This window comes from Passer montanus, unplaced genomic scaffold (genome assembly GCF_014805655.1).
Source record: "Passer montanus isolate IOZ18808 unplaced genomic scaffold, ASM1480565v1 scaffold37, whole genome shotgun sequence".
Classification (NCBI taxonomy): Eukaryota; Metazoa; Chordata; class Aves; order Passeriformes; family Passeridae; genus Passer; species Passer montanus.
Window position 1 is genome coordinate 5587739 of NW_024368485.1, and position 71216 is coordinate 5658954.

Sequence of the window (71216 nt, forward strand, 5' to 3'; positions counted from 1 at the left end):
TTTATGACTGAGCTTTCTGCTGGTGATTCTTCAGCTGGTCTTCTCAATAATGATAAAACCACAGAGTCTGCAAGTCTGATGAAGCCAAAAGAGTTGCTACATAAAGGCTTAATGGTCTTTGCAGTCATAATATGTGTTACTACTTTTAAGTTTACTTGCAAATTATGTGGTTGCTGATGTTTTGGATTTTGATAGTTCTTTTTAAAAAGACACAAATTCTTCCTTTAAAAAAAATGCTTAAACTTTTAAGTTTTATACTCTGTTTTCTGGAGAAGGACTTGTAGTCGTGGTGTGGTGGTTCCCCCTCGGGTCTGCCTAGGTTGTGTGTACCTGGGTGAACGGACCCTATTGATAAAGAAAACTTGCACAAATTGGTGTCTCATGATCAAAATTATGCCCTGGGATCTCGGGGAATAAAAACTCACCTCAGGGTGTCCTTTACTGCCAATTTACCGATATAGCAAACTTGCACAAAATGATGGCTGTGATCAAAATTATGCCCTGGGATCTCGGGGAATAAAAACTCACCTCAGGGTGTCCTTTACTGCCAATTTACAATGGGATGGGGCTGATGGACTCCTGGGTCAGCAGCATCTCTCCTCTGTCCCTGCCTGGAACCAGCCCGAGGTGGCCATCACCTCTTGCACTGGGCTGTTCTGGGGTGAGTACCTGTGTTTCTGGGTGGAAATGGTTACCCTTGGCCTCTGCCAGGAAGATCCTGAGGGAAAACCGAAGTGGCCTGAGGGAAGCGTGGCACCTGACAGTTCTGTGACTTCGCTGCACCTCCTCAAAGTGCCCGGAGAACAGTTTTGGGGTTTTTATTTTACTGCAAATCCTGTCAGCTGAGATTTTCTTTTTTTTTTACCTCAGGCAGGAGACCGTCTGATCTGCTACATCTCTATGCACGAAATAATTTTTTAAAAGTTCCTCCCTCGCGAGGCGCAGCCTCAGAAGCGGGAGAGCGGGAACGCCTGGGGCCGATGGCAGCGGACGCCATCTCCCTCACGATCTCCCTGCTCCGTCTCCCTCCTCCTCCGTTCCCCTTAACGTCCCTGCTCCTCCGTCTGCCTTGTCCCGCAGCGAGGAGCCGGAACAGCCGGGACACACCGAGTTCCCGGGCACCATCTCCCGCTCCGTGCCCCCGGGGAGAGGCGGCGGCGGCGGCGGGGCTGTGGGAGGCGGGAATGGCGCGCGCCCCGCCCCGCCCCGGGCCGTGAGGGGGCGGCTGCGGGAGAGCCCCGGCCCGGCCCGGGCTGCCCCGGCCCGGCCCCGATCCCCTCCCCGGGTTTCCCCGCCCCGGGTTTCTCGGCGGGAAGACGGCATCCCGCCAGCTGTTCCTCCTCCTGCTGCTGCTGCGGAAGTGCCCGGCTGGGAAGTTTGCGGCCGGCGGCGGGGGGAGGCCGAGGGGGCTCTGTGGAGGTGGGTGAAGGGGAGCGGGCTGAGGGACATCGCCCTGTCCCTGCTCCGTGCTGGTGGGCAAAGCACATCGAGGGGTGTTGTAACTTCTGGCAGCAGTTTTTCAACAAGCTTTCTCTTTCGTTTTCCCCTCCCTCAAGGTACGATGCCGCCCAAAGGTCCCGGCAAAGGCAAGCTGCCAGTCCCGCTCCCTAAAGACATGATCCTGAAAGACACCGAAGGAAAAACCTGGAGGCTGGGCAGACAGATCGGCCAGGGAGGATTTGGCTTGATATATTTAGGTAAAATACTGCTGATAATTGAGAGGGTGACTTGCAAATTGCTTTGTAACTTCCTGAACTGGAAAAGGCGGTAACTTTAAAAAGTGTGGTTTGCGTGCCGATCCTTGTTCCAGTGTGGTTTTCTGAGCTATTCCTGCTCATGATGCAGAGTGCTCTCCGTGGCCTGTCCAGCTCATTTTGCTGGATACTAATGTGCTTTTCTGTGGATCTTGAGTGGGGCAATCAAGGTACCCCTGTGTTAAAGCACTGCCAGGTGATGCTTTCCAAAGTAAAAGTACTTTTCCTCAGCCAGAGTTTTGGCCTCATGCCAACCTCATGCTCTATAGCATTCTTTCAGTTTCTGGTTATTTGAAGTGTTATTTTCTGGCCAACAGTAAATTATTTTGACCCCGAAAGTGAAACAGTAACAATACTCAGCTGGGTGCTGCCTCTGAATTCATCTTTTCTGCAGAGGGGGAAGTGGTGTTCTGTATTTGCTCTGGCCTAGATAAGAATCACTTATCTTCTTCAGTGATTCCTTCAGAAGAAGCCACTGCATTTCAGTCAGTTTGTGCTCTGCTCTGTGAGGAGTGAATAGTTGTGAAAGGCAGTTTGTAAAGCATTCTGGGTCACTGCAGCGGGTGTAGTGTATGTTAGTGTTGCTGGTCTCTGTGAAAGGGCAAATCCTGTGTCCCAGGCAATATTATGAGCTTGGATGGTTTGGTTTTTCTTTTTTTTTTTCATAGCAGCATATAGAAAGTACTTCACAGTGTCTATTTGGAACTAAGTTGAGCTTGTTTGGAGCAGCGAAGAATCACCTAGAAGCAGTTTACTGCATTGTCCCTGAAGCCTAGCATGGTCTTTTTGAGTTACAGCAATGTGAATTCTATTCGGAATATTAAGGTTTAAAACTTAATAAGCAAGTCACTCCTATACACAAACAAGTTTCCTTTTATGTAGAAATCACCTACACATACAGTAGCAGTACATCCAAGAGTTTCCTGTAGTGAAGTTTCTGGTTTGGTTTCCCCTGGAATTTCTGTAGTTCACACTGTTCCTCACTGCTCTGCAGACAGAGCCAGTGGGAATGACAGGGATTTCAGCTAACAGATCAGATACAGAGGTGTCAAAGGGTAGGGCTCTTGTTGGAGTATTTTTCTTTTTCCTTTTGGTGTATCTTATTACCTGTTGTGACCACCTTTGAAACATTAGCTGGTTACATTTGGGAGGTGCTGTGAGTTGGACACATGAGAGATGTCACCATGAGAAAATGGACCTTAGCATGGGCTAAGAAGTAAAGGTGACTCTGGGTACTTCCATTCTGAGTTGAAGGACAGGAAGATGGGAGCCTGCAGAAGTCTCCCACAGACAGAAGGCTTTGAGGGAGCTGGGGATGCAGTGCAGAAAGCAGTTTGTAGTGGGTGTGGCTCTCCATGTGTAAGACTGGTAATGCTGTGTTCCTGAATCACTCAGAATATGACTCAGCCAAATCACACTGGATCCTGAGGGTGGCTTAGTACATGGGATTCAGACATGTGCTTAGTTTTGAGTTTTCTGCCTGATCACAGAGCCCACCAAGGTGATTCCTTATATTGAGGTGTTTGTTGCAGTTTGGCTCCCACTGAACTGAGGTGGAGAGCAGTCAGTGGATTAGAATGAGAATCAGAGACTCTTGGTATTACTATTTTCTGTGTTTTTTGTGACAGCCTGGCTGAGGAAATGCAGCTGCCACTTTTGTAGTGGCATTTGTGTTCATTTAATCCCTTCTTTCAGGAGGAACAGTGAGTGCTACCTGCTAACTGCACTGAAGGCTCAGTTCCCCTTGTAGCTCATCAATTAAAGAGAAAATGGACATTTATCTCTAAGTATTGACACTGAAGCTTTCTTTTTCTTTGTCCACCTCTTGATCTCTGTGTTATGTATACCATTCAGCAGCTTTTTGGTGCCTTGATGCTACAAAATTTAGCTGTCTTTGAGAACCAGGGGGAGTGAAGTGGATGACAGATTTTTGTGATCAAGGTGCAGGTGCTTGGAGACACCCCCTTTTCTCTGTGCTGTTCAGACCTGGTTTTAGAACATCTGGAGCAAGGTGTGAGGACCACTAACTTTGAGAAGGAGCTGCAGAGAGGTGGGAGACAGGAGGTTCGATTGCCTGCCAGGTATGAAGAGCACAGCCCTTTTCTGAAAGTAAAGGTTAACTTTGCCAGCTATATCTTTTAATAAGTATTTTTACAGTGGAAGTGTAAAGATTTTGATGTGGTTGTTACAGCTTAATTTCCCATTAAGGGTATTCCATACTCCATTAATCCATAACAACGTTCTTGAGAAATTTTACAGTATCTCTGCAAAATCTATTTACTAGGGGTGCATTTTGTGGAAGAAGGTTCTGTTCACTAAGTCAAAGCTGCTGAAAGCCACTTTACTGACTCTGAGTCCTAGGATGCAAATGTAGGGCTTTGGAACTTACTGTGTGCATGAAAGTTGATCATGCCATGATCTTCAGGTTCTGCCCTGCCTCACAAATGCTTGCCCTTGTTTTCTGATTCTTCTTACTCTTTCCAGTGTGTTCCAAATGTTTGTGTTGCTGGTGCTGATTTGCTCTCAGGTAGAGCTGTCACCCTTTGATGAGGGGAGCAGAATGGAGAGCACCTATGGAAAGCTGTGGCATTGGTGTCTCACAACTGGTTTGTAGCCCTGTGGAGAGCAGTGGAAAATGAACCAGGAGCTGAGAAGCCTTACATTCTCTCATTTATCTCTCTGATCACAGCCAGTAATTAACACCAATCTTTATATAAATCATTCTCTAGTCCTGCTGCAAGCACTCTATTAATGTACAATTTGGACTGAAAATTTAAATGCAGAAAGGTCACACAATGTTTTGTTAAGATTCCTCTGTCACGTGAAGCCTGCAGCATCCAGTGCTATCTACTTGCAGGCTTCTTTCTCATGGAAAGAGGTGGTTCTGAAAAATAGAATATCTTTTTTAAATTTATGTACAAGTGTTTGTTAGATGGTGTCTTGTATGATAGAACTTACTACATTGTAAATGTGTTTTAATTTTATGAAGCTCGGGAAAATAAATTGATAAAGTCATCACTGAATTGTACCCTGCTTGGAGATCAGTATAGCCAGTGCACTTTCCTTTCCTTTTGAGGTTTTTTCCTCACATTTTCAAGGAAGAGAGAAATAATTTCTTCCTGAGCAGTAAGCAGTGATTAAATGTGTGAATATTGTCTTTTAATACTAGCAGTACAGTGAGCCCTGCTACTGGTGGAGGTAAGGAGGTCTGGTAGGGCCTCTTCTTTTAAGCTTGGGTCATAGTGCTGGTATTCTGGAAATCAGGCTGAGGTGTGAAAGAGAGTTTGTTTCTGTTTCAGACTAACTTCCATGGATAATTTGTGTAGTTGTGAGCAGGGATGTACCTCTGCCAAGGGAGAGAAGCATCAATGGACCCCTGGTCCTATTGTTCATTCCTTGGTTTGCTTGGGAAGCTGCTTTAGCAATTGCTTCAGGAGAAACAAAGTCCTTCAGCAGTTGCTTAAATTAAAATAATGCAGCAAATTAATTAAAAATGCAGTAAAATGATACCAAAAGATAAATTCAGCATGGTTTTTATTAGCTCAGTGGAAGGATTGATCTGTGGAAGGATTGATCATAATTAAAAGCACTAGCAGGTAACTCGGGTTAGGGATGGATTTTTCTCAACTTCAAGATGTTAAAATACCTGCAGGTGTGAAGCTTAGTGTGAAAATAAATGTGTTAGAAGACAAACACCACTTCAGGAAGGCTCTTTTTGTCTAGTCACTAGTATTAACTGTACAAATAGAGATACTGCAAGCACCCTGTTTGTAGACAAACTAAATTATAAACTTAGCATGATTTTACTACTCAGAGGCTACTTAGGGCTGACTGACCTGCACCATCTCTCAAAGAGAAAATATTCCTTACCTTTACTAGTTCTTGCTGGTGAGTGCTTTCTCTGGAATCTTCACCCTTTCTTTTTCTTTTTGGGTCGCCTGCAAGCTGAAAGTCCTAACTTGGAATGTGTAACTCACTTTCCATGGTATTCAAAAGCCTGTCACAAAGCCTGCAGAAGTCATTGCTCTTACACTGCAGTGTTGTGCCACATCATGTGTGGGGATTCTTCTTCCATATGCTGAGTAATGCTGGGAGGTCAGGATAGCAGTTTTAATTGAATTTATTTATTATTTACTTTCAGTGGGGGATGGAGGAGGAGCTTTGGAGGACAGCTAAGGTACCTGTTGCCTCGCAGAGGGCACTGCTTCAGTTGTCTTTGGCACCTGTACCCTACTGAAACTGGCATTGTGTCTTCTGAGTGGGCACCATGTCAGACCAGCAGATGGGCTGCAGCAGAATCTTGCCAGAAAACAGTTTGTGCATCAAGTTTTAAATATTAGAGGCCTGGGCTCCCATCTGAGAGTGCTGTAAGAGCAGGCCATGCAAAGCTTTTCTGCCTGGGGTTAAAGGATGTGTCATCCCTATTCCAGCTTGAAGTAATTAACTTTGAAAGTCAAACAATTAGCTTCCATTAATGTGGCATACAAAAACTCTGGTGAGTCAAGATTAAGGTTTCACAGAAACACAAGTAAGAAATGTTGTGAAATTTCTTTACCAGTACTGAATGCTCTTAACTCGGAGGCATTTGGAGTTACCTGTAAAACAGTAGAGCAGTTGAACACTATTTTGTCCCAAAATGAGTTTAGTTTGGTCTTGCAGAAGATGGGTCTTGTGGAGGGTTATGTATCTGTAATCTGTATAAAACCCCTCTACATTCTTAAAGCCACCTGTAATAAGAATCTTGAATAAAACCTGGTCAGAAATGCTGCTCAGCAAAGAGGGTGTCCAGTCTGTCTGCTGCATCTATAAAGAAACAGAGAAGCTGATCTTCCTTAGGCTGCAATGAAAGTAGGGTGCAAACTCCCTTCAAACATGGAATGTTTCAGTTTTTGGGAAATACTGCATATTGCAGTGTCAGGGAGGGGGAGGCACTGTGCTTTGTTTGCCTTTAAACGTTTGCCTTAGCACCTTTCCTATGTAGGAGGGAGATGAATTTGTGTTTAATAGCAAATGCTGCTTTTTATTTACTTGTGTTCGTTTTGTTTTTAGGAATTCTATTGCTGCAGCTTGGGTCCTTTTTTATTGTTAGAAGCTCCGAGCAGCACTCCTTCCCTGCTTTTACCCACTGAATTTAACAGCTCTTGGCTTGATTTGAACAGGGTCAGAACTTCTCCAGCTTTTTATAGGTAGCCTGTAACTTCAAAAATGTGATATTTTTGAGATTAGTTTTGATTGCTGCAAAAACGAAGCTGATGTATCACTCCTCAGGATTAGCTAATGACAAAGCAAAAATAAAATAGTAGCAACTAAAGAACTTCTGAAAATACTTTTATTTGTGTTTCCCAAACAAATATATCCTCAAAATAATCCAGCAGTGGCAAAGACACCAGCTGTGGACAGGAGCAGGGCTGTTTCTCCAAACTGCCAAATCAGTGCTGTTTTCTTTTCCACTGTGTAAACTTTGTCAACAAAAGTGGTTCTGTGAGAGCCATTGAAAATATTTCACCATATTCCAAATGTGACTGCCACAAATTAACTGCTAAAACTACAACAAGCACGTTTGAACTGGCAGAGGGAATTGGCACGTTCCTCTGAGTCAGGCTGCAATTGTGCTGTGTGGTTGTAGGAAACGGCAGTTCAGCCACAAACACCCTTTTGTTACCGTAGCTTGTTAACATTTAGAGAGTGCCATTAATTAAGAATGTGGTACTCGGCAACAAAAAGGATGAAATTCATGGTTGAAGTGGATGATAAGACTGTGCTGTGCTGGGTGCAACCAGGGAATCCTGGACGTGGGTTAACTCCAGGTGAGATTTTTGTGCAGGCAGAGCAGTTGGAAATCATGGCTAGGATGTGAGTCTTGCTGCACTGCTTTATTTCAGAGGGCATTTTAAAGCTGTGTGCCCCACACTGGTGTGCTAGCTGCGACTGTGGGTTGAAGGGGAGGAAGGGAAGGCAGAGCTGTGCCCTTTGCCCTCTGCAAATGTTTTGTGAGACTCCTCTTGGCATGAGGTGAAAACAGCCACAGCTCCTTCACGACTACATCCTGCACCAGTGCTCCCAGTCATGCGGACAATGGTTTGTGCTGTGTGCCTGCATCAGCACCCCTGTCCCAAATGTCAGGGGTTGTGCATCTCTAGTTGACAAAAGCAGCATAAGCTGGGAACTTGTGCACTTGTTATGCTATTTTAAGGCTTTCTTGCAAACATAATCTCACCATATAGTGCTCCTGGTACCCTCTGTGAGTACTTATCTGCCATCAGAGCCCTCCTGCCTATCAGCACTGCTCTCCTGCAGAGTCTCTGCTCACTGTCCTGCAGTCTAGCATTTAACTGATTGTAATATTATAAATAGCCATGTGCTACCACACAGAACGAGGCTAGCACATGGCTAATTACGAGTATACAGTAATTAACTATGAGCTAAACTCGCAGGAGAGTATGTGGTGGTGGTCTATGAGGTATGTAATCAGACTGTTTGTTAAACCTTGGGAGCCTTTCCAGTCTGTTAAATAACTATACATAGTAATGAGACAATTTTTAAAAAACCATTTATGTTTATTTATGGACAAAAAAATAGTCTGTCTTTTTTCTGAGCTGCGACTGGAGTATTGCTGGTTGGCATCTGAATGGGTAAAGTGGTGGAGCAAAAGTGCACATGCAACTTCTGCTCATCTGTGGGGATGAGACTGATTGTCCCAGCATTGTCTGTGTAAGAAGTTTAGTGTTACTCATGGGGACTGTTGTGCCTTGTTCCATGTATGTGCAGTAAAAATAATACCTTTTCTCCTTTTGTACACTTGAATGGGACTCATTATATGGGGCACCTGTTTCAGTATTGTGTTGAGCTTTGACTTTTCTAAGCCTTTTCACTTTGTAACCATTGCTGGTTGTTTTTGGGCTTATTTTCCTTCAGGATGAGTGATTTACAGTGTGACTCCAAAAGCATCCAAGCCAGCACAGTGTAAGAACCACGGGGGTGAAGCCCTTTTGCTGGGCGGCCGCCTGTTAATTGCTCCTCTTCATTAGCCTGACAGCTGTTACTCTGTTCCAGATTACCATGAATGAGGCCTCTCTTTATAAAATGTCAAGAAGTCTACAGGGAAGTTAGATCAGCCTCCTTCAAATACATTTAAATTTGATACTTGCTACACCTATCAAACCTCTGTTGAGTAACTTGGTATTAACCTACATTTTCTTATCCAGGGGTTCTTTTCTGATCTGTGCCAGAGAAGGGAGCCCATCAAATTGTTTGGGTAAAGTGATGTTGTCGAATGCAGTGAAAGCATATGGGGTGTGCTTCTTTTACTAATGTCTTCTATTAATACATATTCTATATATGGCAGAGAAAAATGAAAGATAGAAATGCCTGTGCCTTAATTCCCACTTCAGTACAAAAATATGGTAAGAACAAAGTGTACCAAAACTTCTCTTCTAGTAGGTTTAATGTGTGTTCTGGATGTGACAGTTACTTTTGTGAGTTTGTGGATAGTTCACACCTTCCAGATCTACTGTTTTAATATTTTAATTTTATTTTAATGTGTTATTAGCACAGCAGCATTCACATGGGGAAGTGTCAGTGGGGAGCCTGTGGGTATTTGGGGTGTGTACCCTGCCAGATTCAGTCAAGATGCTGAATAGAATTGAAGGAAGATGGCAGCTGAAGGAGGCTGTTCATTGTAGAAGTATTTTTATGCCCTGACCATCAAAAAAAGTAAGCTTGGATGGTTTGATTAGATCCAAGTTTACTTGATTTTTATTATGCGGATAAAAGGGGTCTATTTTTGTGTGCTCTCATGGTTGAAGTGTTTCACACCTGGACTGTTGTTGGTATTTGATCATTATCAGAAGTTTGAAAGGGACACTTATTTCCTAGGAATTGTATTCTTTTTACCTTTTTTCAGTGATGATTCTAAAAGATGATTTAGTCTCATTAAATTTTAATCCCAGTGTAGCTCTATGTAGCTTCAGTAGTATCAGAGAGAGCTGATAGTTCTCTCAGGGTCAGAAGAAAATAGGATTGCATTGTCTGTGCACAGAGGTTCTGTCTCCTGGGCTGTAATTGGCACATGTGGTCAATTATTGTTTTGAAATCTCTACTTGCACTGAGAGGCACAATCCCTCAGCTCCCCTTTAGGCAGGTGGTGGCTGTGCTATCCCCAACTTAGGCCAGTGTCTAAATAATGCCAGAATAGAAATCAAGGTTCTAGGGCCAAATTAATTTGTGACAGAGGAAAGCAGACAATCCTGTCTAGAGGCGTAATGTAGGTCAGAACTTCTAAGTGGTCTCTTTGTCACGACAGCAGATTGACAGCAACCAAATACAGTGGTTTTCCAATTGGCTGGAATCACTTAAACAGGGTCTGTCCTAATGGAATGGCTCATTGTGGTGCCAACTGCACTGAGGACATCCTGCTTACTCCTTAATTAACATCCAGGGGAGACTTCTGAAAACAGGGCTTCAAATTGCTTCTCTACTTGTTGATTAAAACTTCTCTCTGTGTGTTGGTTTTGTTTTATATTTCTTTGAACTTGGCAAAGCTCTGACCTTTAAAGGCAGGAATTCAGACTATCTTTTGGTGTGTATTTTTGGTTGCCTGACTCAGTGTTAGCACAGTCTTTATTTGCAATTACGTTTTGTTGCATACAGCTTGATCTCCATCTCTTTTTTCCTTTACAGCATCCCCTCAAACTCAGGTTCCTGTAGAAGATGATGCAGTGCATGTCATTAAAGTGGTAACGTGTAGATCTCATTTTAAATTATTAACTTGCATGCAGTTCTTTCTCTTAATTATCTGTCCTTAGTTTCAGCATTGGATCTTTATTGCATGCTTGTTGCTTTTGGTGCTTTGGGGTTTTTATATCCTTTCCCTGCTTGGGGATATATTTGGCATTTCCATGACACATGTATTTCCTTGACTTGATTTTTTTCCTTGATTACAACCCTTCAACAGTTTAGTAAGGAAAATTAGACTATGATCTCAAACACACCTGATCTCCAATATTTATGAAAGTAGTGTCCTAAATAATATCTGAAAGAATCTGTGTTGGTTATGAAAATGCATTGCCAAACAACTTTTCTTTTTAGCTACTTAAATTTCAGGTGACTTGGAATCTGGAAGATAAAAGGGTTTTGTTCTCTTGGTATTTCTTATATGCTTTTCTTAAGAAACTGCTGTCTTTCTAATGCCTTTTATGGTACCAACTTTATTTGTTTCTCAACAGGAATATCTTGAAAATGGCCCTTTGTTTTCTGAGCTGAAGTTTTACCAGAGGGCTGCCAAACAAGAGCACAGTAAGTAATGTCTCAGCTCTGACTCGGGCAGGTGTAAGGACAGCTCTGGGTTTAACTACTTTTGTTAAGAACTGTTGCTTTAGAGCTCAAAAGCCAGTTCAATTCATATACTCTGAACCAGTGCCAGTTGGTGCTGTGGTAGTTCTGGATTGCTGTAGGTTTTGTTATTTGCTGTAGGTTTTGTTATTTGCTGTAGGTTTTGTTATTTGGGTCTTGCCCTTGTCCTTTTGGTCAGAAAGGAGAACAGAAGCCAGCCAGCCAGGAAAGGGACACATTTATTATGTGCACACCAAGGAATGGACTCCAGAGACAGGCCAGCCCTAGGACAGAGAAAACACTCCAAACCTGGAGCTCTCAGCTGCCTTTAACCCAACGTTATCTTCTTTTTATTATTACAGTAAGAAAATGGATGAATCTCAAAAAAATAAGATGTTTAGGAATTCCAGTGTTTTGGGGATCAGGCCTGGCTGAGTACAATGGAAAAAGGTAATGAGATAAATGGTAATTAAGCCCCAGTTTGACTGATAACCCATTTTCAAAAATGGAGATGTAGTCCTTTCACTCTGACACCAACTTGCAGTCATGTCTTAAAGGATTCCTCCTTTTTTGTGTTTCCTGATAGCTACAGGTTCATGGTCATGGAGAGACTGGGGCAGGACCTTCAAAGAATCTTTGAAGATTGTGGAAGCAGGTTTAAGAAGGAGATTGTTCTGCAGCTTGGGGCACGGATGGTATGCACAGAGAGAGAGGAAATTGCTGTGTCTCAAATTTGCTGAGTTCAACTAGAGAATCCTCTTGCTAATACAGCTCCTTTAGGTGGCTGCCGAGTTCAGAATTAAATGTGTAAATGCCATGTATTTTCTTATTTCTCTGGGTTTTTTTAGGAGAAAAAAAAGTGCTCAGTGGAAAATCAGGACTCTCCTACAGACTGAAATTTGGTCAAACCAGTTTTTTTTCCCTAATAGGTTAAAACACAGACCAACCACTTCAACCTGTGTGTCTAGACTGAGATGTGTAAGCCTATTCTCATGTTTCAACATGTATTGATTTTTTTTCAGTGTCTGAAGGGTATTGTATTAGACATCCATATTTGTCAAAGTTCACAATTGCATGCCTGAATGCCAAATTTTCAGTGTGTTTGCTGAACACACCAATCACACAGGCCAGGATTTGGCCAGTCTGCAAAGACCAGTTTTGTTCTCAAATGGTGTCACTGGCACATTCCAACAGAAAGTTAGGGATGTGCTCCTTTGTAACATGATTTGTGTTGTGAAATACTGTGAAGTGCTGCTATTGCTGAGCAGAGGTGGATAGAAAATAGAGTAGAGGCAAGGTCTTAAGTTAGAGAAGAGGAACTCAGACTGGATGCATTCAAAGCATCCCTTTAACCTAAATGATAATATTTTTTTAAAAAATTGAAGGGCTTTCATAGTCACATAATTGAAAAACTTCTAACACTGTGTTCTCTAAAACTCAGGATTAGCTTGTCCTTTGTATGAGTTGCCAAGTGCAAATGTGTTTTTTAATATTGTGTTCTCCAAAAGTCAGGATTAGCTTGTCCTTTGTATGAGTTGCCAAGTGCAAATGTGTTTTTTAATAAGAATTAGAGCTGTTGTGCCTCAGTAAGGAGCTGGAGGTGTTGATGCAAGGGGGTGTGACATCAGATGCTGGTCATGTAATCACTGGCAGGATCAAATGCATGCCAGACCTTTAGAAATGATGGAATAGGATCTTTGTAAGAGCTTGGTGTTCTCAGCATCTCCTGTGGTGTTTGTGAAGTACTGGAATTTGGCAGCTCAGTCTGTGTAGCCCTTGGTTTCCCTGTCTAAGTGAGAAGTATTTGGGGGCAGAGTGGAGAAGATGATGATGTTCTCTCCTCTGTTCTAAACTCTTTCCTAGTTGGATACTTTGGAGTACATACATGAAAATGAGTATGTCCATGGGGACATTAAAGCAGCAAATCTTCTTCTGGGCTACAGCAATCCACACGAGGTGAGCATGTTTACTTATCTACACTTCTACTCTACTCTGTTCATAACCATTGAAAAGTTCTAAGTTTTGCAAATGTTTTGCTGTCACAATTCACATATTAGAAGGAGTTTATGCATGAACATTCACATCCCCTCACAACAGATCTGAGAGTGGCTCTGTGGAGCCTGAGGGCCGAGAAAGAAGCAGGACAAAGCTCTGCTTTGTTTCCTCTGTGTTCTGCTGACTGAGATACTGCTGTGGATGAGTAAACTAATGAAGAGGATAAATTGTGGGACCTAATTGCTGCTCTAGGTTATACCAGTTGAAGGATTGAATGTGGCCCATTGTACTTTCATTCTGGGAACTTCTAGATTTCTAATACTGCTATGAATTGTTTCTGTGCCCTAACTCTCCTGTCCTGCTCATTGTAGTGGATAGAACAGGTAAGTAGGATTAAAGTTGCTGCTCTCTAGCACTCTGAAGCCAGCCTTGAAATGGAAGACTTTGGGTGAAATGTTTTAAAACAAATCATTTGGTCCTGTTGTATTCCACGTGCTCTTATGATGGTTTTTTTTTTCCTTCAGGTAATAAAATCTTAAGTATGCTTTTTTAATTGGAAAAAATAATTTAGGAAAGAAAGGACATCTCCAACTTCACTTAAATATAATTAGCTGTAAGCAATTCTTCTTTCAATTTTGGTTTCTCTGCTGTCATAAAGAACCAAATCTTGCAAAGCAGCTCACTGCCATTGGAGGTGAACCATCGAGTATATCTGCTCTTTTAAAAAGCTTCAAGTTAAATGACTGAGTCAAATTTAACTTGTCAGCTTTCTGAAAGACATCATTTGGAACACAGCATGGCTGTTTAAGACAACCCTGGGTTTATACAGTGGGAGCAGCCAGTGCATAATCACAGTTTATGGTGTTCTGCTGAATCCAGAGGAGGAGGCTCTTTAGAGCCAAATTGATCTGCAACCATTAGCATAACTCAAATGACTTTTCTTTTGTCTTGGCTATTGTGTATTTTTATGACAGCAAGAAATGCTGCTGTTTTTCAAATTGCAATCACTTTGGAAGTGTCCACTTACAGTAATCATAAAATGTTAAAACTTGGAGCTGGCTTGGAATTGGGCAGATTGCTGGGTGGTTTTCTGATTTGTTTCATGTGTTATTTGTATAAAGATTGTGCTGTACTTGTAGTTTGCTTTTATGATAGTAAATTCATTGACAGGTTAAAAACGAGGTACTTGTGAGTTGCTGGACAGAGGTTTTAGCATTTTTTTTCTAGGGTTTATTAAAGAAAAGAAATCAGTAGATGCTCCAGTTTGAGTAGCTCCTAACTCAACATGTACAAAGTGTACATCCCTGCTGTAGAGTTTTGTTTCACCAAAATTTCTCTTGGAGGTTTGCTGAAGAATTTTGTTTCACCAAAATTTCTCTTCCACTGAAATTATTCTATAAAACATTTTAAAAAGTTCCCATTCTAGTTCAGAAGTGCTAATGGGGAGAATTTCTAATATTTGCTTGCATTTCAATGGTGTGAATTAAACTTTCATTCCTATATGTGTGAAGTGTTTGTGCCACCTTTCTCTCTCTGCCAACACAGTGAATAACTCAATTGCCTTGGTCTTGGTTGATTTTTTAAAAAATTTTTTAAAGGTAAAATGATCAACCAAATCTCATAAACAGGGAGTGAGAGCATCTAGCCTGTGGCAAACTCAAACTCAGGAATACAAGCCCAGGGGCTTCTGTAGCTCCAGTGGAAGCTGGCATAATAAAACTGCCTGACCTAACGATTTCTGTTATGAGGTTTTTCAAAAATTTAATGCCAGTGGGTCTCTTTAGGGTCTAGGATTTTGAGAGAAAATATATTGTAAGTGTTCTAGAATTAAAGAAACTTGTTTTTAAAATAAACCAAAAGCTCATAGCTTAAAAACAATATTTATCTCTATTCAAAATATATTTCCATATTCTGTTTTGGTAAAGAGAGATAATCTCTGTTCAAAAAAACAGGTGTACCTTTATACTCAACTTTACCTTTTTTTGCAACTGCAGAAAGTCAGTGACAAATTTGCATCTAAGAACACACATCAGCAATCACTAAATGACAGAAAAAAATGCAATTTTCCTGTGTTAGACTTCCTGCTGCTGGTCTCTCTCTCTTCTGTGAATTAACCTGGTGAATTTACACCACAGCCAATAAATAAGAGTCCCCTTTCTCAAAGGGCATGTGAAATCCATACTGCTGTCCCCTACTTTCTGTGGCACGGCAGAGAAACAAACAAAGCAAAGGTGCTGTCACTGTGTGACCTCCAAATGATGGTTGGAAATGGGGAGAGGCTCCCAATCGAGTGACCTCCAGGAGCTGCAGATGTGCTCAGCAGGAGGCAGCGAGGCCATTCCCTGAGTTACAGGTCACAGGATCAATTCTGCAGTCAATGGTTCTGAGCACGGGCCTGCACAGGGACTGCCAAAGCAGCACTGATGGACTGAGGGGAGTGCACAGCCCATGAATCTCACAGAGGCCTCAAAGGAAACTTGAAGTCATCAGACCTATAAATTACAGGTGAAGCTCAGTCTCAGGGCTGTGGAGAGTTAAAGATAATTTGTTGCATGGTCTTAACTGTTTGTATGATAAAGCAGAACAAGCAGCATTGGTAGAGACTCTGAAAGAAATTTAGATCCATTCATCTCATTTAAATGGAGATATTATTAAGAGGGCAAGTGGTCCCCAGACAAGAGCTTAAAATCTGCATTTGAAATAAATGAGGTTTGGGAGAGCACCTCTTGCAATCACCTTGTAGCATTTTTTCCCCATGGATTTTATGGGCAGACCTGTTGCAGACTCAAGTCTGTTAGGGTTTAAAAGCTGTGAATTTTAATTGCATGTGCACCTCAGTCCTGTTTCTAAGTGTTTCTTAGACCAAGACAGTTGGTCTAAGAAACACATTGTAGAACTCTGACTTGATTATCAGAGGTAGAAGAATACAAAATTGCTTCAGAAGATACAGAAATCATGCATTGATCTTTTGGGAAAAAGTTGCATGAAAGCAATTCTGACTTCAAGCTGTTTTTCATTGTGAGGTGAAGCATCCTGATTCCTGCTTTTTAGCCCATTGGGACAGACTTGCTAAAGTGCAGGTGAATTGAGAAAAATTCAGATCTCCTCTGTTCTCCTTCAGGGCAGACATGCCCTGTGCCACTTCCCCTCTCTGCTGATAACCAAAATGGACCTCAGTCTGTCTTTACCCTTTTTGTGGTCCAGTGCCCAACTGAGCCTGACAGCTCTCTGGCCATTAGCAACCAATCTGCCTCTTATTAGTAGGTATCTACTTAATTATTTACAGGCATGACGTAAACCTAGGAATGGAAGCACACAGAGAAAATCACTGTACTTCATCCTTCCAGCAATAAATCTCCTGCTCTGTCCTTCCAGATAAAGGGAATACCATGAGAATCCAAAGGGCCAGGCTAATAACTACCCAGCTCAGTGCAGTTAAATATCATCACGGGTCTAAGTTGTAAGAATTTTGTGTGTTTAGCAGATATTTAGCACTTCAGACACCAAGCACTGTGAGGGAATCATGCACAGAACGGGCAGAGAATGGCTGAAACTGTGGCTGGCTGCTTGTCCTCACAAATAATTATTTGTGCCTGTGGCAACTCACTTGACCAAGATGGGCACGTTTACGTGTGCATGAAATGAAAGGTCAAGACTTCAGAAATCTGGCTTGTGGTTTGTAACAAAAATCTATTAATAACAGACCATGCTAAGCACTGCAGAGCCTGGTGCAAACTGGGCTATGTAAAGAAGAGAAACCTGAACAAAAACAAGAGTTAAAGTGAGTGAGTGGGGAGGAGTGTACAGTGTACCACAGCTAAACCCTGGGCTTATGGCCCTGCTACACCTTCAATCATCCATGGTACCTTTTCTTATTCCAGTGTCCTGTTTGCCTTGATTGCTTTGCTCTGTTTTGTTCTTTTTTTTGTTCTTCTTTGGGTTTTTTCCCAAAAAAGCATGCAGATAAAAATATTTATGGTATTGAAACACATACTAAAGCTCCCTTATTTTTTTTTCAGTATTCTTTAATATTCATCTGCTTTTCCCCTTCCCTATGCCCTTAAAAATCCACAACAACTATGAACTCTAAATGAGCTACCTCTACCATGTTCTGAGCAAATTTGGAAGGGCATGCAGTATTACATTATCAAAAAGTGACAACTAGCTATAAAGAACTATATATCTTTTTAATGATGAAAGGGTTATAATTAGAATTGATGAAATGAAATTAATGGTAATTTAAAATAACACAGTCATTCTGATAATGGTTGTGGCAAGGTTGTAACAGTGCCTTGCTGGTTTTGTACAAGCTGAAGGGGATTGATTTTTGTTGGTGGCCAAGAGGCTTTGCCTTGAGAGGCTGCCATGTTTATGGAAAAAATCTGATGTGAAAATTATGGAAGTGATAAATGGCCCCTCTAGAAACAAGCTGAACTGGTACACTCATGGCCAACTTCTGAGGAGAACTGCTGTGATCAGATGTCAGGATCACCCTGCATGTGAGTGGCTTTAAGAAGCAGTTGCTTCTTTATTTCCAGGTCTTTCCATCTTCAGTCAGTGCAGGATAACTTTGAGTTCCTTCTCACTTCTGAGGGGGTTTTCAGTATAAATTGAAAACTGCTCTGCTGATATGGCTAATGAAGGTATTTTATGCAAATCCATTGGTTTAAAATGTGCTGCATTATGGAGCTGCCTTAAAAATAAAAAAGTACAAAGTTACACTGCCCCCCATCTTATCCTATTACAGTAAGTTTGAATAGCAAATACTTGAGGCTGCTTTCTGGTTGGCCTGTTGTTGGTATAGTTTGAAAGATCACTAAGGCTGGGCTGTCACATGGGAGTCTATCACATAAACAGGTAAGCCCAGCCCAAACCAGAGAGCTGCCAGAGGTGCTCTGGGTGTATTTTCTTTCCTAACAGTTGAAATCTTTAATGTAAGGCAGAGCCTTAATTTTTAAAGGTATTTTATCTTCCTGTCTATGTCAGAAACCTGTAGTCAAGCAGAATCCAAAGCATGCTGCTGAGTCTGGGAAGAATGCAGCTCCTAGGCTCCTCTCTCCTTCCCAGCCCACAAAGGATGCAGAAGACTCACAGAACTTGGTTTTTAGGGTAGTTTGAGTGAGTTCTCTGAGTGGGCTCAGGTAGGGCAGCACCAGAGCATCAGGAATGCACCAGAGAACGGATGCAGGAGAAAATCAAATCAGTCAGCCCAACCAAGCTGATGCCCTGTCCCAGATTTTGTAGCCATCCATGCCTCTGCTCTTTAATCTTGTATCCCAGTTTGGCTGGGCTGTCAGGTGAGAAACATCATCAATAATCTTAAAAGCCACCTCCCTGCAGGAAGTGAGCGCTGCAGCCCGGTTTACACGCTCCAGATAAGCTCAGATCCTGCAGCAGAAACAGTAAAACCAAGAGACCAGCAATCCCAGGATTTGAAGCTGCCTGGAGCACAAACAGGAATCAGTAGTTCAACAGAATGTGCTACAAAGTAATGCATTAAGTTTTCTTGAGGCTTTTTTGTTTGTTTGTTTTTGCCTTTACCAGGACTGACGTAATTAAATTGCAAGTGAGTGCCAGGAAAGTTTGTTTTGGACTTTTTTAGGATAAACTGTTTTACAGCTAAAGAGGAAACGAAACTAACGTTCAAATAAGATGTTTTTCTTTATCATATAAGATTTAGTAGAGGTGATCTGTCTCAGATGATTTTCGGCTTTTGCCCCAAAAATCTGTGGATGGAATGGTGATTGTGGCACTATTGCAGTATACACAATTTGGGCCCAATTTTTTTTCTCTTACATTGATTTAACTCTGTGTATTTGCTTCAGAGTAACTGAGAGACCACGGTTTGGTTCTGTGTCTTTTTAAAATGCATTCTAAATCCAGGAGTGGTTTACTGGGATGGCTTTCTGGGTTGGGGAGGGCTGGTGTGCTTTGCTTTGTTTTAGCCCACGCTTTCAATAGTTTATGTGGGAAGTTAGTGACAGTGGCATTCCAAGGGGTTGGGTTACAGGTGGGCCAGTGCCCAGCAGCCCACAGGCCCCATGTCCAGTCCAGCTGAGGAAGCTGCTGCCTCTTCCTCTGGCTTTGAAGCTGCACAGTTGAGTTGAATTGGAAGAGTCTCAGCTGCTGGAAAATCCAAATGGGGAAGTGAGTGTGCCTACTTAAGTCTGGGGAGGAAGGGGTCCCATAAGCAACGTGAGGCTGCATAAAAGGCATATTGCAGTTTATGATGTCTGGATGCCCACCTGGAGAGCAGAGAGCTCAGGAACAAAATGAAATGACTGAAATCCTGCTCGACTCTGAAATAAGATAAGAGTATAGTAGTGGAAGGATTTAAATGGGGAGGGCAGCTGTTATAGCCCCCAGTTGTACATATTTTATCCTGAGGCACCATTTGGTTTAATAAAATTTAGATCTAAGGCTGTCCTTAACCTATCAGTTTCTTAAGACTTAATTATAAAGGTTATACTTTCAAAGGACAAAAGCATTATTCATTTGTCTGTTCATGTCTTCCAGGTTTATCTTGCAGATTATGGACTTTGCTACAGATATTGTCCCAATGGGAACCACAAACAGTATCAGGAAAATCCTAGGAAGGGCCATAATGGGACAATAGAGTTTACCAGCATAGATGCCCACAAGGGAGTAGGTAGGTTTCTTTTTTTTATTTCAGATGAGTGATTATAGAATGAGTAATCAGGCTGTGAGTGCTGCTGTACACAGGAGAAGCAGTGTTGGGGATTGCTCAGCCCCTCGTGTGGTGACCTCCTCGTGTGCCTGGGAATGCTTCCCCAGGGCTGGGGGAAGGGCAGCAGGAGGAGCCCTGAGAGGCTCTGCACACACAGCACTGGAGCAGCCCAGGACAGCCCTGAGAAGAGCTCAACATCAAACTTAATTGGTTTATGTTGGGAGCACTGGTCTGTGCTTGCTGTACCCGGCAGGATTTGCTAATGCTGCATTGTCAAGGAAAAGGGTTTGGAGTCTGCACTGTCCTTTAGGGAGAGCTGTGTCTGAGTGTCTCCATCTGTGTTATGGGAGGGTATTTCAAGATGACATTCCTTCTGCAAGGAGAAAAACCTTTTCTGAAGCCATAAAGTGTTAACTTTTTGAAATCTTTTTCCAGTAGCCTTTCATATATCTTACTTATTTAAACTCACTTTGATGGTATTGGAAACACATTTGCAGGTAAATTACATACATAGTCCTTTTATTGGATATTGATTGTACTGCCTTGCATTCCAAGGCAGACTTAATTCAACAATTCCCTAATTAGTTAAAGTCATAACCTATGTCTTGTATTCATTTACCATTAATTAAACCTTAGCTGTTTATTACGCTGCAGTCCAAATCCAATAGCAGACCCATAGAGCCATGGAAAAGGGACTGGGAGGTCAATATTGAAAATATATGGTGTAAAGTCCCACTGATGGCTGCATTGTTCACAATCAATATGGTCAATGCAACACAACTTTCTTAGTTGCTATGTCAGCAAGACAAAAAGTCAATTCTAATGTTATGCTAGTGAAAAAAATGGTGATTATTGAAAAACTTTGACTCTTGCTACAAAAGAGTGTTTTTGTTAACTTTTCTTTCCCCTTTCCCCTCCTTCACCCCAAGATCATCTCAAGCAGGAGGGGATGGTTTGGTGCTGCCAGCTCTGTGAGCATCAGTGTCACCAGTGATAACTGCAGGAATTTGTGCTTGTTAATAGCTGCTGAACTGTTACCTTAAACTAATACTTTCTAACGAGTTTTAGTTGGCACAAACAACTGTATATTATTGCTTTTTCTATTAAAAGGACCATTGACCATGTAATGTAGAGGGTCTTGATAATTTGCTGGAGCTGTTAAAACCTGCAGTCGTTTAACTCTGGTCATTAGGAAAAATGAAATAAGACTGGCAAGTATTTCCTGCTAAGACAACTGCACCATTTCACCTGCTAGAAAATATTTTGTGGTGAGGAGAGCATCTGTTTTGGACTCCTCTGGCCTTCCCAAGCATGCAGGCTGTTTTCTGGAGACCTGACTCTGCCTGCTTTGCCTGGTGGTGTGAGTGGTGTGGCTGTGCACCAGTATTTGATGTGCAAGCTCTTTGAAGGGTAGGTGGAAGCTGGAATATTTGGGATTTGGCTGTTGGATAGTTATAGCAGCCAGTTTGGTAGTGTTTGTGGGTGGGTATGTGATTACAGGACAGATAATTCCTTCTATTTGAAAGTGCAGGGAAATTTTACAGACCTGTGTGACAAAAAGTGTGCAGAAGAAGTGTGAGGTAAGTTTTGCAATCTGTGTCTTAAATAACCTCCTCAAAGAGCTAAAGTCGTGATGGAATTGGTTGAAAGCAGAGGACTCCACAAAACAAAATGTCCAGAAAGATAGTTTGAGGGAGCTTACCCCTCCCCTCTTACACTTGAAAAGTGTTTCCTTGATAGCTGCAAACAGAAAATCCACAGATTTTTCTGGTGCTCCTGCTGGAAGAGACTGCAGAACATGATGTGGGATCTGGTATGTTGCAGAGCATCCAAACTCTTCACATGGAATGCCAGCTCTGACCTTGTGGTGGTGTCCTGCTTTTGGCTGGGACAGAGTTAATTTTCATGCCAGCAGCTGGTGCAGTGCTGTGGTTGGATTTAGGGTGAGAATGACACTGATAGCACAGGGATGTTTTAGTTCTTGTGAGCAGTGTTTACCTTCAGTCAAGGACTGATGAGTTCCCGTGCTCTGGCAGTGAGGAGCTGCACAGGGAGCTGGGAGGGAGCCTGGCCAGGACAGCTGAGCTGGCCAGGGGATGTTCCAAACCCTGGGATAGCAGGGACAGGGATAAACTGGGGGGTTGGCTGGGATAAACTGGGGGGTTGGCCGGGATAAACTGGGGGGTTGGCTGGGAGGGGCTGATTGCTGCTCAGGTGGTGCTGAGCAGCTCTGTTGTGCATCACTTCTTTGTCAGGGGGTTGGTTCCTTTCTTTACCTTCCTTTTCATTATTATTATTATTATTATTATTAAAATTTTAGTTCAAGTATTAAATTGTTGTTATCTCAACCCATGGGTTTTAACTTTTTTCCCTGATTCTCCTTCCTCTCCCTCCAGGGGGTAAATGTCTGTGTGGTACTTTAATTGGTGGCTAGGATTAAACCATGACAAACAGCCTGAATCCATTTAGATCAAACTGCCAGAGTTTCCCCACTTGCAGCAGAGCTCTCAACATCCCAGGGAAAATCTGCATCTGCAGTGACTTCTGTTGGGGATTGCAGAGGTTCAGCTGGCAGAGCACAGCAATGGGTTTCCCTGCTCTCTTGGTGTGAGGCTGAGAGGCACAGAGATGGCTTAGGATGCTGAAAGGCTTCCAGCAGCTGGGCCAAAGGGCTTCTTTGTCCTTCAACAGTCTCCTGGATTCCCTACTCATGGTGCAGTCTCAGCAGTCTCCTGTACAAAGTGAGGTGGGGTGTTCTGAGAAGTCTTTAAAGACTGTTGGCATATGGAAGGTGCAGACAGCCTTCATTTTGTTGTCACCCAGATTTTCAGAGTGGAGTGCTTTGTTATTCCAATGCTCCAGGAATATAATTCTGATTTTTAAAATGTTATTTTATATAAATGAGATCCTTTCCAGAGGGCATTTCCTGCATGTGTGTAGCAACATAAGTATCTCAGCCCCCCTGAACAGCATCAGTGGCTGTGCTGAGCCAGACAAATGAGAACATTTTGACTTGTTCATGAAGCAGCTACTGAATACATGCAGTGGTTTGAGGGACATGCTGAAGCTTTAACAAAATTAGGAATTTGTAGCTTTTAAAAGTGCCTCTTGGCAATGCTTGGAGCTGATACCCTCCTTGCACAGAGCCAGTCAAATGCATTCCCTTCCCAGTAATTTAAGTCAGTGCTGGAGTTTCCGTGGTTGAATGGAGAGTTTAACCCAGCTGTGTGCTGGGTTATTCCCCAGGATCTCTGTGGAGCTCACCAGGTGCAGAGTGTGCAGTCCACTGAGATCCAGAAAGGTTCCTTCCAGTGGCCACTGCAGGGAAACACTTTGGGGTAGTGGGATTGTTCTGTGTTCTGACAGCCTCTGGAAAGGCCAAGTGGGATGGATGTGCTATTCCCTTGGCAGCTGCATCCTTGAGCTGTGTTTGGACTTCTCCTGGAACCAAGTAGGGCCTAGCCTGGCCTCTGCCACAGCATCCAACCTACACCATCAGCATTCCTGGATTTGTGGCAGGATCCCATCCCAACCAGCACATGGGTATTTGCAATTGAAACCCTTTTTATTGATGCAGATTTCTCAGGGCACAACTGCATGGTTGGTTTTAGTGTCTCATTGGAGCGTGCTCACTGTATTCATTTTTAAAGACCAGCCTGTATAAACAGTATTGCATTTTGGTTTGTTGATTGATAATTAAGGAGAATTATATCTGTACTCATTGTACATTTAAAAAGTTGTTACATAGTTAGTGTTAAAAAGTAATATTTGGATCAATGCCTCCTATGGATTTTTGTAGATTTTCTCCTCACTGAGGCATGCAGTCAATACCTAATTTCTCTGGAGATTTACTGCACTTAACATATTGAGGTTCTTTTAAATACTCCAGTCCTGCGCATTGAGTGTGTAAGCCCAGTTTTAATTTGCTATCATTGATGAACATAAGAGTATGAAGTATCTATGCTGAATTCCCTCCAGCATATATTTGTGTTTGCCATCGATTCCAAGCTGAGTCCTCTCCCTTCTCCCAGCATTTCACAGGAACTGAGCAGTGTTGCCATCTCTTGCATCAGTAGAGACCCCACTGAAGCCTGTGCAGGACTGATCTCTACATCTGCAGGAGTAAAAGCTGCTTCCCACAGTGGTGGGGACTTTGGACAGGCTTCTCTGTGCCCCTCTCATGGAGCTGTGTGCTCCTTGAGCTCCATCAGAGCCCTGGGACACTGGGTTTGTCCAGGGCAGTGCCAGCCTTGGGCTGATGGCAGGGAAAGCCCTGCAGCCCTTGTGCTGGTTTTGAGCTCAGCCAGAGCTGTTCAGTGGTGTTAAAAACACAGCTCAGTGCTTGGCTGTTTTTCCTGTTCTGCTGACTAAAATATGTGCAGGGTTCATTTTGTGAGGAAGGATGTGCAGGAATATAAACACCTATGCCTGGAAACACATTCTTTGGGAGCCTGCTTCCAGAGAACAGAGCTCTGAGTGGCTCTGGATCAAGAGGTTGATTTGGCATCTGTCCATGCATAGTTAGGATTCAGAGGGAGTCTGCAGGATTTTTTTCTTTTTTTTTCTCGGTCAAATGAATTATTGATCTGCTGCAGTTTGATATGTGTTTCCCAAAGACTGTGTACAGGACAAACTGTAAATCCTAAATAATAAAAGGAAAATATAACCAGTCTGGCACAAAATGGGTGGAACTTTGCAGTGGGAAATAAATAAAAAGATGGTTTAGTTCCTGAGAGTTGGATTAGAAATGTGTGCCCAGCAGAGGAGGGAGCAGAAAGTGGTTGTAAGTGAAAGAGTCGTCACTAGCAAGGAAAATACTGGATGGGCTTCTACAGCCACCTCTGGAAGCTGCCAGGAATGTTCAGAAGCAGCAAAAATGAGACGAGAAGCGTTTACAACTCTGTCACATCTGAGGACTGTGCCTGGGAATGGGCTGTTTAATTTTGGCTGTTGTTCTCTACACCAGGAATTCAGAAAGGTAGTGAATCTCAGCTGCTTGCCCACCCCTACTTGTCAGGCCCTTACCTTTGTGATTCTTTTTTTCTGCCACACAGATGTGAAAGAAGAGTTAAACTTCCTGTCCCCACTCTCCTGCCTCATGTCCTTACTGCAAGCCTGGAACCTTTTGCTTCTGACCAGGTACCAGCATCTCCTGCCACCACCACTGCATCTCCCACCCAGATCTCGTGGTGACCTTCCCTTGCACCTCCCAGCCTTCCCACCACATGAACTTCTCCCTACATGAACTTCTCCCCATCCCTCCTTCTTTCAGCACATCCCATTGCAGCAGCCCTGATGATTCCCTCCTGGCAGCTCTGCTGTGTGTTCCATGCCCATCCATCCCATCAAGTGTGTGTCTGTAGGATCCCAGTTTGGGAGAGAGCGTGGCTGGCCCAGGAAGTGTCCCCGTGTGCCATGTCACAGGCTGGGCTCTCTGGCAGAGCTGTGATGGTGCCATGGGTTTTTCTCTCCAGCAATCCGTGGTGGTGGTTATTGTCAGGGAGTGCTGGAGCAGTGTGCCAAGCATGGCTGGGCACGAGGAGAGCAGAGATGGTTCCTGGCTGCCTTTTGCCCTGTGTGAGGCTGGATGACTCTGTGGAATGGCCTCCAAACACTAAAATGTATCATTAATTTGATGTATTTCTCTAAACTCTTCTGTGGAGCCACCCACTATTCCATTGGTCATCATCCTGCTGCAGGGAGCTCCTCAGACTGACCGGGACCTGGGGGAAGGAATACTGCCTCATCTGCTTTTTGGGGTTTTTTTGTCTTTTCATTTCTCCTACCCCTAATAGAGGCACTGATTTTTGTCAAGTCTTGTATTTGTCTGGTTTTTAATCATCTCAGCCTTGAGTTAAGTTATATCACTTTGTGATGATACATTTTTATCATAATTGTATTTCACCATGATCATGTTAACCGTGCTTTCCTTGGGCTTTTGCATTGCTGGCTGTGGTGTGAGTTCTCTTTGCTTGTGAGTTACCATAAATTGATGTCCTGTAATGCCAGTGGGAATTGGAGGTGCCACTGCACATCCATGCAGTATGAGCAACCAGGATGATCCTGTTTATGAAAAGCTTCTAATCCAAAAAAATCACCAACAGTGAAATTACCATGTAACAGTGCTAATTAAAAATAAGAGAATGTTTCATCTGTCACTTGTTAGATCTTTACAGCAGGCTGGAGAAAATCAGCTGTACAGTGGCCATAGAGAAACCTCCCATTTTTACTTCTGTTTCAGAGGAGTTTCTGGGAGCAGTGGAGTTTTGAGAGCATATTGTGGCTGTTGTGATATCCCTGATCTATTTGGAGATAAGAATCTGAATATAAATTAGAGTGGAGATAGCTGCCAAATTCAGTGTACAGAGATACATCATCTATTTTCTTCTCAGGTGAATTGCTTCAGTTATTCTGAGTTATTGGAGCCTGTGCCTGTGTGTTGAGTGTGTTTGTGGTATATTTAAAACTGATTTCATTGATGTGGTTGTGAGTTCATCAACTTCAGGGGAGTTGTTCCTGATTTATCTTGGCAGGACTGAGAACAGAATCAGGCCTTAAATCTCCAAATAAAAAAATTAAAGTTTAAAGACATTGTGAAATAAAATACCACTGATATCTTTCTGTTAAATACTAATTCATATGAGACTAAAATAATAGTAAAAAAATCCTGTGAGTGGAAAAGCAGAAATCAAACATCTATCAAAAAAGAAGAAAAAAACCCAGCAAGTTTTTTAGCAGAGAAGTAAGAATTTGATTTAAATAACTATTGGTTAGAGTGTACACTCTTGTAACTGTGACAAGTTATCAAGCAGAATTGTTTTATTTTCACCTGGCTGTCATATTTAAAGTGAAGGCAGATTGATTTCTCTCCGTTGATGTTTATCAAGAATTCCTGTAATCTTCAATTGTGTGAGCAGATTTATTTTTGCAAGTAAACATATCATTGAAATTTATCTATTAGTGCTCGATTTGACATGAAAATCTAATAATTACATTGTCCACAGATAATACTAACTCGTTAAAGATTAATCAATTCCTTTTTAACAAGGATCTAAATGATTTAAAAGGTTGAGGGATTTCACTTATATGGAGCAGAGGGAAATAAGCAAGTACAGCCAAAGAATCAAATGCTGACATTTTCAAGAGGTTCTACAAAAACCCCAAGTAAATGTCTGTATTTAGCAGCACTTGTGGTGGCCTGGGAGTAGCAGGGATAGGGGACTTACTGTCTCCTGTGGAACTTTTCCTGTTGCTGCTGGGCAGAGGTGCTTTAGCTCCACGGACCTTTTTGTTGTCCCTGTGCCTGCTGTGGCTTTGGGCAGGTGTCAGCCAAGGCTTTTGCTTTGTCATGGCTTTGTCCCAGGAGCTGCAGGTGAGAGGGAATGTCATTAGTCATGGCCAAACTGTGAAGAAACTTTAATCTCTGGGTCTGTTTTGTCAGAAAATGACTTTTCTTGGGGTAACACTTGAAATCTCATTGGTTTGCTGTTATTTATAGATGCACATCAATTAATCCCCCCCGTGGAAAAAAGCTGTCCATTGGAATTCTGACAATTTTCCTCAAAAGGCCACTTTCTGTAGCCTCTCTCACACAAACAGGTGCCAGAAAGACATTGTGAAAATTAGAGGATCAGCAGTCAAAAACGCTGGCTTATATGGATCCAATCTGGAATTGCCATAATGGAAAAAAGAGTTGTGAACACGTGTGTGTGTGAATGGAACTGTTCCACAGTTACTGGGAGATTTATGGCCAGAGAAATCACTACAGAACAGCAAGTGGTAGAGATTGTGTTTTTATTTTAATATGGGAGCCAAGTCTTGCATTAGGACGTTGCTGAATCCAGGGCAGGAAATAAACGACGCCCAAGGGACAGCGCAGCGGTGTTGGATCCAGGGCCTTTAATAATCCCGAGCCTAAGAGCAGTTAAGATAGGGAATGTATAAAAACTAATCTGCTGCTTTTACAGTAATGTGTGTACAGCAACGAGGGACAGTTATGATGTGTTGGCACCGTGGCTTTTAGCAGATGACTTCTTAAATTAAAAGATAAGTTCACCGTGTGACTTTCTGGAATTTATTTAATGAAGGCCCATAAAATATGATATCTGTTTACAGCTGGATTAACAGCACAGTGCTCAGCTACTGGTCTTTACACTGGATTAAAAGTGCCAAACAAGTCTGAACTCTCCTTTCCTTCTTGGAAAGCACAAATTCGTTTTGGAAAAGCATAAATTTAACTTCTACATCTGTCTGTCTTTAATCATGACAAGCAGTTTCTGGTTTTGTAGATTCCATGTGGTTTTGACGTGCAAACTGTAGGCTGCAAGTCAAATCCTGCAGTGCTCCTGCTTGCTCAGTTTTAGCAAGTTTGGTTTCCTCTGGGTAGCAGCAAGCACTAGCAATTCTGTTGATATTGCACTTTTCTCCTCCCTCTTTCTCTAGGAAAAGCCAATCTATAGATTTGACTTCAGTTTTTCTGCATAGATGATGCTCAGGGATGGGATTAATTTTTGATTTAATTTTGTCTCCTGTATTTGTGTCTGCCTGGAGTGTGCAGAGAGTAAGTTGTTCCTGAAATAACTTCCTTTTTGGAAGCAGCAGTGGGAAGTTCACCCAGGACTTTGCTAAACTGCGAGTGCATTTTGGGCTGTGCCGAGCTCCGCAGGCGCTGCTGGAGCCGGGAGCAGGCTCAGGCGAGTCAGTGCACACTAGATGGCACTTTTGTCCCAGCATCCGAGTTCAAACGGCTCCACGGGAGAACAGGAAAGGCCATCAGTGTTTAGTCTGCTCTCACAGAGTCCCTGCATGACCAATGTGGACCCCATGGACTTCCTGGAACATGTGTTAGCAATTTAGCAGCAGACATTTATTTCTTTGTTTTACTGCTTGGCTCTTTGAGAAAGTGTTGGTACTCAGTTATGGGCTGTCTGGATCATGTCAGAGGCCATGGGGATCAAGTCCATGTGACAGGCCAGACTGAGGAAGGATGGAGTTGGAGGAGGTGAGGAAGCTGACCCTCACTTGAGCAGGAACAAGTCACTGCCTGTCTGTGGCCTGTGGCCAAATGCCGGGGCGGTTCAGGTCTAATACAGCTGAACAAACAAAACACTTTGCCCGTTTGGCTTCTTCATATTTCATCAGCACCAGTTCAATCAAAGTCTTTTCTATTTCCTAAGAAGAGGTTCCTATTCTTAATTGTATTTTTTTTCTCTTTCCCCCTCCCCCTTTGCCACATTTTAGCCCCATCCAGACGAGGTGACCTTGAAATCCTTGGCTACTGCATGCTGCACTGGCTGTGTGGGAAGCTGCCCTGGGAGCAGAACCTCAAGGACCCTGTAGCTGTCCAGAGTGCGAAAACAAAGTAAGGACAAATCCCCTCACACACGGACACAGCAGCCTGGAGCCCTGCAGCATCCTCACTGCTTCCCAGGCCTGGGAAACACAGCTTTCCATGCTGTAGAACAGCACCTTAGGAGAAAGCTAAAACAATTTTCCTTAATTAAGAGAGATGTTGGAAGCAGTTAAAATGGGAACTTTATGTGCATGTCTATCCTCCTTTGCATGTTTATGTCTGTGCTGCTGTGAGGAGAGGATGGATTCCAGTGCACAGCACACAGGCATTTTGTCTGCTGTGTATTTTTCCAATACTCTTTTTTTCCCCAAGAAATCATTTGTAAATTAGCACGGGCCTTGGTGCACATACAGACGGTTGTTGTGTGGTTCCATTAAACTTCACGGGCACTTTGTAGAGACCGTAGTACAAACATCTCTTGGAGGTTTTTCCACATGTGCACTCAATTTATTTAACTTTCTATATGATGCTGTTTTTCTGTAGGTTTTTAATGTTACATAAGCCTACTGCCATTACAAACAATTAAATACCAAAACACTAAAGAGCTTGGTGAAAATCTTTCCTTTTTCCCAGCACAACTTGGAGCAACAGTGCATCAGTGTTTTCTTCCTCTGCCCTCCCAGCCTGGGCTGCAGGCAGTTAACTGCACGTGGTACCTGTAGCAGGCTCCACAGCAGAGGAGTTACCCAGAGCTGTAACATGACAATAGCAGGAGGCAGCAAGCTTTTAAGTAGGGCAGGTGACAGCAGAGGTGCCTGCTGGGGCTGGCCGATCCCCGAAATCCTCGCGGGCAGCGGCTCCCGGTGGCTGCAGCCTGTGCATGGGCTGAGCTGCATCCCAGCTGGGGATGTTGACACCCTCTGCTGTGTTTAATATTTCTCCTTTTGAAGTTCTGATCATTACACAGCCCCCCTGCAAGGTAACACTTATACAATTCAATGGGAAATCAATTTAATCAATCAAGCTGCTCCACGGATTCTTCCCTTTCCTTTAACCCTTGGTTGGCTCATGTTTCCAGGATGCTGGAGGAAAAGGAAAGGAAGCAAAAGGAAGCTTCAAAGAAATGCACAGAAAATTACACACATTCCACTTATCCAAATATCTTCTTACTCTAATTAATTGCATGCCTGGAATTAGGTATCTTGCCCGAGTTATCCCTCTTATCTGTCTTAATTTTCAGGTTCCTCTGGGTGCTGGACTGCCCAGGATGAGGGCTGGTCTTATTCCTGTTTTTAGGAATTGATGCCGAGCTTCTTTGCTGTTCCTGTTTCTGGATGAACAGGAATTCCACCTGTGGCCCTACTGTTTATGAAGCGTGTGGGACTTTGGGTGATGTGACCTCCCTTGTGGTTCTGCCATGCCTGGGTGTAACTTTGGCAGCCATGTGCTCCATGGCAGAGGGGACCTGATGCTGAATGATAGGAAGGCAGAGCAGAGCTGCTGCTTAAATTCCAAAATAGAAATGGGAATCATCAATCTGAAATCAGAACAAGCCATTTGGCTCAAAGGGCTTTTGTTTTTCCTTCTAAAAAGCTTAAAATACATGCAGAGAAAAAGTGCAGTTTTAGGTGTCAGCTGGTCTTGGTGAAACTAGCAGTGTGCAAAGAGTTAAAAATGGAGCTGGTGAGGGGAGATCTGGGTTCAAAAGCAGTCCTGTGAATCATTAGCTATCCTGGAGGTCCACTCCCTTTGGAGCTGAGACTTGCTGTCTTCCTAAATCCCAAATGAGGAATCACCTGTTCCAAAAGCACATTAAACTGTTGCACTCTGGTGTTGTTTCAGACTTATGGATGAGCTCCCAGATTCAGTGCTGAGGTGGGATTCTCCTGGAAGCAGCTGCAGTAAGTGTTCTTGCACCTGTACCCTCTGGCTCTTCCTAAACACAGTTCAGTGTCTGACTGTCTGACTCTGGTGGGGAGCTGAATCTGAGGAAAGTAACACAAATTGAACAAAGTCTTTGGAAAAAAAAAAAAAAAGAATCTTGCTCAGTCTGTGCTGTATCCCATGGAGTGACATAAGGGATCTTGGCCATATGTAATCCAAGGTGTTGGGAAGCAGTGACTATCTTGGAAACAGAAGTAGCTGTTAGTATGGAAATAGTAAGCAACTGTCTACCAAAGGTTTATTGCTCAGTCCTCAGAGTTTGAAAAAGCAAATGGATGCACAGTTTGTCTTGTCTTGTTTTTTCCTTCCCTGAAATACAAAAGTAACCCAGGGAAAACACCAAAGGTCAGTATCTATTTTTTATTTATTCCCTTATTTTCCTAGCACTTTAGTATTGGAATTACTGGAATGCAATGTGTATTAGGTGAAATTTATTCATGATGTGTATACATATTTAATAAATCTTTCCTGCTGGGATTTGACCAGATGCTAATATCTGGTGTAGCACTCCAGTTTTAGGATACACTTGGGTCTTCAACTGAAAGAAAAGTTTGAACCCCCCATATGTTTTTCCTACTAGCATTATTTCTGCCCATTCGGTGGTTTCCCTGTTTTTTGAACCACTTGATGGAAAAATCTTGGACTGTTTTGGGATGCAATCAGAAAAACAATAGTAGAGTTTGAAGAAAAAAAAAAGTTGTATTTTTCCAAAACATTTCCAGTATAGTTGGAATAATATATATAGTATTACTGTTCAGAGTAATTAATATTTAAGGGGATATTGTGATCTATCAAAGACTTTCCTCTTTTACACAGAACTATCAATACCTGTTGGTAAAATGTTTTAATTTTTATCCTTGGATAGCTGTCAGTGCTGTGGGAATTAGTGCATGAACATAACAAGATGGAGCATTTCAAGCCTGGCTTGTTTATCCAAGTCTGTCTTTTCCTTTTCTCCTCCCAAAAAGACAAGACATTGTCAGTTCTGTGTTTTGAGTGTGCCTTCAGCTGAAATTGTGTTGTCTCGCTTGGCATCCGTGTTGGAATGAGATCCTTTCTGAACTTCTGGGGTTGCACTCAGTGAAATTCACACTCAAATCTGCTCTACAGGTGAAATAGCCAAGTTTCTGGCCTCTGTTTCTGGCTTAGCTTATGCTGAGAAGCCCAAGTATCAAGTGCTGAAGAAAATCCTGCTGGATGGCCTGGAGTCGAGCGGGATGCGCTACGATGGCCCTCTGGAATTTTCCACGGCAGCAGCAGCAGCAGCCTGTGCACGGAATCACCTTGCTGCTAAGGTGTCCAGAGTGAGTGAGACAGCCCTGGGAGCACTCCTGACAGCTCCTGCCTCTTCCCTTCCCTCTTGGAGAGGAGGAAATAGTTAAGGCTCTCAAAATGAGACTGACACAGCAGTTCTTCTGCCTTAAATACACCATGTTTGTTAATTCCTGTTTCCCCTGGCTTTGCTAAAAAGTGGAATGTCAACCCTCAAGGAGGAAGAACTGCCATGAGTCCTTTTGACCCACAGGCTCTCACTTCAAAGCAGTAGGTCTGTGGAGAATGATTTACTTTCAGGATAATGGGGAAGTCAAGGACTTTGTTCACTAACATCTTGAGGACAGGCCTGAATGCCAGTTTTTTCCTTCGTCCCAGATTAAAAGCAAAGTTACCTTTATTAGTGACAGCATTTAATTCATTTTCTTGCTTTCAGGCTGTTCTTTGTCATTTGCCTTTATCCTCGTGCAGCCCCAGTGTGGAGGAGATGTTCCTGTGGCTTTGGCTGTGCTGTTGGTGTGCACTGGCACAGGGTTTTCCAAGTGACACAGTTCTCCTGCGCTGTTTTCCTGCAGTGCTCCAAGTTAATAAAGCCCAGCTTCCCTAAGCAGAGAGGGAGGTAATTAGCAGTTTTGCTGGGAAATGTCAGTGCCGTTGTTGCTGTGGAAGTGCCCGCATGCAGCAGCCCCGTGCGGGGCTCTGGGGCGTGTGCAATAAGGCAGGGTCAGGGTCCCATCCATTTTTAATATTCCTGGTGAACTTTGGACCATCACAAGTGTACGTGAGCCAAGAATGCAGGATGCAAACTAATGTGACTGATAGGCTGCGAGATGAATGGTGATTCAAGTATCAGTGCACAGATGGTTCTGATTTGCTGAGTTTTGTAGCTGCTGCAACTGAAGACATAAAATATCCTTCTAGTCATAAATTAGCTCTTTGGAAGCAAAACCTTGGCACCAGAGCTTTACAACCTTCAATTAGTAGGGAAAGAAGTATTTGAATGACTGTGGTATTGACATCTGTAGGCCTGCATAGTAATCATTCCTAATAGAAGAGAATATCTGTTTGAGGGGGTTTTGCATGGCTAATTAACCACCAGTGAGAATATGTAATTTTTTCATGATCTCCTGATTGTCACCTTTCTCTCATGATACAATTAGATTTTATTGTAGCAAGTGCCTCACGAACCAATTGTCAGCACTATTTACGTATTGTGGAAGGCAGAACAAAAGTTCATGTTTAATGAAAAGGTACTGGGTTTTGATCTTGGTAATTACAGATACTTACTTTAGCACTTTTATTGACTTCTCTGGTTTTACCCCTTTTTTTTTATTTTAACAAAACCAAAAGCTGTTTTGGTGACTGGACTTGTGTGGCTGTGATGATGACCACTGTGCCCTCACTCATTTGAGGAGTTCTTTTAAGTTTGCACTGTTTTGTGAACTGACTCGGAGCATCAGGTAGCTGTGAACTGATCTCCAGCTGATCCTGCTGGATCTCCGTTTCACAGGAGTCTTTGATTTTGCAGAGTCAGACACCAAATAGTAAATCTGTTTCCTTCTTAAGCCTGGTCAAAAGCTCGACAGTCTGTGGCATAAAAGATGATTCCAACCTTGCAGCTGCAGGAGCTGCTGCTGCACGGGATATTTGCAGGTCACACCCCCCTGGAAAATCCCTGGCTGAGGAGTGTGAATGGTTATCACCATTCCTGTGCTGCAGGATTCGGTGGGATTGGGTGTGATGGCCAGGAGCAGGATCAGAGGGAATGCCTGGGTGTTTCTAAATCTTGGCACCTGTCAGCACTTTCTCAGGGAAATCTGTAATGCTGAGTGTCTCACTTCTGGGAACAGTGAGAACACCAGGATCACCTGCAGCCTGTTCCTTCAGCCAGCTCTGCTGCTGACATGAGCCAGTTTCCTCTAAGCACTCGCTGCAAAACAGCTGCAGAAAGGCAATTTTAGGGTTATCCAAAGGATTTAAGGAGTACTTAAATACAAGTAGAGAGGGCAGGTAACTGAACTCTCTTGAAATTTATTGCTATTTTTAGAAAATGCAATGTTTTAGTGGCCTGGTGCACTTGGTGCTGCAGCCCTGACAGTTCTGGGTGACAGGCAGGCTTTTCCCAAAGCATTTCTTTGTGGCATTGCCTGGAGTGATCCTAAGCCTGATTCTTTTCATCTCAGTGTTCCCTTTCCCCCTCTCCTTCCCCCACTGAAGAGACAACTTTGGAACAGTGGGAGCCACTGCAAACAAGTCACTGTCTCCTCACTTGTTGCTTGTGAGCAGGATCTGACTCCAGCTGATCTGATTCCTCCTGTACCACTTTGGTACACAGGAACTGAGGAGATCTGGGGTTAATTCCCTTCTGAAGAGCCACGAACACCTGTAACAGAGGCTCCTGTAGCATCAGCTCCTTGATGATGTGAAGAGGATTGCATGGATTTTAGGATATTGTTCCCTGTCTAGAATCTGAATCTAATCTTGAGATGGCATAATAAGTGTAGCAGTGGCTATATGCTGATTCTTGGTTCCAATTGCACACCAAAGATAGGTGATAACATATTATTTACATTAATTCCCATATTTGTTTACCACATTTTTTTGCTCTGGATAAATATTTTCAGCTTTTCCCCGTACAGTGAAAGTGCTGATGTTGGGGCAAAATGAAAGTGGTGTGAAAGTGGGTGGAAAGCCAGGTCACTGCTTGCCTGATCTTCTACAAATCAGACAAAAAAACAATTGCATTAATACCAACCTGTAATTTCATTAGGATGAAATATAGTCATTTTTAGATGTAAATCCCCTAATTTTCACTTCTGGACCTTTAAGTGAAAACTTGGTTTTGCTTTAAGTCCCCTTTGGAAAGTGATGCAGTTGTTTAAGGTGTGTATATATGGTGAAGATCATTGTTTTTCTGTGTGAGATCTGGGCTTTTTCTCACTGTACAAAATGCTTACTGTGCACCCCAGGTTCGCCTCCCAAAGCCTCCATCAAAACCAGCTCAGCAGAAGGGAAAAAAGCCACAAGGTGAAGAACCTGCCTATCCAAACAAAGTGTGTGTGGGGGTGACAGGCACACAGCTCCTGGAGGAAGGAAAGCCAAGTACACGGAGCAGGAGGCGTCCCCAGGCAGAGCTGCAGCAGGTGAGGATTTGGGTGTGGCAGCAGCCAGCTCTCCCTGTTCATTAGCTCCATGTCCACCTCATGGGGTGGCTGAGGAGGAACAGGGCTGGAAAAGAGCCAAGGGCTCTGTCACAAACTCTAGGAGCTGGCAGATGCTTGCTGACTTCCAGTATTCCAAAGAGGAACCCAAGTCTCTGGTAGCCCAGGACATAAGTGCCAGGAGGGCAGTGCCTGACCTGCCCCAAAGCTGGCACCTCCCAGTGCTGGATCAGGACCTGGGCTAACTCTGAACTTACTGGATTCCTTTCAGCACACAGAGTTACTGCCTGTACCTCAGTGGGCTCCCTTGTCCAGGCCTTCCCTAAAATCAGTGCAGCAGAAGGAAGACATGGGGCACAAGGACCACTCCAGCTGCCTGAGCAGGCCCCACACCCGGGGAACACGCCAGCCGTTCCATCTGGAAGAGAAGCCACTTCAGTTGTACACTACATGTCAGGAGCCTGCACACCCAAAAAAGGTGAGGGGTTTGTGTTACCATACAATAGTCACAGTGCCTTGAGAAGGAAAGATCAGCTTTTCTAAAAACAAGAGTTCCAAAAACCCCTTGAAGGCTCAACTATGTGTACACAAACTGTGTTTGCCACAAATGCCAAAGGTTTGTGGGTAACTGCCTGTATACACTACTGGCCAGCTGCCACTGCAGTTTGTGTAGCTGCAGAGCAAAGCCCTGCACGTGGATGCAAATTGTTATTCCCAACTCTTCTATCTCCCTTTGTGGACCCTGCTGTTTGTTTGGTAGAAACTTCATTCAGTAGTTTCCTTCTGTGTAGTGGAAAACTTCACGGCGCTCATTACTTAAGTCCTTAAATTCTGAGATTAACAATAATATTCAAGGTGAGTTTGTTAACTGCTAAAATCCTCTGATGTAAATTCAGTGCATAAAACGGGTAAATGAATAGTTCCAGTCTAACTCTTCAACCATACAGCAGAAAAGAAAATTTAAAAAAAATCAGTTTTAGCACAAATAATACAGCATCACGTCCATCTCCGTGATCACTCTGTGCTCCTGTTTTCTGGAGCTCTGGTGATTTTAGTGAGTGGATTCCACCTGGTTTTCTTTCATGTAAACAGATAACTTGGTTAAATGAGGACAGTTTCTAATGAGCACAAAAATGCAACGTTAAAGGTAGCCTTATGATTAATCCAAAATTCTTTGCTTCAAGCAGTCTGATCATCACTGCCTGGAGACTCCGGTACAAGCTGGGAGAGGGAAGCAGCAAAAGCACAGCTGTACCTGAGAGCACCAGGCAGGACAGTGGTGAGCAGAACCATCCTGGGAGGTGTTTTGGCTGCCAGCAGGGGACATGGAGTCTGACAAGTCAAACACAACTTTGGAATGGGAAAACATTCCAGTGTTACTTCCTAGTCCTCAAATGTAAAGTTTTTTGCAGAAAAGAGACCAGTCACTGGGCCGGTGGTTAGATGATATTTGTGTTTGGAATTAGTTTTTCTAATGGAAAAGCTGCTATTCCAATAGGATTAAAAATGCTGTTTCTATGTAGAACCATTCTGTGGTACTCACTGAATATTCTGCATAATAGGGGGGACTTCAAATGGGTGTCAGATAACATTTAAGCCATTCAAGTGAGAAAGTGGAGAAGGAAAAAAGGCAGGATTCTCTTTGCTTCATTTTGCAAATTCCTCTCAATTCCTCTCAAGTAATTCAGGAGCTTGGTAATGGAAAGCTCTGTAGGAAACCAAAGCTGTCCCTGGTGCTAAGGGGCAGTTGAAAAGAGAGTCAAGTCTTGGCTAAGTGAGAAGTGGGAGTGTGGTGTTGGGGAATCCCTTTCAGAGGTGGAGGCTGGCCAAGGACAGCATTGCTGCTGGAGATGTAGAACAGCCCTGGCACCCCTGGCCAGCCACAACTTTATGTTCCTTGTGATGGGCAGAAGTTCAGCTTCACTGTGAAATGCAAAACTTACACAAATCAAACCAGCACGTTCACCCTTAAAATCATGTCTTGAGTTTCCAGGATAAACCTTTATTAGTAGGAACACGGCAGAGACTGAATATGTTAAACATTTTTGGACACAAGTCAAAGATAATGAAGAATTTCAGCTGTAGACTTCAATAGTAAATACAGATATGTCTCTTCAGGAGGTGTTTAACCATGCCTTACATTACACACTTACCATACAATATCCATACAAGTGCAAATTCCAGAGGTAAGACTCTGTAAGAATTGTAATACTTTCTCTAGGATAACTTAAGTATCTCAATGGCATCTCTGGTTTTTTGATTCACATCTCACTTCATATAAGCTTTATAATCACACTTTTTTTCCCCCTGCAGGAAGACACTGCAAGAGAGCTGCCACCATTTGACCCCTACAGAATACTCTCAGAATTCCAAAAGAAACACAATCACCTTGAAACTCCAGCTCCTGCAGCAGCATCCCAGGCTGGTGCTGACACCACTCGTCCCTCTCTCTCTGCTGTGTTTAAGCTGGCATTTGCTGATCAAACCTACCCCTACACTGCAGCTGTTCTGGTGCTTCTGCTGCTCATTGCCCTGTCCTTGTATCTGCTTTGATGTTGCTGTTCCTGTGTCTTCAGTGGGAGTGCAGTGGTGCTCCCTCCTAGAGTTTCTTCATTGAAGATTTCAGTGTCAGGGGCTTGAAAAAGAAGTTTTTAAATAATCCTGTCAGTACATGCCTTGTACAGGCAAGTTCTCATTTGCATTCAATAGTTATGGATTCTCTGAACTACTTGTGTTGACTTCTGATATAAATGTTGAAATTCTTTTTGTTGCTTGTAACTGAACCTTTTGTTACAGTATTAAAAAGTATCATTAAATACAATGGAGTGTGGTCTTTAATTATTCTGGTGTTAGTGTGGGGCTGTCTTTATACTGTGTCAGAAAACCTTCAGTTAAACACTGACACATTTGCCTCTTCCACTCTAGTTCACTCCCACTCCTTGGATTTCCTTACCTTATTACAATAGGGACATTCACCAAAGATGACATTAAAACTCTGTCTGCTGGTAGGAAGGCCTTGTAGCCACTGCAACACAAGAAATGGGTTAAATGTCACATTGGTTTCATCTCCAATTTAAGAAACATCTGTTCATTACCAGGGTTCAGCTGATGAATATCTAACAGGGTGCATAAAAAGTCAGCCTGTGCTTCCCTTTCCCAGAGAGCTCATGTAACAATTGGTGGTGACAGGACAAGTGACTGCCACAATGTTCCTCATGGGCTCTTGCTTAATGCAGAATTTAAGTGGCCAGTGCTTGGTGTCCAGTTTGTGCCCGTGGTCACTGTACCTCATAGAGGCAGGCGTGGTGGAAGGGCTGCCCGCAGCGGGGATCGTCGCACACGTGGTCGGGCGTGCTGCCGCCCAGCCGGTAGGCGTAGCAGATCCCACAGTCCTTGGCAAAGTCCTGGAACAACAGCACAGCTGAAAGGAGGGCTGGGCTGCTCACACACAAACACCTGCACTGGTGGTTTTGCTTTTGCAGTTTCTGTTGGCTGGAATTGCTGTTTTTTGCCTTTAAGACGTACATGTTTGTGTCACAATGGCTTAGAGTGACACTGGGTTCTAGGTGTGCAAGACTTGACTGGGGTGTATTTCATCCCTTACTGAATTACATCTCATTCAACAAGCATTTTCATACTTTTGTTGTTTATTAACCACTATGATCTGTCATTATGATTTAACATTAAGACACAGATCAGATCTTAAATTAGAAGCTTCCTGAGTAAAAGCAAAGCTCGTAATCCAATGTTAAAGCATTGTCAAAAATTAGTTCCCAGTTTGTTTGAAATGCACCAGTATTTGGATGGCCTCTTGTCCCCTCTCCAGTTCCACCTAATTAGAACTGAAGTCATCAACATCCATAACAGAATGTTTGGATTTTCCACATCTCATTAGCCACTCTGGAATGTCCTCTTTTCCTTTTAATAGTGGAGCCTGTTATGAATGCCCTCACTGCTATGAAGGCCACAGGGAAGTGAGCACCTCTCAGCAAAGGTTAACAAGCTCTGACAACTGTTGCTTGAAGTTCAGAAGTCCTTGTGACAATGAATTAATCCAATTACCTCTCCAAAGTCCCCGATTGTCCCTGGCTCTTAGAAAGTGACCATTTAAATGTGACTTATGCAGCAATAACGACTGATCGTTAAGCAAAACCAACTTACGCTTTTTTCCAGCACAGCACGAGATGGAAAATCAATTCCCAGGAGCTCTCCCAAGTTCTGTAACAAACTGATGTCTGGATCCCTGTGGGTGGGAGAGGGGAGAGAAAAATCCACACGAGGAATGGCAAACACCATTTGGGTTTCCAGCCTGCTTTGCTGGGGCCACTCACCACAAGTGCATGTTGTTGTTGAGTTTAGTTCTCAGAGGGTTCACTTCTGCAAAGAGACAGGAACAATGGCATCACCCCAGTGAGCCTCCCAGGCTCCAGGTAGGGATTGGGATCAGAGGTCTGAGTCCAGAGGAGAAACCAGTGGAATTTGCTGCCTTACCGTGATCTGCTCCAAGGAAATAACACTCTGGAAGCATGTTTGGATGGCGAGGATCTACCTCTATGTTCACTGAGACATTGTTCCCTGCAAGGAGAAAGCAAGGCCATGGGGAAGCTTTGCAAGGATTTGAAAAAGGAACCATCTTCAAAGGTAGTTTTAAATTGGTTAACTCAGGCTGCGTTTCATTAGGATAAATAATAACAAAGTTGGGAGGTATCCAAATGATTGTACAAAATGTCAGTATATATCAAATATTAACATTTTCACAAACTGTAATTAAAAATAGCAACTGATTAATAAAACCTGTCAGGCTTGTGTTTCTTTTAGACTTGGCTTAACCTTTACATTTATTCAGAAAGAAACATAATCAACCCAAGCTATATGACAACAGCCATCCAAAATCTCGGTGAAACTTTAAAGGTAGAGACATGTAACTTACTAATTCATCTCTTTTACAGTCAAAAAGAGAAGTCCAAACCCAATATTAAGCAGCAGAAGTCAGTCCCCTCCCCAGCATATTCCAGGACTGAGACAACAACACTGTATTTTTGAAACAGCAAGTATTTGGCTTTACAAGAACTCCCACCATCCCTGGAAGAGCTCTGTTCCTCAGAGGGAAGCAGCTCAGTGGTGCTCTGGATCCAGCTCCAAAACATCACAGCAGAGTCTCTTCTGAACAAACCCAGGTCAAACCCAACCTTTTCTGTAATTAAAGCTGTGTTAAGCTTTCCATCCTGGAAGAGGTGGGAATGAATGAAATCAAAGTTCAGAGGTGGCTGAAGGTACTCTGTGCCTGACAACAAAGAGCTCAAAGCCCCGTCCCTCCTCTGCTCAGCTGCTCCAAGGCACTTTTTGAGGCTTTTCTTCCCTTTTCCTTGGCCTGTGACAAAGGGCAGCAGGACCAGGACAAAGCCCCCTGACTGCACACAAAGTGGTCCCTGACCCACGTCATTCCAACCACTTGCTGAACTTTTCCTGTCCTTCCCTCCACTCCCATGAAGCAGCTTCCCTCCAGCTCCTTCCTCCCTCCCTCTACAGCTGACAGGGACAACGTGGGTCCTCTGTATTCTCACATTTCTACAATTGGCTATTGATGATGTGGATTTTATATAATTATAAAATTCCTTATGCTGTGTATGTTAAGACCCTAAAACGCCAGACATCAGCATATAAACTGAGGTACATTTTCAGGTGTTGACAGGGAAGCCTCGCTTCTTCTCTTTTATTTCTGTCTTTTCCCCTTGGGCTGCACTCTATATATTCCTTCCACTCCAGGATAGGATGAATCTAAAGTTTAAAACTCTGGACTTTGTGATTGAGGGCTTCATCTAAGCTGCTTTTTTACGAATACTGATTTTTCTAGGGTTACCATGTAAGTGCTCAGCTGTTGACAGTTCCATGTTCATAATTCACAAACACACAAGGTTTTTCCTGCAAAAATTTTCATTTATCTGACACCAGAAATTTGTAATGAATTTCCCAAACAGGATTGGCATTCTGTTATGGAAAGTTATTTATTTAATATGCAAAAGAGGAGTTCTGTCTTTGGTTTTAAGTGCTGCTTTTCCTTTCCCAAACCCAAAGAAGCACCATCTGATGAGACAAGCAAAACAAAACAGCTGCCTGAGTTTTACTTCTCAAATCCACTGTATCCCTTTAAATCTTTTCCTACCTATTGCAATTCTTCTGGTTGTAGCGCTCCGTGTGGGATTTTCTGGCTCAAGCACCCATGTCTTCCCATCGATTTCATCAAGGGCATCCCAGAATTCCTTCAGCGACTCCAATGCTGCCAGGAACTGATTGTAAATGTCTATTAAGGAGTTCTAAGAAACAAGAAATTCAAACAGATTTCATTGAGTTTCCACCAGCAGCCTGAGAGTATATTTAAAAACCAATTTATTCATTTAAGGAGTGTTGAAATCCATGTGTGTGTCCCAGTGTATCGTGATAGCATAAAACATGGAATATCACCTAACAACCTCATTATTATCTCAGAATTGAGCAGTATAAAAACAGGTGCTCAAGATCAGCTTTCAAACCCTGTAAATAAGGCACAAAAAGGAGAATCCATCTAATAAGCAGAGGATTACACGTGGGGGATTTCAATATTTGAGAGTGGATTACACAGAATCAGAAATATCTTTTATTAGACAGGACAATATACAGGCCAGCAATGCAAAAGAAATCTTTTGAAATTATCAGTGGGCAAAAAGAAGTCACCATTTCCCCAGGAAAAGACTTCTTCAAGAGGAAAAAACACTTGGTGGTCAAGGGAACCCTTTGCAGGTGCAGATGCCCATTGAAGGACAGATTTCAGATATCTTGAGGTTCAAAAGAAAAAGCAAATTAAACATTCTGTTCTCAGACAGGAATTAAACAAAATACAGAAGGAATGGTTTCCTTTAATCTGTAGTGATTATATTCTCCCTTTCTCACCTGGACAAAGAGCAGCAAATTATCTGAGTGTTCTCAGATGAAGAAATAGAATTTTTCTACATAATAACTTTTTATATTTTGTGCATGTGTATTTTAGAAAGAAATGGCATAGCTTGGAAATAAAATGCTACATTTTTTCCTGCTGTTGTTAAATTATATTAAAGTAGGAAAGCACCTAAGCAGAGAAGTGTGAATTCTGCCAATCTCAAAATGTAACGCTTATTATCTTTAAAAGCATTTTGTTACTTTTATAATACCTGAAGTGATATAATAGTGTCAGTCACTTAACCACATCTTAGAGTATAGTATCTTCATCTTAAGTACTATTATTTCCAGTATTTTAATAATTTTCACACAGTCCTGAAATGTGATCTTTTGTGCTCTGATGACACTTAAATTAATAGCATAATTTTCTGGTACTTGCAACAGTTGCTTTCCATTTTGATTTTTTACATTTTTCTATATCACATACAGATAAATCCTCTAATAATCATTTTTATCTTTATCTTCCGGGAATTCAAAGGGTTTCACTAGAAAAAAGAAACATCAAGGGATTATAACCCACAGATAAGTTTTAAAATCCAATTAATTTTAATACTAATTGTAATTTTTCAATGATGTTCCTTAAAAAGGTAGTTAAATCTTTTTTTTTTCCTACACTGTTCATTTGATCTTATTTGGGTGCTTCACTGATGTTGCCAGCTGTCTCCTGCTCTATACGTAACTGCATCTATAGCTATTTAAATACATCACCTGCTTGTCATGCAAACCATGAAAACTCCAAGATTCCTTTTTATTTGATTAACCAAGTAATTTTTGGTTGCTGCCCAGCACTTTTAGAACAGCCTGAGATCACACTTTTCTTTGGTCTCAATTACACCAAGACCACTGTTAATAAGTCACACAGCACAACTCTGTTTCATGGTCTCCCCCCTTATACAAATGGATTAGAATTTGTGTGAAATAGCTCAAAATTCCTTGGAAAACAAGACATTCATCCCCCTTGTACAAATGAATTAGAATTTGTGTGAAATAGCTCAAAATTCCTTGGAAAACAAGACATTCCTCATTCAGACTGTCAGTGCTGTTCACCCTCCCTGTAAAAGCACTCACAAATCCAAACTGGTTCCTCCATAAACACACTGGCTTTGACAGGTCCCAGGAACTGTGACCCCAATGTCACCTCTGTTATCAGATCCATGGATCCCACATCCATTGACACGCCAAACTGGTTCCTCCATCCTCATAAACACCCTGGCTTTGACGGGTCTCAGGAACTGTGACCCCAATGTCACCTCTGTTATCAGATCCATGGATCCCACATCCATTGATACCCCTGACTTTGTCCAGGGAAAATCAGATACTCTGGACCTCTCCTGTCTCCAAGGGGAACACGCCTTGTGTTTTACCAGGAAAGTCTCATGTGATTTCTCAACCTTTTTATTTCCATTCCTATCCTCTGCACTCTCATGTCCCCCTCATCACCAGGACCTCCTCATGCCAATTCCTTTCTTCCTTCAATTCAAACACTCTCCCAAGCCCACCCTTATTGCCCACACACCATTCCCTCCATTCAAAGGAATATGAAAGAATGGGGGAAAAAAAATCTCCCTCTCCTTTTGGTTCTTATTTCTAGAGCCACAGAGGCTGGGGAGAATAAAGACAAAATCTCAAGTCTGTGCCTGCCAAAAAACCAATGAAGCCTCTCAGGAACTTCTAAGAAGTGCTGCAATCTATATGGCTGTTCTGCCAAATTTCAAGCATCTGCTCCAAATCCTGGATGAACTAAATAGTAATCAAATGGTAGGAAAAAAAAGTTCCAATTAAGGTAAATACAGAACAATTAATAGCAAATTATTTTTCAAAACCAGATAAAAATGCAATCTTTATTCTGAGATTTTTTGGGTAAAATTCTTCCTAACACAAAATTTGCTTATCCAAAATTAAAACAACTGCACAGCTCCCTAATAAGAAAGGTGAAATAGCCTAAAATATAGGTACCATTACCTTCTTGCCCTTCATGAATTCATAAATAAAATACAATTTAATAAAGCAAACAGTCATTAAATGGAAAAGGGGTTACCTAAAGAATTTATGATTCCTTAGATTTGTTTGGAAACAGTGTCTCATCAACAGCAGTTTAACAATTTCCCCTCTCCTTAACAGAAATCAAGCCAAGACACAAGCCTGAAATCTTTATAAAGTGTCTTGTCAACCATCTCCATTTTCTGCATTTACAGCTGGTGCCTGTGAAGTTCCTTTGCCAAGAAAAAGCACAATTACGATGCTTTTTAGTGTGTTTTCATCTAAATAACCCAGGAATAATCTCATTCCCACCACTCCACCTTCTGCACCTTGCGTTCCTGTTTCCTTGCTGGCTGCTGCACGACCTCATTAGTCATTAATTTCCACTCCTGTGACCTTCATGTAGCCAGCCAGGTGGGCAGTGGTCAGTCTGGAAACCTCACCCTGACGTGAGACACCCCGATTCTGCAGAGCTGCACTTCCAGCATGTGCTAAAACTGGAGACAGCACATTTATCTGGTTCTTTAGAAAAAGGCTATAACAGAAATAAGTAGATGTTCTTGCACTTGTCATTGAGAAGCACTCTGCATTTATTTGGCACTTAGAGCAGGAGCAGCAGCAGCATTGCCCTTGGTGCTGATTTCTTACTACTCTAAAACGTCTCCTCTGAGCCAGAATCCACTGGCTGTTGCTGCTCATGCTGTGAGACACCTGCACTGGCTACTGGGCTTGTCATGACGCACAAAACCCCACCATCTTCAGCTTGACATTGTGCAAGTTATAATTATTCATCCAAATGAATATGTCAGAGCAGCAGCAGCAGACCTCTCATCAGAGCAAAAGAAAAATACATCAAAACATTATCAACCCAGCAGGAAGACAGGGACCATAAGGAAAATTACCCATTTTTAATATGGATGCCATAAAGCCATGTCTATTATTATACGGAAGGGGAAAAAAAAAAAAGAAGAAAAAAACCCCAACAACCCCTCAAGTTTAAAATCAGTGAGCCTGAAATAGGCAGCAGCACACACAGGGGGTGGGAAAGAAAAATCAATTACCTGCAATCTATTTATATTTTCTTTCATAGGAGTTTATATTCTAATGGTGCCAATGCACCAATTTAGGTAAGCCTTGTCAATTTATACTTTAAAGGCATAATATTAAAAGTTTAAGACCAATTGGTGCCAAAACACCACGTTATTTCACTAGAGAAGAGGTGTAGCCTGTTCTTTTTTCCTTTTAGGAACCAGAATTTTCATGCACTTGAGTACCTGCTGAATTCTGCTGCCAGTGGTGTTGCAGCATTATCTAAGCTTAACCCGTATTTTATCACGGTGTGAGGGCTGCTCGCCACAGTGATTCCCACACATTTGGAAAATAAACACAATTTACACAATTACCAAAGCCATTTGTCCCCACAAGTGTTGGGTTCATGTCACTCCCACACAAAAGGTCAATTTGCAAAAGCTGCTGTGCAGCTTCAAGCATTTCTGTCTGCTGGTATTTGGTTCAGGATTAGAGCAGGCTCTCTGCAGCTGGAAGTAGTGGCTCATGATTTCAGAACAGGCTCTTCACTTACACACAACACCTTTTGTTCATGTTTTCAAATAGTCCCCAGGTAATTCTAACTGGAAAAAGATTTTAAGCATCAGAGTGTTGTATTTTTAACAGAGGATTTTTCCTTGGCTGTAGTGCCAGTATCAGTATATCCACCTCCATTTTTAACTTGTCAAAAGCTGCTCCATGTCAGTTTTTTCCAGAACATTTTATTAAAACATGAGTCCATCTTTAAAATTACTAATAGTAAACACAGAGAAGCAGTCACTGTCAGGGATGTTTGAAATGTTGTTAATTTGAGGCAACATAAATTGCAAGGCTGTAAAATTAAGAAAACACTGTTGAAAATATGTATTAAGTTTGAGGTTAAAAACAGCACTTGAAATCCTGGCCGGAGTGTAGGGACTCCAGTAAAATTCAAGGGAAAAACATTTTTTTAAACTGTTCCAAACCATATCAGAGAATCAAAACCTAAAATTACATAAATAAATACATTTTTCATTTGCAGTGGTTGATTCTTGCAGTTATTTCCTCTCACTATTAGTGAGTCTGAGGTGACAAACAGAACCTTGAGCTCTGCAGAAAAATTATATGCCCAGCTTAAACTCATCCTGCTGCAACCTCCCAGCCATGCTCCCTATGCAAGTTGTTATTTATTGCTGGGTAGAAACCCTTGTGAGAATTAAAATCATCAGGTGCAATTATTTAGGTAAAAACTATTTTCCCAATTTAAATGACATATCAATTATTTTCTACATATAATTAAAATTAACTTGCATCTGAGTGATCACATTTAAACTTATTTAATAAAGCACACATGCACTATTCAGGAAAAAAGGTACATGAAATAATGTGAAAGATCCACAAAAGACAGTGTGGTTTTTCATAGCAGCAATATCAGTTAAATGAAGAAATTAGAATTTCATTAAATACTTTCCTATATTGATTATAACTGGAAAAGTTCTAAAACTCTATAGGATAACAAACTGGGGAAAACTCTGTAGGATAACCAACTCTTTTTCTCAATGTCTATCAACTTCAGAGGGTGTTTTTTTTCTAGAAGACAAATTTTTCTACATTTCACTTCCTTTTCACTTTCCCACCATAATTCCTAGACAATTTTCTGTCATATGAACAGCTTTAAAAAACCCCAACCAGTACATACAACATGCAAGATATATCTCATGGCAAGGAAGATATTTAAGGTACTGTGATAAGGAATATGGAATTCAGTGCTGTTACATTTTCGTGAGCATGTACTGAAATGAAATGCACACAGGGAGAAAAGCTGGAGTTAAAAAACAAAGGCAACCCCTTGTTACCACCCCTCCACTGCATATGTATTTTTATTTTAAAAAGCTGCCTAGTCCAGCAGTTACCTGTGGCATCCAGGAAACAGCAAATGGAACAGGAAAATCCACAAGGCAGTCTGGTGGTTCTGTGGGATACTGAGGGAGGGAAGGAAAAAACAGTTTGGGATTTTTTTTTTCTTAGCGATTTAAAGTCAGACTGATACTCAGCTGCCAAATTTGATAACAAAATATGAGCACTTCAAGCATCTTGAGAACTTGGCTCTGAGAGGAAACAGTATGTAAAGCATTTTCAGGAATAGTTATGAATGTTAATTATCATTTAAAGAAGAAAGCTACATGTAATGTTTTCAATATCAGTATTTAGAAAATCTAAATTTTCTGTGTTCAGTGGTCACAAAGGAACATTAAAGAAACCTTAAGAAACAAAGTATGAAATATTTTTTAAAATTTTTCCTCAATTATACATACTAGAAGGCAAAGTTTAAAAATCAAACCCATGAGTCAAGAACTAATTTTTGTTTAAGCTGAACTATTTGTTCTGAATGGAAACATTTTGTTCTTTAAAACTGAAAAGAATGTAGAGTACTTAACTATTTAAAAAGAGATGAGTGAACACAGACACAAAATTAAAAAAAAAAACCTCAATCCAAATTAAGAGATAATAAGAAAAAATTTTAAAAGGCTGTATTAATAATAAAAAAAGCTATAAAAGGTTTGATAACTCCATGACATCTTAGCTTATTACAGTTACAAATCAATGTGTGTGTCAGAAATCATCCTATTTTTCTTAGGCCAATCTAAGTAATTATTCAATACAATATTTATGTTGGTTTTCTGAGTATGCAGATAACTTTATGTAGAGAAAGCATTTTCATAGCCCTTGCCAGATCATTCAGATAATTACCAAAGTGTCTTAATTACTACACATCAGGCAAATCCTTTCAGTGGCCTATTTGAAGCCTTGAGGTCTGAAATGCTCCTGCACTGATCTTAATCAAAGAAACAGCATAACAGAAATAAACACACTTTTATTAAAGCATGCTATCAAAAGAAATGCCTTCCCAAAAAACACTTCAGCCAAGTCTTCTCAAATGTAGTGTCTGTGTGTATGAAGGCAAATCAAACCCCCAGGTCACCAAAACTGTATTTCACACACAAATTTTGTCTAGCAAGTTTAAATGCCAGATATGGTTTAAAAAGGACAAGCAATTGATCCTTCCTCATCAAAAACACTTAAAAACAAAATGAAAAAAAAAAGAAAAAAAAAGAAAAGAGGATGATTATTAAAACAGACAAGTCTGATAATCTAATCTTTTTGTTATACACATCTTTAATTGTTAGATGGTGCTTTTTCTGCTATGAGAAGTATTCTGCTATTTTATTTCTATCAAAAAACCCCCAGGAGCTTGTACAAGGACAGAAAATGGGAATCTCCATTCCCACAGGACAGTGCTAAGTTAAGGCTGGACAGAACCAGCCAATGCACCAGTGTCAGTCTGACCAAGGCAGCTGCTTGGGAAAAAAGAATATTGCACTGTTATTGTTTTTCTGCATTTTTATGCTTTTAAACAGTTAAAATAGCTTACTTCTGCTGTCCTAAGAACAAGAAAGCCTTAGAGCAACAGGTTGCACCAAATTTCTAGTGTCACACAAAGCATACTTATCCCTTACAAACAACACAACCTGGCTCCTGTCCTTGCACATCAAATAGGCCATAATTGTACTTCCAGATGGATTTTTTCCATCATTGTATTTAATAATGGACTGACTAGCAAATTAATTAGGCACTCATTACTATCTGCATGTAGGACAGTTTTACTCTTTCTAAAAATCCACTTGAGCAACACTCATTCCCAAACAGTATTTTGTCCCTTCCTTTTACCCTTCAAAGGTAAAACTTGTTCATGTCATGTAAGACCAAAAAACTTTTAAAAAACCCTCCTGGTTTGTAAAGAAATACAGGATGCCTGTGAAGGTGGGATTTCATCCTACAATACCACGTCCCTTCCTCATGCTTTCAAGGTTATAACTTGAGATGATGGACCACAGACAGTCCCAAACAACATCATCCTGAGACTTTTAGATCCCTTTTTCCCCTGGACTGATTTTCTGAAGACAACAGTTATTGCCAGGCAATTGTCACTACACAGCCTGGATATTCACAGTCTCTGGTGAGAGATTTATGCCTTGAAATGAGACATTCTATGAAGAAACATTGTAATTTGAGTTCAGTGATAAGTACCAGGAAGAATTAAATTTTTTCTGTTTCTGCAAATGCCATGGGTTTGATTTGCAAGTACTGTCAAAATGAGACATTTATTTAGACTAAAAAGAAATAATTTTTCTGACTTCAGTTTTTCATAAATCTTTACATCTCTGACTTTAACAGCAAGACTTGTTAATAACCAACCCAACATCCTCTAATTCTTGTTCTGTGCAGTGTCTGGATGGAGTGATAATGAAGGAAAGTCTCCCAGATGGCTTTGTCTGTAATCCAGTAAAATGAGTACAATATCAAAGTGTTTTTCATGTGATGCACAGATGCATCTTACAGATAACCATAATCCAATATTAATTTTAAATATAGTTAGTCTGAAAACTCAAGGGAAAAAAAAAATTAACTGACCTATTACCTTGCAGAAGAGACACACCAGCAAACAAACCAACCCTCTAAAATCCTAATGAATTAAGAAAAATCAATATATTTCAAGGAAGCCTCAAGATATTTTGCCCCACATCAATTTACCTTTGCATTTAACTTGAGAGTGATGAGATGCTGTCGACCACAAGAGTCTTCAGCTTTTAACTTGACTGTGGTCAGCCCAGTGTCCACATAGGCCACTCTGGAAGAGAGAAGAAAACTCTCAGAGCCCTGCAATACTCTGATTAGTCTGTTACAAATATTAATCAGAAGGAGTCCTATATGCCAAGCATTTCTGCTGCTGCAGATTTACTGCTGTTAATACAGCAGCCTAGTGCTTAATGCAGTCATATATCTCTGGGTTATTTACAACGTGTGTCAGGGCTCACGCTGTGGTCAGTGAGCTCCGTGTTGCAGTTTTCCATCACCGGAACCTTTGACACACACAGCATGTTCCTGTCAGCCTCTACTTATGTACACATTAAACTTCCTGTCAAATCTTTGATCCATTTCTGCAGTTTCTTACTCTATGAGACTTTTATGCTCTTGATTTGCTTTTCTCTTCAATGAAGTTCTTTTTTATTATCAATACTATTATTGTGGGAAATTCAGTGCATATTGGTTCATATTCCAAAATTGATTTTCTGCAGAAAATAGTACCTGAACAGGTACAAAATGAGTTATTTATGATGATTTGCCTTCATTTCATGACAGTTTTACACAATATTCATGCACCCTAGCAAGCAGAAAGTACATACTAAATGTGAAAAAGTTTTAAAAGTTCTGACTCTGCTTAAGATGTCAGTGGTTCGTTTCTCCCACCACAATGAAGATGGACACAATTGTAAAATAGATTGTTCTCTACAGGTGGATTCTGCTTAGTAGCATCAACAATTGCCAGGAAGGTTCAAACCTCCCCATATATTAACAGTAAACTGGGCATGTGGATATTTTGGCATTTTTACTGTGTCATTCCTGTGTAAAGATAAAAAGCAGTCCAAGATAATTGCACAACTTATCACCCAGACTGATGGAAAGGCCTAAGAGAGTTCAGAGAGAGCATCTGCTTGCTGGCCTAAGCAACATTTATTTTTTTAAAAGCACTACATACTAGAAAATGTCACATGGTTCTCTCAAGTGAAACTGGCAATGGAGTTGTAGAGGCTTGTAGAAGAAAAAGCAGATGTACACTAAAGAGTTGCACATCCCTAGGAAGGAATTGAAAAGAAGAAAATTGTCTACATAAATGAAATAGCCTCAATAGGAGGGAACTGAAAAATAATCATGGAGAAAGCAGCAGTGGTAGTAAGAAGGGAGAGAGAGATTATTTAATGTTTAATGCTCATTAATGCAATATTAAAGAGACCTGCAGATTTCTGGGAGTATTTCTCCACAACAGCTGAAAGAAACTCAAATCTTGATAAAAGTGTAATTCAATTGGAGCCAGTTAAACTTTATATATTTCAAAGAATTAGAGGATTCTTCCTCTAACTGGGGAAAAAGAAGTCATTACTCCTGCTTTGTTCCAACTTTACCTCAAAAGTGTATCAGAGTTCTCTAAGATGAGAAAATACATCTATATCACCCCTCCAGCTGCTGCTCCCTGGGCTGGGGGATTCCTAAAGCACCAGCTAAGGCCCAGCATGGACACTGCAGTGAAAAATGCAGCAGTGTCCACACCAAAGCACATCTGGTGTCTGCAGCACTGTGCTGCAAAGAGCCACAGCAAAGGAAAACAAAAATTAAAGGGATGCTACCAAGGTGTCTGGGATTTTACCTGTTCAGACAATCATCTTGTTTGGAACCACTTCAATCTTGATTTATAAGAAAAGTATGGATTCTTTTAGTTTAAAGTCACACTTTTTATATAAACACAAAGAATTGTGTACAAAGGTGATAATTCACTTCTACAGACTTTTATTCCTCTGTAGGCTCTGTCATTTTTTCACAGAAAAAAAATGGAAAAAAAAAGCAAAAAAAATGAATAAAAGAAATCAGCATAAAGATGAAAAGCCTCAGGTAAATCTCTGAAGTCCAGCATGACACACAAATGACTGAGAGCACAGGACCAGGCAGGATTCCCTGGAAATGGAGAAGGCAAGAGGAGAAAACACTTTGTATTAAATAAATGGGAAAGTATCAAGAATAAGAGCTTTGAGATTAGAGACAACATGGACTTCAGAGACACTGGCAACCCTTTTGAATCCCCATGAGGGTTATAAGAGTCCTACAGGTGTTCTATAGTGGATAATTTGCCTTCCCAGGACACTGTCACTGATACAACCAGCTTGATTAAGGGGAAATATTAGAAGAGCCTTTCCTATAACTTTACATCTGCAGTAGTATCTCTCTCTCCCCCACCCAAATCTTTCAATTTCTCAGCTGGATTTGGGTGCAGTCACATTCCAGCATGACCCAAAGCTTGAGAGGAATGAGTAAATCTGGGGTACACAACAAGTAAGAGGTTTTTTCCTAAGAAAAATCCTTAAATAAAGCTGAAGGTGTGAGCAGTGATTGCTCCTCACTGCCAGCACCAAACACAGGCAGTTCTGCTGAAAGATCACTGCAGGATGTTCTTAACTGCCATGCAAATAAAGCATCACCTACAAGTCAAAATCAGCCTCAGTTAAAAGGTTTCTCAGAGTCACTTCAGTGTTAAAAGCACTCTGAAATCAAAGGTGTGACTTACTAATGGAGTTCACATTGCCTGTCCAGGTGATTCTCCTTCCAAGTCAGAATAAACCTGATGTGATTCCTTATGTGCACCACAGTGCTTTGATCAATGACCAACTTCTCCAACCCTTCTTCAAGATTTTGGGTGTTGTTTTTAGTTGTGTTTTGGTGTTTGTTTTTTTTTAATTTTTTGGTGTTTTGGTTTTTTATCCATTTTGGCAGAGCAAACATAATTGAAAATTTACTTCCCATGTGATTAAGAAATTCTACCTAATATTCTCAGACTTGAGGGTGAAATTTGAGTATGACACAATTACATATTAACAATGGCAACCACTAACAAAAACTTCAGCTGATTTCTCAAGGGTGTTTCAAGTCTTTAAATGAAAGTGGGCCTTGAAATTCCCACTTTGTGTTAATCACATGTTGTTTACCTATATAGAAATCAGGTGGGAAAAACTCAAAACTCTTCTTCCACCTAAAGCTTCTTTATTCCATTTAGCACAAGGTACACCTGTTAAAGTTTTGGGTTGAGAGCCTTTCACATTCTCCCCTCCACTTAAGAACTTTTTGGGGTAGATTTACCTTCCTGTGGAACAAATAATAAATTCCTCTAAGAAGATTCTTGTGCTGAAAGAGCAGGTTCTTTAAAAATTATTATGCTAATTCTAAAAAAAGTATGAAATGTTTTTTATGAAAGCATAAAGGTGATCAACATTATGCATAAAAGCATAATGATGATCAACCATAATCTATTGGGTTAGTCACAACCAGCTGTAAAAAAAAGGGGAAAAAAAAACTATAAATATGAACATATAAATATGTTTAATATACCAGGTCAAAGAAGAAATGATTTCTTAGTAGTGTATCACCTTTCAGCTCAGTTATAGGGGAAAAGAAAACTATAAATATGAACACATAAATATGTTTAATATACCAGTAGTTTATAGGTCAAAGAAGAAATGATTTCTTAGTAGTGTATCACCTTTCAGCTCAGTTATTTGAGACAGAAAATACCCCTTCAGTTGATACAGGTTTGTTGGGTGTTTTTAATTAAAAAACAAAGCAAAATCAGTTTCTGAATAGGGTAAATGAACAGAACAAGTGCATTTGATACGTTCAGCTCACAAATACAAAAGAAGAACAGATATTCTAAAGATGATGTTTAGATAAGAACTAAAATAATCATACCTATTCCAGCCCAGCATTTCTAGATCTCTGACAAGACAGGAGTAGTACTCTGGAGGCCGTGGGATGTGCAGGTCTTGTGTATTCTTTAAAGCAATTTCCTGTTTAAAAGAACATTAAAAACATCATTAAGAGCAATTTCAATATTTTTGCATCTATTTAGCCATGTGATTTTTGCAATTCATTTGGAAATATTAAGCTTATGTAAAATTAACTGTACACTGCATTTGTTTTGTTATAGCCTCCAGCTAAAGCAGACAAAGAAGCTGTTTGGTAAATTACTTCAGATACTGGTAATGAAAACATCTGCATTTTAAAAAAAAACCACAGATGTTGACAACGGAGTCTTCAGATGCAAATATCAAATGTGCTTCTTTTTCAGCTAATAAATTTGAAGTCAAGCATCTTGACTGAAAGAACATTTCAAAGGAAGGTTCTATTAAGCCCACAGCTGTCTCCTGGGCTCCACTGCCACAAAAGACAACACATCTATGAAATTTCTCATATTTTACATACATATATATATACACATATAAACTTTATATAGCAATCAAAAAACAAAATCAGTTTCTCAGCTTTAACATCGCAGGATCCCTTGGAGTAAGTTTTGGTACAGACACTCATCAAGAATGTAGTAAGGTTTCAAAAAGAACTTTTTATAAAAAAGTTAATGTTACTGTGAAAAATAAGCCCTAACCATGTGTTTCAATTGTGTTGTGCTTCTTGTCCTTTAAAAGTACATTTGAGTTAAAATTATGCTTATAGAACACATACATTTATGACATTTAGAATAAAAATATTAATAATTTAAAATAAAATAAATTTAAACGAAAATATAATTTATAAGACAAATTTAACAATCATTCCTGCCCAGGTCTCCTACACCACTGTCAGTGTTTTCATTCTCTGCAGTAACTGAGAATCACTATTTTGCTGTTTTGAATGAATTACACTTTCACTGCATTCTCATTTCCTGAGTGCTTGTGTACGTAAGCACATAGATTGGAATAACTATTGTAAAGCCTTCCAAAACAGACATTCTTATTTAGGCCCATTCCAAGAACAGCAGAGCAGCAGTGTAAAGCCAGGAGGAACTTCTGCTGTGGTTTTGAAGAATACTTCCTGTGTTTTATTCCTAAAGTAAAGTAGGTTGGATGAAGTATTCATCAGCCAGAATGTTCATATAATAATGTTTTACTAATAGATAAGAACTCACATTTATTAAAGGATTTGCTACTCCTCAACCCTAGACCTGAAAAACTTTTAGAAGATGAATAAACAGCAGCCTCTGAAATATTAGGGGGAAAAAAAAAAAGCTTTCTGCATTAATTTGTCAAATTGTTAATCAAGTAAATTATCTTCAGCAATCCACTGACTGTATAGCCCATTGTATCATTAGAAGCTTTACCATCCAGACAATAACAGGAATTCCAAGAAAATCACTGTAAAGAAGATGGCTCTAGACTGAGATCCCTTGCTGGGATTTTAAATTTTCTATAGCACTCTAACTTCCAAAGAATAGAGTCACTTACAATCCTAAAGGATATTTTTACAGCTATTACATGAACAGCATATATACAAAATCACCTCTTCTAAAAATAAAAAAAGAGCTATATATCTATGGGACAGTAATCTGTAAAGCACTGCAAGTGAAACCCAAAGCTCTAAGGGCATCCCATGTCCCACACACGTTTGCTGCCACTCACCAAAACAGTTTTCAGCTCCACCATAAAGCTGACAAGATCTGGGCAGCTGTGCAGCCTCTGGAGGAAAGAGAGGATTAGTTAATTTTCTGCAACTGCTGGTGGTTCAGCCCAACTGTTTTTCTGGTATTGTCAAACCAACATAAAAAAAGACACAGTGTATACCTCATGTTTAAATTCGCCAATTACAGAAGAGAAGTTCCAGGAAACTTTACTGAGAATGAAACATCCCCTGGCATCACTCAGTTATGAATTTATTGGAACCACGTCCATGAGATACAGTGTCTCAAGCAGCACCTGTGGCAAAGGCTCCTTCTTGGAAACAAAGTATTCTTTGGGACTCAGAGGCTGCTGTAGCCTCACTCCAAAGCTTCCTTTGGATACTGAGATGTAATTTAGATCCCAAGAATGAACTGAGTATAATATTAATAATTAATGTGAATTCTCTCCTTTGCATTGTGAACAATTTGCAAAAAAATTAAATACCTATTTAAAAAAGACAAAATCTGTTCTAATTGAGAGAGTAAAGAAAAATTCCAGTAAAACGTCACCAGTCATTTCTTAAAAATTGTTCTAGCCTGACCTCAAAAAAAAAAGAAGAAGAAAAGTTGAATAAAAATAAATATTTACTAAATTCCATCCATTTCTTATTATATTTACTTGTAAATCTTCAGGCATTTAAAAATAAATCTTGGCTCTACAAGGAAAGGAAGATTTTTTTTAACCCTTTTAGAACAGGCATATGAACACAAGATGTCACAGAATCATTATAAACAAAGATTTAAGACTGTTCAATGATAATATTTAAATAGGTGGTTTTAAACTTGTATACCTGCTTTAAAATGTGCTGATAGCCATGCAGGATCTTCTTCAGACGCCAGCTGCACTCCACCCTGCACAAACAGAGTTTTGCACACATTTCAAACTCACAGTACATGATTTCTCAAAGAGAGCAGAAAGCCTTTTACACACAGCAGCTTTTCTTGGAAAAAAACAAAGGAAGGAAACAATACTTCAAAACTGCTTTGAGTTTTGTGCTCCAAGTTACTTAAAACTTCCAAATGTCACTATGCCAAAGCCCATTAAAAATTAAGCATCAACCTGCAAAAGCCTGCTCTGTGCTGAAAACAACAACACCATTCCTGCAAGCGAGTGTAACTTCATAAAATACACTAATATTTAAAAGTGATAACCTGCAAATGTCAAAGTTACCTGTAATGCAGTTTTAATCACCCAGCCTAGGATGTAATAAAGCCATGGAATGCCACATCTGCTCCCAGTTTGGAGCGGGCTGGCCTAGGCAGAACTGTGGAATAAAAGTTAAAGGCTCATCCATGTATTTGTGGATTAGCCTCTTTCACCCCACTTCCCACAGGCTGCTGGGATAAACACAGAAATAACAACAGGGCTTTTAAAGAAAGTTGGGTCATACCAATTAAAACATAGAAACAGCAAACAGAAAATGAAGTTAAAAGGCTCTGCTAACCATCATTGCTTAAATTGCTTACATAATTGCTTAAATTTACAAATTTGCACTGAATTTGCCGTTTTCCCAAATGATCTATAAATACAAATTATAGAAAAAATATAATTTTTTTCACAAGTGCATTGCTTCATATATGTAAATACAACCAATTAATTACAACATGTTTCAAAGTTAATTAACAACTAAATATTTTGATATAGGCAATGCTTATTGTCAGCATTTATTAACACTGATGCTGTGCAATTCTGTTGCAAGATTAAGCTGAAACCAGTGAGAATTAATTAATAACAGTGATATTGGAAAAAAAAAGAATAATTAATTTTAGTATCCATTATTGCTTTTATCAAAATTAACTTTGTTACATCACACTTAGAAATTGCTACCATAAAAGTCTCTTACCTGGCATTTTTCAATTGCAAATCCACTGGTAGCAGTATCCTGATGTGGAAGTTTCTACCCTTGAAAAGAAGGACTTAGTTAATAGGAAGGTCAGAAAAGAAAAATATTAGACACTTGTGGGAATGATTCCCCATCAGATCAGCTACTAAGAAAGAAACTTTGTCTTTTCTGTCTTTCAGGATATTATTCAGAATCTCTTTCCTTAGGGATAAAAAGCAGCATGAGTGACAGGTACAAATAATGTTGATTTTAATTCTAAAGCTGAAGTACTCTTAACCTTTAATTCACAATATTCAGTAAAAACTCTTCACTACATCACATTTCATAAAACAAACATAACACCTTTCAGGAGAAAAATAAGCCTTATCCAAATCTGAACACGACAAAAACATATAATTTAATCCAAATCATGCTACTGTACATTAAAGTTTGTCTTCAACTCCCAAAAAAGACAAAACAGATGCTTATTATAAAAGTACTACACTAAAAAGAACCTTGGGCACTGATCCACAGTACATTCCAGCAGAGTTTTACAAACTGTAAACAAAAGCAGCCCCAAGTACATAAATTAAATTTTTTTGTTAGTGCTAATCCACATGGGGCAGCTTCTATATCCCCCTACTTGTATTTTTGTATTTTCAGTCCTTACTGACATTCTCCTACTACTTTCTTATGGGATGATCAAAATAAAGCTGAAATAAAGAAAGTCGGTGAAGCCTTGAAGAAAAGGGGGCAGATAACTGATCTTAGAACTTTTATTCCAGACCCCATCCCAGCTGAGGACACCTTGAAGTTGGGAGTAGTGGGTCATGGACATACTGGAGTTAATCCAGGGTAGGAGTGCTGAAGGTGACCAAGAGCTCAAAGCATCTCTCACACCAAGAGAGCCTGAGGGAGCTTGGACTATTTAGCCTGGAGAAAAGAGGGATCATGGAAGACTAAAGCAGGTACAGCCAGATCTGAGTGACATGCAGTGACAGGAATACAGGAAATATCACTTAAATGGAATGAAAAAAACATTCTTAAATAGTTAAGGGGGGATCAGAAACTGGAACAAGCCATCTAAGAGGCTGCACACTCTTGGTCGAGATATTCAAAACCCAACTGCAAATGGTCTAAAGCAACTACTTAAGACAGAGGACCTCCAGAGATTCCTTTCAATCTCAATATCTACTATATTTTTGACAATGCTAGCGGACATAGCCCATGTCTTTTGCCATCTGCTTAGAGGAGTAAAGCCCCACGCTATTTCTAAATTAGAATGCAGCCGTTCAGAGCTGTGTGTGCGATATTTTAAGGAGCCCCAGCTGCTGTCAGTGAAGGCAAAGCCGGGCTGGCAGCGCGCCCCTCTCGCTCCTCCACATCCCGAAGGGCAGCCGCTTCAGCCGGAGCCTCAAAAGCAAACGAAAGGAAAACACCCTCCATCAGTCATTTATGTCAACTTTTACCACAGGCCGTGAACGCACGCTCAGCCTTGCCCCAAAAGCGCTTTTGTCAGCACAGCTAACCCAGCCCAGAAGGCAGCAGGAAGCCATTCCCGGGGCAAACCCGCGGACGGCGGCGGGATCCCTCAGGGCAGGGAAACGGCATTCCCCAGCTGACATTCCCGGTGGCTCAGGCAGGAACCCCGGCAGGGCGGGAAGCGCTTCCCCCTCAGAGCCAGGCGCGGCACGGCGGGAAGCGGTCTCCCTCCCCAGACCCGGCAGGGCGGGAAGCTCCCCCCATCTCTGCCAAGAAGTAAGGTGCACCGGCCAAGCGGCGCCGGGGCCGCGGTACCTGGGCAGTGACAAAGCCCTCGTAGGCGGTGCCGTGGCGGTCCTGCGGCAGCAGCAGCGGGCACTGCCGGAGCAGAGACCGCAGCCCCGCCATCTTCCCGCCCGCCGCCGCCGCCGCCGTTCGAACGCGAGGGCCCGCCCCCGCCGGCGGGCGGCGCACGCGCCTGAGGGGAAGGGCCGGGCTCGTGAGGGGCGGCGCGCGCGCACCTGAGGAGAGGCGCGTGCCGCTGAGGGGAGAGCACACCTGAGGGGAGAGCACACCTGAGGGGAGAGTACACCTGAGGGAAGGAGCGTGTCACTGAGGGGAGGAGCGCACCTGAGAGGAGAGGAGCACACCTGAGGGGGGAGTACACCTGGGGGTAGAGGCACACCTGAGGGGAGGAGCGCACCTGTGAGGAGAGGAGAACACCTGAGGGGGGAGTACACCTGAGGGGACGAGCGTGTCGCTGAGGGGAGGAGCGCACCTGAGAGGAGAGGAGCACATCTGAGGGGAGAGTACACCTGAGGGGACGAGCGTGTCACTGAGGGGAGGAGCGCACCTGAGAGGAGAGGAGCACACCTGAGGGGGGAGTTGTGTCGCTGAGGGGAGCACAGCTGAGGAGGGGGGAGTGTACCTGAGGGGGAGCACACCTGAGGTGAGGGTTGTGTCGCTGAGGGGAGGAGCGCACCTGAGAGGAGAGGAGCGCACCTTAGGGAGGAGTACACCTGAGGGTAGAGGCACACCTGAGGGGACGAGCGTGTCACTGAGGGGAGGAGCGCACCTGAGAGGAGAGGAGTACACCTGAGGGGGGAGCACACCTGAGGTGAGGGTTGTGTCGCTAAAGGGAGTACATCTGAGGTGAGGGTTGTGTCGCTGAGGGAAATACATCTGAGGAACAGGAGTCTCACCTGAGAGAGAGCACACCTGAGGTGAGGGTTGTGCCGCTAAAAGCAGCACACTTGAGGTGAGGGTTGTGTCTCTAAAGGGAGCACACCTGAGGGGAAGAACGCACTCCAGGGGTGATGTTTGTGGCACTGAGGGGAGCGCGCCTGTGGAGAGGCGAACACCTGAGGGGAGAAGTACACCTGAGGGGGGAGCACACCTGAGGTGAGGGTTGTGTCGCTAAAGGGAGTACATCTGAGGTGAGGGTTGTGTCGCTGAGGGAAATACATCTGAGGAACAGGAGTCTCACCTGAGAGAGAGCACACCTGAGGTGAGGGTTGTGCCGCTAAAAGCAGCACACTTGAGGTGAGGGTTGTGTCTCTAAAGGGAGCACACCTGAGGGGAAGAACGCACTCCAGGGGTGATGTTTGTGGCACTGAGGGGAGCGCGCCTGTGGAGAGGCGAACACCTGAGGGGAGAAGCTCACCGCGCTGAGGGATGAGCACCCTCAGGGACGCCGCGTCCCGAAGGCGGGAAACCCTGAGGGGAGGCTCCCGCGGCTTCCAGAGCTCCTGAGGGGCAGCTTCCACAGAAGCCCGAGGAGCAGCTTCCAGAATCCCGAGGAGCAGCCCTCTCTTCTCCCACAGCTAGGACGGGCTCCTGCAACTTTGAGGAGCGTCTTTTCCAGAGTGCTGAAGGAGCACGGCTTCCCTAGAGCAGAGTCGGGGTTTCTTTGCTATTTAGCACATCGTGAAGGGACTGGATTAAGTAAGGACTAGCTGTTAAGTAAGGATTAATATTAAGTAAGGGTCATGGTAGTCAGCTGACTGTGGAGATTTTTGTGCCACCCAGGGCAAGGGGTTACTCGATTTGTGCATTCTTTTCTAGTGGTCAACATTTCCTACCATAACACTCTTAGGTTTCCTACCATAACACTTCTCACACAGGTGCTGGGATAAAAACCTTCCTCTCTTTTCTGGGTGGGTTGCTGCCAGGACCTGGCAGCCACAGTGTGTGGGAAAGCCTGAGGAGAGAAACTTAAAACTTTGGGGGATTTTGCATGTGTTTTGGAAGGCATTGAAACTTTGCACATCACTGAGGCTGAGTGTCATGCCAGATTCAATTTCCACCTAAATAGGAATGTTTAAGAAAGAAAACACTGCTTTTGCCTAATTAGGTCTATTTGAGCAAGAAAATATAGTTTTATTAAGAGATAGGTGACTTATCACTTTAGTTTTATGAAGAAATACATGACTAAGAGGTGTGTGGCACAAACAACTGTACCTCTGTGGGACAGGAGGTGGATTGAAAGAGAAATGAAGAAAACCACACAAATGTTTACACCTGCAGCTAAATCCTGTTCCCTTAGCTTGGCAGACCCATTCACAGGGAAATAGAAATTTCATGGGAATAGAAGAGTCAAAAACAGTGAAACCCTTTGCAGCTTTATGTTGTTGTAAAGGTTGTTGGAAATATTATATAGAATGCACTAGGAGGCAACAGATAGGTGAAAGAGTCCCAAGATTTGACATGTAAACTCATCATAGGAAGATTTTCAGGAATATGTGCTACTAAATATATATTCTCACCACTGTTTAACTTTTTTTTTATGCCTTGGAAGTGTCACTGGTGATTTCCAGACTTCCAGCAAACTACCGGTGTATCTGAGAAAGGAAGATTCGGTTCTGTGCAAGAATGTTGCTTTACTCACCCTTTTCTGCTCCAGAAAAACCTCGGACAATGCAAGATTGTTACCAAGGCAGAAAACATTTTCTAAACATATGCACAATCAGGTTTTAAACACCGTGGTGTTCAGCCCTTCTGTAGTTTGCTCCCCTGAAGCTGTTCCTGTGCATTTCACTACCCAGCATGGCTCACCACGAGCAGTTAATCCAGTGTTTCACAGCAATTTGTATCCCTCGTGTTATCTATTAATTTAATTTTGACCAAAACATTTCTCCTCTTGAGCTGTTTTCTCTCAGTATGCGTTGCACTAGAAATTACCTTATTTAATTGTGAAGTAGCTCTGTACTTTGCCAGGCCCACTGATCATTTCTTAATTGTATCAAGTGCAAAATTGTAGGCAGGGGGTTTTTTCTTCATTTTTTGGCCATGCTTATCCGAGTCTCTGGCATTAAAAAAATGTCAAGTCCCTTTAGCCAAGTGCATTTATGGAGCAATGTATCTAAATAAAAATACAGTAAGATCAGAAGCATAAAATATTCTACTACTGGAGTCCAGAAAACATTAATCATTATCTCACACTGTATATACTGCAAGCTTTGAAACTTTGTAAAAAAATGCAATTACTTGAAGCATCATGTTACTTTGAGCTGGCACACAGACCAGCATTTTTAAAGCAGAAAAATTGAAAAACAAGATCAGTGAGAAGTTGGACAGCTCTGCTCCTCAAGGGAAAGGAGCACTGATCTGATCCTTCAGCCACAGGCCACATAGACCAATTTAATTACAATTATTGTTTGCCCGAAGAATCATAATGGAGTATGTTATTAATTACTTGTCCATTCAAATATCATATTCAGCCAGTTAAGCCATCAATAAAATCATGGCTCCAGTGGCACAACAAGCAGCATACAGAGCAAACACTTGAAAGAACCAATTTCTGGGCTAAATTTTGTTAGTTAATTCATCCCACAAACAGGCAGAAAGAAAGTACATTCATCAGTCAGAATGCACATGGAACCACATTGAAATAATGTGGATTTTTTAAGAGCTGATTTTTTTATTTATTTAAGGATGTTATGAAAGGCAAGAAAATAACAGTGCATTGTTCTCCAGCATTAGTGTCTCCAACAAAAAACAATCCATTTAAACCCATGCAAAATGGCTAATACTGTTATTGCTGTCCTTTTTCATAACTCAGTGTCATTTCATTCATTTCACCCCTAAGAAATGACCTTTTCTGTGCACATCACCACCTTTTCCCACAAATCCCCTGAGTGACAGAATCTCATCCTAATCCCATTTCCATTTAGATGTTACAGGAAAGCATTGTAGACCTTGGAGGCAATAAGTAATCATAATGGAAAGATAATAATATGTTTATGAAATCTGGATTTTAGAATAGTAAATTGAAAAATTACAATAGTATTTCAAGCCACTGAAGGTCAATGTTACTAAGAGCAAAAAGCCATCGATCAAGTGTTCTCAAACTTTTCTAGTTTAGATTATTTTTTGATACAAAGCATCTCTATTTCAGAGAGCAGCACCTCTCTCCTGAGGTGATTCCTCATCTACCTAGCAGTCACACAATATGGTGTTATAAACAGGATTTAATATATTTTCCTACAAATAACTCTTTTTCTATTGTTGCTTTATCTTTTAAGCAAACCAAACCTAAAAAACAGAGAACAACTTCCCAGGCCTTGCCAAAATGCACTATAGACCCCAGTTTAAAAATTCCAGCCCTTATTAATTCTTAAAGGTAAAACAATATGTCAGAACTCATAACTAAATATACCAAAATAGTACTTTGAGTATTGTGTAGTTGTAGGGTTTTAAAATAAAGGTAAATTTGCTTCCTTGTGTCTAAAAGCTACGAAGTTGTACATATAGAAAACAAACAAAAAAACCCCAAAACTTAGAACAACACTCCAGCCTTGTCCTCAGGTAGTGAAGGAGTTCTCGTCTCTTCAATTTCCCACTGTTTTAAACACACCTCAGACTCACCAACAGCCATTTTTGGGACTCGCTGAAGTTTTCTGTGAATAAAGCAGCAAACCATGGCTGATACCTGGAAAGGGTTTCATTGGACTGCTGCTCCCCCTGAAAGGCTCCCTGCTGCTGTCAAGGACCTGTGCTCTGCCCTTCCCCTGTTCCTGGCATTCCTGGCCCTGCAGCCTCTTCTCCCTTATGCCAGCTCTGGTTCCAAAAATGGGCCAGTTTGGTCACTGACCAAGAGCTAATGTGCTTTTTTAATTCTTTTTAAACTGGCCTGGTTTGCTGAAGCTGTGACAGAGGCACTAGAGATGACACGAAGAAAGCATCGAAGGGCACATCCGCAAGCCAAACCACCCCTTTTGGAAGCAAGGTGTTCCATCAGACAGTGGAAGAGCAGACAGGTGAGAACCACCAGGCTTCCCCTTCTACCACCATCCTCCTAGCCATGAGCTCTTACTGGTACAGTTTCCACAGAGACTTCTTCCTTTGCTTATCCCTGGAGTGACAGGACAAAGGAGAATGGCTTCAAAGTGAGACAGAGGAGGTTTAGATTAGGTGTTAGGAAGAAATTATTCCCTGTGATGGTAATGAGACCCAGGCATAGGTTGCCCAGAAAACTGTGGCTGCCCCACCCCTGGAATTGTCCAAAACCAGGTTGTTTAGAGGAAGGTGTGACTACTCATAACAGGTTTTGGAACTAGATGGTATTTAAGGTCCCTTCCAACCCAAACCATTCTGTGATCCTATGTGCATAGAGCTGTCTTACACTCTACTTTTATTTCTGGCTATTTAAAAACGTTTTTCATCATTAACAGCTCACAAACTCAGGGACTCTGGACACCTCCCTCATAACACTTCAGCACAAAGCAGTGCAGCTGTTCACAGAAGTGTCTAAGCAGCAAACACCTCTGCTCTGATGAGTTTGAATGCAATTATTCTTCTGTATTTAAAGAACTTTACTATCATATCCCAACCAAGAACAGTGATTGATCTATTAGCAGTATAAAATGATTAAGTAAGCATTGGCTATTTTAAAAATGTCTTGGGACTAGAGGGCTCTCAAAGCACACGTTCATCTTTGTATATAGAGGCAAAGTCTTGGCACTCTTTTTGGCAGATGACCCAGCAAAATGACTGATGTATGAACATTAATGCATTCACATAAATTAACTCTGCACATAAAAAACACAGAGCCTTTAAGCCCAATTACATCTTCCCCAATTGTACAAATACTCCCTTTGCAGTCAGTGGCAGCTCAGGAAGATGAGGCCAATCCATATGTTATATTGATTCTAAAGGCACAAGAGTATGCAGTTAATCCCCTTCAAACCTTGCAGAGCACAAGCTCTTGGAGATCTTCCAGGCAGCCAGATGAAAGTTGCCTTTCAGAAGCAGGGGCTGTGTGTTGTTAGAGATTCCAAAACATGCTGGGCCAAAATCTGGCCTTGCTTTAACCAGTGTAAAATGTGACTCTTTCAGGAGAGACCTGTATATGTGCACTGATATAAAACCAACCATTATTTTGCAAAAAAGTGTATAATACTAACATACTTTCCTCTTAATGGCCGATCTGTATATGTGCACTGATATATTTGCAAAAAAGTGTATAATACTAACATACTTTCCTCTTAATGGCCGAGAAAAACAAAGATCAACAAATGAAAACATTTTCTCCCAGACAGCAGTGTTATAACATCTACAATATGTCACACAGTTTATGATAGCTTGTAGGGTCTGTTGTGCTCCTAATAGGTTTTATGTGAAGATAATTCAGATACCAGAGTGATGACTGATGTGCAAATCTTCCCAGGTAAGTCAAAAAAGGTCGGTTAAAAATTGCAAACCCACACATGAATCTCCTGTAGAGATATGGCTTGATGCATGCAGAAGAATCATTAGAGATGAGAAACACCTTCCTGTAAAGCTAAAGGTCAAGCACCTTTAGATGCATTCACACTGCATTTCTCTCCAACAGCAGCTACCAAATCTGAGTATCCTGAACTTCTGGTGTTTCACCTGGGTGTTGGCACTGCCTTTTTGTGGGATTTTCTAACACAGTACACAAAACACAAACCCATCTCTCCAGCATAGCTCAGAATCCAGGCTGACACCCAGAATCCAGTGCAGAATCCTCAGATTTTACAGTGTAGCTGGATCATGCAAGGTTGCATGAGGTTGAAACCAGCCAGTTTACAAAATAAATGTATCTCTGTGGTGTTGAAGTACATTGTTATGGCTAAGTTACAACCCTAGTGCCCATTTTAAGTCAATGTTGTCTAGCAAAATAAAATGAAATTCCTATTATCCAAAATGAGGGAATCATTAAGACAGAACTGTATCACCAGCAGCAGTTTCAAGGTTTCTTCAGCACACTTTAGAAAACTTGCATAATAAAAACAAATTTTGAAGCGAAACTAAATAGAAATATATTCTTTTAAAAATATCACAGTGAAATAAGCATGAAAACAAAAAGGACCTAACAAGTCACAGAACAAACCCAGCCATTATCCACAAATAGCAGTTGATAAATTGGGGCAAATCCATTATTTGTCTTAGAAACAAAGGAGATAAAAATTTAAATTTAGACAGAACAATAAGTATTATGTGACCAGTGGCTTAAAAATTCATTGTAGATGCACCTTATGAAGAAAGTTCCTATTTGTTTAGATCAGTTTGTGAGCCACAAGATGCAACTCCAGGGATTTTGCAATAAGCAAGAAGTTTACATTATAGCACTTTATTCCATTTAACTTTATAACAGTTTTAAGTAAATGCCTAAGAGGAGCACAGACCATAAGAGTAGAGAATACTGTGCAGAAATTAGAAAGAAAAGAGGAAAATACATAATGTATGATGTAAAAAGAAACAGATAACGAAAATTAAAAGGATTTTACTAGAGGAAAACAATTTCATTTTATTGTAAAGCTCTAAATGAATAAAATAAAGTCTTTGAATGTGAAGATGATTAAAAAGACAAAATCATTAGCTAAAGATATTTACAAGTTTAGACTTTCATTTTGATTGTAATTTTAATTAGCTGGACACTAGGGGGGATGAAAATGAAAGCCTACATCATCTACTTACTCTTTAAATTGCATTCCACCTTAATTTTCTGCTCTTCAGTTCTTAATTTTCTCTATTTTTGTTCTAACTAATCCGGTTATCAGAATAAAGTGATTTTCTCTCAGCCAGGTTTAACATTCAGTATTTGAGTCTGTGAACCAAAAGTTCATCCCACTGCTTCAATTTTTATTCTTTCAATAGCAGTAACTCTCCAGGAAACTTTTCCAGTCTTTTGTCTGTACAGCAGGGTGCTTTATGTACACACGACAGTTATGCAGCTAATAACAAAGGATTCTATTTTAAAAATAATTATGTTCCATTTACACAGTTTCCCATGAAATTTGCTCATAAAATGCAGGATGCACCGAAAGATTAAATGCCATTTTCCTGTTCATTAAAATAATTTTTCTAAATGTAACCCAGTTACTTGCCTTTTTGTCTTGAAAGAACCACATGTCCAAGCAGCAGTCAGTTTATTCTTAAACAAAAGAACTAATTCCCTTTGGGCTGTCTCTGCAGTGCACAGTTAACTCCCAGATTTGTTCCCTTGTCTCAGACCATGGACAGACAGACAGACAGCCCGCCCATTCATGAAAAGCTGCGCTGAAGGAGATCACATTGCCTTTTCCAGAGAAGCTCTGGAAGCACAAATCCAGAGCTGAGGTGGCTGCTGCAGGTGCATAAACAAGGTATTCTATCACTGTGTGAGCATCCTCACTATCAAGCCTTATCTGTTTGAAGGATTCCTCAGCTCCTGCCTTGTCCTGAAGAGGCTCTGTTATCAAGTCATGTGGGATTCTTCTGCAAGTTGACTTGTAAAACACCTTCCTAGTTGTGGAAAGGGTGTAAAGGGGCCATCAACACACCGGGGATTTCACCTGCACTGACCATGGAAGGTGTTCTGGAAAAGGGAGCAAAAGCTGTATTTCTGCCCTTAACCTTGCCAGGTTAGCTGGTTTGGGCTAAAAGTAGCTACCCTGCAATTTATGTGTTCTCTGAAAGGTCAGCAGGAGAGTTAATATTATCTCAGTATGAACTTGTTCCTTTCTGAATAATTCCTTTTAGGAAAAATCCAGTCCTAAGAGATGTTTTATATACCATTCTCATATTAGCTAGGTGAAACCCAGAAAGGATAGTTTGATCTTGACAAGATAAAATTATCTTTTTGTTTCATGCAATTGATTCACAGGCCTTCTCGCCATGTTTTCTTCTAAAGAACAGTGAGGATTCTCTCAGGGACTTTTTGTAAGTTTCCACGGAGAGTATAAACAATCTTCAGCAAAGCCTACAAATAGCTCTCTGGACCTGGGAGTTCTTATTTTAGTGTCATTTTAGTTCAGATCAGCATTGTGCTTTTGAAGTGAATCTCTGATTGTCCTCATGTTCTGTGCTTTGATTCACATCATGATGTGGTATTGAACCACATGAACCAAATTCCTTTTGGATTAAACTCAAGTGGAAAATGCTGAAATGCATCTAATGTACCCCAGCTGTAAATGTCCAGTCAGTCTTTTAAATCCAGCTAGAGCTTAAAAAAAATGCCATGGATATCACACCCTCATCACAACATATTTTACTTTAAATTCACATTTCCTCCTGCTCTGCTAATGTAGATGGAAGTTCAAGAATAATCTGCTTCAAATTCAACACTTTTCTATTTGCAGTTTTACTTCTCTCTCTTTTATGAAAGTTGATGTTCATCATCTAGTCACTCTCTCCCAACTAATTCAAATACGTTCAGAACTCTGTCAAGATACAGTTGTCTGTTCCCTGAGCGGAACAGCCAATTGCAAATGTTTTATTTAAAACCAAAGGTCCAATTACAGGACCAATTTATGATCTCGGTCGAGCCAATATAAATCTGATCTAGTTCATTGACTTTAACCTGACTGCAGTAACTTTATTCCAGATTTGCTCATGTGTAATAAAATTGAGTTCAGACAATGACTCTGAGCATTACTTTTTAAAGAATTAACTAGTAATATAAGTTGCAATACAGAGTCCTTCCACCTTTGGAACAAGGCTTCATAATTATCACTTGTGGGTCAAAAGCATATATCCAGTCCAACACAGCCTTAAGGACCAAAGCGTTTTAAAGATTTTGCTTAAGAAGGCACAAGGTGGGCATGGCAGGACATGAGGATTTCAGCAGCACCACCTGAAAATAAGGACAGAATTCCCCTGCCCCCATTCATTCCCTTATAGAAACCTAGTAGTTTTCTGATGCATCATTAAATAGCTGGTAGAAACCTGTATACATTTTGGGTTGGGTTTCTTTAAACACAGAGGAAAAAAATACACTCATTTCTTGGCCACTCTGCAGCATGTGGTTAAAAAACCTGAGCAGGCACATATGGCTTCCATAATGCACACTACTCCACAGTCACTTTCCAAATCAGATCTCAAAGTATGTCTTCAAGTTTCAGGTGTAATCACCCCTTCAGATATTTAGCACTTATAGCTTCTTTTCTCTGTTTTTTCAAGTTATTTAACTTTCTGGAATTTCCTTAACAATCACAGACAATGTAAAGATTTTTATTCAGTTTAGGGTTTTGATTTTAAGACATTCTTGTTTGGTTGTTTGTTGTTTTTTTTAAACTGTATGCAGTGGAGTAGTTTAAATTTCCTTATTTCCTAGGGAAAAAATCAAAAAGGCAAAAAAAAAGACAAACTCTGTCAAAGGAAGAATACAGCTCTGATACTCTTTTGGGCTTTCTTAATCAGTCTAGTACCCTGGTTTCTGTGGCAGCTGCTTGTGAATTGAGACTAAAAGAATAAATATTTCCCTTTTTAGACTTACAGGCTTTAACTAAAAGGAAGCAGAGATGGAAACAGCTGACTACAAGAGCTGTGGATAAAGCACATTGGGATTGAACACAGGGTTAAACCAGGATTCAGTTGCTCACTCTCAATTGACACTACATACAATATGCTAGATATATAATATTAAATATATACCATAAATACACATGTTAGTGCTAAAAGTGAAATATTTGACAATGACAAAATTTTCTTACCTGAGAATTAGAATCTATGCTATAACCTGCCATAGCTCTATGAACTTATGCTCTTATGCTGGCCCTGGGCTTAAGTCTGTCTTTGAGTGCTTGAAATTAGTTTCAGGTGCAGTAATCACAGAAAGAAAACATGTGCAGGGAGATAACTTTTTAAAGAAACAACAAAACTGAAACAGGTTTGGAGATTATCCATCAAATTACATTTTTAAGAGTGGCTATTAAAATGTTGATGAAAGAATATAAGATGATGAGTCAGGGACACTAAAAGACCAAACACATGGTTCTACAAGATATTACACTGAGTAGTAAGAATTTCACTTTATAACCCAATGTGATTAAACAGCATACTGCTGAAAATGCAGATGTTATACTACTACAGTAAAAAAAAAATAAAAAGGTTTTTTAAAGATTTTTCTAATTAAATCATGAAAGATCACAAAGAAAATAGGGAGGAACTTTGCTAAGAGTGCAGTTATATAGAAGGACTGGGATTTAGGGGTGGTCTTTGAAGTTTTCTTTTTCAAACTACATGGCCTTGAAACTATTGAAAGCTTGAAAGTTTTTTGTGATGAAATTGTGCAATGTTGGAGTTATGTTGTACTAGTCAATAATATGTGTGAGCTGTTTGTAAGGAAGGATTATTTTTAAGGAAAATTGTTTTCATATTGACCTTGGATTCATATTTCTAAGGCAGCTAAAGCAAAGGTAACATTCCCAGCAGTGAAAATTCCTGCCAGGAATGTAACATTCAAATCTCAGTTAACATGTTTAAAAATGGTAGTGATAGTGATAGAGAGAAAAAGCACAATAATTCACCGATTTTTCAAAACAGAGGTGTTAATATGCAATAAATTTTCAGCAAGGACAGCAGGATTTATCAAAACATCATTTTTTAAAATTTTTTTTTATTTTAAGTAATCCTGATTTCTTAGGCATTATACACGAGAGTTTCTTAACTAAAAGAAGTTTAACTATTCTGTAACATTTTTTAGGGTTATAACCACATGTCAGTAAGTATTCATATAGTCCATAACATAGTTGAGATTGTAAACTATGCTTAATCTTAAAATATTCCAGTACCTGCAGAATTGTATCTTCTGTATTCCAAAGATTTTCCTTCTACTGTTCAACCTGCTGTCATTATGTTTTGTATGAAGGAAGTGTTGAACCATAAGAAGTCATGGACGAATATGTTCAAGAATTCCATGCACACACTTGTACAGGGTCAAGTCTAGCTTTCTGTCACTGTTTTCTTCTGTATAACCAAATTCCTCCAGGCTGAACAAAAAGTGCATTTCTGTTGAGTCTAATCTTCTTTCCCCTACAGAAATTCTACATTCTGATTTGGGAGGTGAACTTCCTCACTGCTCAGCAGGTGAGTAGTAATTAATTGATTTGATGCTGTCCATACCCTTCAATGTCTACAAGAAGATACTCCTAAAGATCAGATGAGGATGGAATTGTGAA

The 71216-nt window shown here is 41.2% G+C and overlaps 2 protein-coding genes across 6 annotated transcripts; one reads left to right on the plus strand and one right to left on the minus strand.

Annotated features, from left to right (window-relative positions):
- Nucleotides 1-1200: 1200 nt before the first annotated feature.
- VRK2 (VRK serine/threonine kinase 2) lies at nucleotides 1201-38257 on the plus strand. Of its 5 annotated transcripts, none has more exons than XM_039717059.1 (15): nucleotides 1201-1419; nucleotides 1557-1697; nucleotides 10434-10489; nucleotides 10979-11048; nucleotides 11447-11534; nucleotides 11671-11779; nucleotides 12948-13040; nucleotides 19596-19728; nucleotides 29008-29128; nucleotides 30902-30960; nucleotides 32114-32307; nucleotides 35245-35418; nucleotides 35708-35914; nucleotides 36621-36715; nucleotides 37750-37884. In XM_039717059.1, the coding sequence occupies exons 2-14, from the start codon at nucleotides 1562-1564 to the stop codon at nucleotides 36693-36695; spliced, it is 1515 nt and encodes a 504-aa protein (XP_039572993.1). In that variant the 5' UTR covers nucleotides 1201-1419; nucleotides 1557-1561; the 3' UTR covers nucleotides 36696-36715; nucleotides 37750-37884. The 5 variants fall into 5 exon arrangements, with proteins under 5 accessions (XP_039572993.1, XP_039572994.1, XP_039572992.1 ...); XM_039717060.1 differs by having other exon boundaries at nucleotides 36624-36715; XM_039717058.1 differs by lacking the exon at nucleotides 36621-36715 and having other exon boundaries at nucleotides 32114-32298; nucleotides 37750-38257.
- FANCL (FA complementation group L) lies at nucleotides 37422-59258 on the minus strand. The gene is made up of 14 exons (XM_039717062.1): nucleotides 59128-59258; nucleotides 57352-57410; nucleotides 56299-56359; nucleotides 55470-55526; nucleotides 53767-53864; nucleotides 50008-50104; nucleotides 47328-47396; nucleotides 41600-41750; nucleotides 39928-40011; nucleotides 39768-39813; nucleotides 39598-39679; nucleotides 38724-38840; nucleotides 38390-38461; nucleotides 37422-38071 (listed from the first exon to the last, which is right to left on the minus strand). The coding sequence occupies exons 1-14, from the start codon at nucleotides 59218-59220 to the stop codon at nucleotides 38036-38038; spliced, it is 1122 nt and encodes a 373-aa protein (XP_039572996.1). The 5' UTR covers nucleotides 59221-59258; the 3' UTR covers nucleotides 37422-38035.
- Nucleotides 59259-71216: the final 11958 nt, after the last annotated feature.

Bases quoted from the DNA above. Each gene is read 5' to 3' on its own strand.
- VRK2 (XM_039717056.1), top strand. From the start codon at position 1,562: ATGCCGCCCAAAGGTCCCGGCAAAGGCAAGCTGCCAGTCCCGCTCCCT. The intron at 11,535-11,670 runs GTAATGAGATAA...GTTTCCTGATAG, and splicing joins GCTGAGTACAATGGAAAAAG to CTACAGGTTCATGGTCATGG. The intron at 35,419-35,707 runs GTGAGGATTTGG...GATTCCTTTCAG, and splicing joins CCCAGGCAGAGCTGCAGCAG to CACACAGAGTTACTGCCTGT.
- FANCL (XM_039717062.1), bottom strand. From the start codon at position 59,220: ATGGCGGGGCTGCGGTCTCTGCTCCGGCAGTGCCCGCTGCTGCTGCCG. The intron at 39,814-39,927 runs GTAAGGCAGCAA...GTCTCTTTGCAG, and splicing joins TTTCCTTGGAGCAGATCACG to AAGTGAACCCTCTGAGAACT. The intron at 38,841-39,597 runs GTAAGTTGGTTT...CTGTTGTTCCAG, and splicing joins GTGCTGTGCTGGAAAAAAGC to GACTTTGCCAAGGACTGTGG.